Source organism: Blennius ocellaris (assembly GCF_963422515.1).
Source record: "Blennius ocellaris genome assembly, chromosome: 7".
In the NCBI taxonomy this organism is placed as follows: domain Eukaryota; kingdom Metazoa; phylum Chordata; class Actinopteri; order Blenniiformes; family Blenniidae; genus Blennius; species Blennius ocellaris.
The window spans coordinates 16,951,537-17,023,168 of NC_137656.1; the positions used below are offsets into that span (position 1 = coordinate 16,951,537).

Here is a 71,632-nt window from a genome sequence, read left to right on the forward strand (position 1 = left end):
TCTAACCTCTGACCCCTCATTACACTGAAAACCCGATGAACGATTCCTCAACCATGCAGATCGACTCCCAACGCATGATGGCATCAAACGACGTCTAACGTAAATCTTTTAAAAGTTGAGGTAAGATGATGTGAAATGCTGACTTCGACCCCCCCCCCCACCCACCCACCCCCCCCCCCCCTTCATTTTAGTGATAAGATAAATGCACATCTGGTGGCTGTACAGTAGAGAAACCCACGTTTTTAGGGTTCATCCCAGTGTCTAAGGCATTTTCGGGGGCAGACGACCAGTCAAAGGGCAGGAGGCCACTGCTCTGTAGTGTGGTGTGTGAAATGTAATGCTGGCGTACGACTGACACTGTTGGGTTGTGGAGATCAAGACTGGACAACTTTACTGAGTCCTGAGGAAAAGAAGCAGGACTAATTGTCACTCATTTTGTTGTCAATTATGGGGAGAGAGAGAGGATGGGGGGGGGGGGGGGGTGGGGGGGGATCCTTGGGTGTAGAAAAAGCACCCACTCGTCTCTCGAAGAAAGAGAGGAATCTTTGTTTCAGATGTGACAGAGGGCAACATCTACAGACGGAAGCTGAAATCCTCCAATAGAGACGGTAAAACGCTCTTCATTTCCCACTCCGCGCTCCTTCAGCCCGCCGCCGTCCTCCATTCAAGTGTTTAACAGTCAATTCACATTTCTCACATCGGCAAACGAACTGAAAACCTGCTCCGTTTTCTCTGCTGTACATATTCATTGTGTCTCGGAAAGCTACTTTATAACAATCTGGAATTATAAAGATTTCAAAGCTTTAGGTTGTGACCCCCCCCCCCCCCCCCCCCCGGTCAAACTACAAACGGAATCGTCACAAGGGGGACAGCAGAAGGCAAACCAAGAGGAGGCGGAGTACGACGCGTTCTTCTCTCATGTTAGTCACCGTAGCAGCGGCAGCAACACAAGCAGCTGTAATACTAGTGATGAAAGCAAACCCAAAAGAGGATGGAATCATAAGAAATGTACAAAACAATTTACACACAAAAAAAGAGAGCAAATAATCGGTAACAATTCCAAAACTACGTAGGAAAAAATTTATGTTTTTTTTTTCATTTACATAGAAATCACCAGCAGACAGTCCGGAGCCGTTGTGACGCAGCTGGTGGGACGACGCGTTAAAGCCATGAAACCACATCAATCGTGGAGGAGCAGTCCTGTGGGGCGGCCTGGTGATGTGCCGTCTTGCCGGCCGTGGTTTAAAAACACATTGTGACTGACGGGAGGAGGAACAAGTCAGGTTGTCGTCATCAAGGGCATGTTCAACACTGGGTGACACGGCGCCTCCTGCAGGCGAATCCTGAAACAAGACGGATGATTCAAATATAGCAAACGACGTCCCCGGGTTGTTCAAACTGTTGCGGAGCCTCGCAGGTGTGTCTTTTGTTTTTGACGAGATATTCTCGTATTTCTGGAGAATGTTGCAGATCTGCCTCAAGCACTCTAAAGTTTAGTTTCCAAAAAATAGAGAGGGTAGGAAACTATAAATAAGTTTTTCATCGTGTCGGCCTGATGATCTTCATCCTGCAGCTTCTGGATGCAGGACGTACGATGACAAAACGTCCACTGGAGGAAGACTATTTATACATCAAGGTCGTTGGAAAACAGTTGCAAGCGCCAGAAGTTCTTCATTACTTTGGGAAAATGTGTAGGGAATGTCATGTCGACGTGCATTTCATGAATTTTTCACTGAAAGTATTAACTTGGTGTGATTCTGAGTGGAATTTCTCAGATTTACCGAACGTGAAAGTAAGAAACGACGTAAACCCGCTCATTGTTCATTACCTCTTTGTGTTCAGAAGAGGATGGGCTTCCCAGCAGTTTTCTCCTGGACGTAGGAGGTGAAGCGCTTTAGGAACTTGGGGTACTCCCTCCTGGCCACCGCTCTGAGGACCGAGGCGGGAGCCCAGCCGCCGGGGTTTACTGCGACCACACAGGAATAACAGTGATAAATAATAAAGAACGTGTAGAAACCAGTGTTTCCGAGCCACGGGGCCTCGGCTGCTTCTGCACACAAAGAAGGTCCCTGCTTCCAGGCGAGACGGACTGCAGCTGGAAGAATGAAGGAAAGTTTGACCCGCTGGTTCCTCATTCGTATTGAAAAATGTATGGAGTCCATTCACCGTGAGCTGAAAGAGGCTCCTTCTCCGGCAGTGAAGCTGCTCGGCATGCATCACATGTCTCCCCGACGTGAACATCGATTTGAATGAGACGTCACGGAGCGACAGTGATCTGGCCCAGAAGAAATTAACAATAGCTTTCTACTCTTTCCATCATTGCTAATGTGCAACAACAACAACAACGTTCATCATTAGAAGCTGCTGCTTTCTTGGAATATATTTGACCATCCGAGAGACGTTCAAGTCCATTCATACATGAGGTACGAGGAGGAGAGAGCACATCGCTGCCAGTCAAGCTGGAGGAGGACTGTGCTATTCTAACCCTTCCCGCATCTGGAGATTTGACGGTGGCTGAGCTGGTGTGACTCATTTCATCCTCGGTATGACTCTGTATCAAATCAAACATATTCATTTCACCAAGATGTACTGAGTTGAATTCATCTCACGTTATTTACATTTATTGTCATTTTCCTCTTAACTACTTTTACACTGATGTCTTTTTCATTTTGTTTTATCACTTATTTTTTTTAATGGATCAGCTTTACCTTGTTTTTTTTTCCTTTTAATATTTTATCATGTTTAGAATGTCTTTGATGTATTATTTGTTAAACATAATGCTCGAGGATCATCAGCAGTTAGGAAGCTGTGTTGATGCACACATAAAGACAACGGTAGGGCGCCCTCTACAGAGACAGAGCAATATAACAGTTTTCAATCATCTTTTAATTCCTTCCTGTGACCAGCAATACACGGCCTCTCCTGACAACCAAGTGGCTGAAGGTTCCCCTGCAGAGTCACCTCATGTTACAATCCGTTCATCCTCAGGAGGTTAATGGAGGGGGAACGGCTCAAGTCTGTACTCAAATTACAAAACACGCCACAACACAATCAGTTTTCTGACTTAACGTTTAACATATTTGGAGACCAGCAGCTTTTCTTATGTCAGATATTAACCAACTTGTGTTACACCTGGCCTCACATTGGCTTCATCTGAGGTCAAATTAACTTTGTATTCGGATTCTGTTACAGCAGACAGAATTTCACATACACACTTCTCGTAACCATAACTTCCATCCTGACATTTAGAACATTGAAAAGCACTTCCACAAACAAGAGATAGGGAAACATGTAGCATTCATTAGTGCTACCAGGACTTCTGCAGTATGACAAGAGACACCAGTGTGCCACATGCCGGATATTAAAGGTTATCTTGGAATAAAGGGCAGAAGAAACCATTTATTACACAATTATGACAAATGTATTAGTCATAAGTGGGCTAATACTCTACATAAGCTGAGCTTTAGTTTGTTTTCATGTACTCTGGATTAACTCAAGAGATTTTTGTCTTTGTGTGGTTTTGGCATTCACAGCAGGGTGAATATTCGTACTGAGAACATTTTGATTACGATCAGCCTCGGGCATAAATCTCCAGCTGAAAGCCTTTCTGCAGGAGAGGTACTTACCATTGGCAACATAGGTGATCTTGCAGAGGATGTTGTCTCTGCTTATCTCTTTATCTCCCTCTGGTGGGCTGACCAGCGTTTGGCAGATCATGGCAACATTGATTTTGGCACGAACGCACCGCATTGTGGGCTGAAAGCACGACAAAAATGCAAATGTGAATGATTTGAGAATATCTGTCGTTAGAATTGACAGAGAGATGGAGGATAATTAGTTCGAAATGGAATTTTCGGACTAATTACCCGTTAAAAAAAAGGTTTAAAACAAGCTTATATTTAATGTTTGTCCTTTTTAAACTGTAATGATGCTGCTGAAGTTGTGAAGCTAATGTATAAACACATGACACACTAAAGAGGAAGTGGCTCTTAACCTCACTGAAACGGTTTGTGCTCAAGACATTTATTGCATTTAGCTTCGTATTCATGTGAAGATCTGATGAATCCACGAGGCAAAAAGCAAATCAAGTCATGTGAAAGCGACGTCCACGAATCAGTCTCATTTGGCATTTCTCACGTTTTTTGTGGGCTTTTTGAGGCTAAATTCTAAACATATTTAAGACGATAAAAATCAACTTGGTATCAATATTTACAGTTGATTTACTGTCATTTCGAGGCTATAAGCCGCTACTTTTGTCGCATGCTTTGAACCCTGCGCTGAAACAATGACAGGGTTAAGGAGGTTCATGCAACCCGTACATGGGTGATTCGTTCAGGTGCATCGCGTAACTCTGACCTCCCTTTTCAAATTTGGTGGGTGTGGTGTGGGGTGTTCAGGTGCCCTCAATAATCTGGAAATTGCGGCAGTTAATTAAACAAAACAAAACAAAACAAAAAAAAACAGCCTTATAATCAAGAGTTTTCCACAAAAAGTACATTTTTGCTTTCTTCTTGTCGTTCTCAGAACATGACTGCGTGTTTGGGTTCATCTCACCTGAGCGTTGTCGTGGTCCACGGAGAAGTTGCACACCAGCCACGTGTCGGGATCGTTCTCGTTCGTGGCCAGAATCTTCCTGATGGCCGACAGGTAGAGGACGTCTCTCTGAGAGGCCGGCCAGACTCTCTGCAACACAACCGGACGCATTCAGATGACAATCGACCCCCAAACCAGTGACCCGCTGTTTTCGCGACATCTTGCACCGTCACAGACAATTTACCTTGTGCGTTTGGTAAACAATAACGGCATTATCAGAGAGGCTTTCCACAACGTTGAAATTTTCAATTGTGGCTGAGGGAGGGAAGGAGAGTTCATGAGCTTGTTGCAATCAGACAAAAGGAGCTCAGAGTTCACGTGGCGCAGGGGACTCACTCTCCCAGTCCATCCTGACACTTGTGTCCCAGAAGTAGTGGCAGACCTCGTGTCCCGTTACCCCCTTGACAGCATGCGTCGCTTTGAGAGGATCCAGGACGATGCCGTTCTCCTCCACTTCTCTCCTGTATACCTGCGACAACAACAACTAATTGGGACTACGGACATTTTCACGGCCTCAACGCAGGCAGATATTCTATTCGACTAAACTTGACATTATTGAGCGCCACTTCCATCGGGTTATGATTTTCCAATCTGCTGCGATCGCGGTGGCTGATATTCTAATCCTCACAGCTGGGAACCAAAGGAAATGATTCATAGGCTGCTTCTCTCACCTTCATCTCTCCTTCTTCTATTACCAGCTGCCAGTTGGCGTCTCCACCCACATCCTGAAGAGAGTACGTCATATGATTCTGCACCATCTCCTCCACCTAAGAGACGGGACGGATATTGATTGAATTCATGTCAGACTCTGGTATTTTTCCTGCTTTTCTGAGGACATGCATTCAAACGGGGCTACAACCCAGGCAGGGGCAAAAGGTAAAATCGTGCATTTTGGGATGCTGTACTTAAGATTAATAATTAACAGCCTCGACTCATGGTGCTGGCATTTCATCACGGAGGATGTGATAAGCGAGAAGAAAAAGTGAATAGTCTTTTCCCTTTAGCAAATAAATCAGCCTCTGCGCTATAACGGAAAAAAAAAGAAAAAAAAAAGAAAAACATATTGAACTTTCTTCCCCCCCGCTTTGTGCAGTTATTTAACATCCCAGTAATGCATAACAAAGCCAGTCTGGATACACGTCTGCTCATGCTGTGGAAGAAAAGGGTAATGCGAGGGCAGAAACTGAAAGGTTGCACTGGATCCCAGCAGTCATGCAACATTAGATCAACTGTTGATGACAACCTGTTCACTCCAGGAATTTCATATCTGATCCATCGGGTTATCCCGGTGTATCATCACACAACTCCAGAAACTTTAGACACGATCTCCTTTGGGATACTTCTCAAGGGGGGAGAATTTATTTTTTTTTTTTAAATCCTGCAGCATGATGTTAGTAGACGGACAGTCTCGTGCGTTCTGACCGTGGTGAAAAAGCGGAACCTCGGAATGTGCATGCCCCCCCCCCCCCGGAGGCGCTCCCAGCTGACCAAGTACAGTACCTGAGCGCTGAATCTGTGAATGTCATCTGACGCGCTGACTAGCTCAACGGACGACAAGGAGGAAGAATGGCTATGGGGCTGCACGGCAGAGAGAAGGTCCAAAGAGAAAGCAGGAAAGAACAGGGCTTAAGGAGGTGCAAGCTTGAAGACAAAATCAAAGTCTGCTCAAGGAGCTTTTCAGAAGGAAATGTTATGTTATGTAAGCTCAATCTTTTGGCACAGAGAATCGGTGGTTTGGTTTTTAAATCAGCATTGCAGCAATATGAGAAGATATTACATGAACATGTGCACTGAGCCGTTGCAAAGCGTTCGACAGATCCACCAGCACGGAAATGACAAAAAAAAAAAAAAAAAGAGGCCACTTGAAATCACAATAAAGAAAATTGGTACGGTAGGAACAATGTAAGAAACAATCTACACACCTTGTTGGCGAATCGGTGCGTGCCGATGGTAGAGTAGACATCATTAGGAGGAACTGGAGTTAGTCGAGGTATCCTGACCTTCTCCGATTGGCTCTGAAGGACAAACAGTGCAAGATTGAGAGAGAAAACTATAGAAAGAGGCACCGCCGCTGTATGGAACTGTGCTGAAACAGTAATCAGACCAATGAAGATGGAAGATTCAATGCTGCTTTTCCATTATAATCACACCTGCTCCTCTATTTTGTCTTGCCGGTCCAGTGCAGCTTCTACTGCGTCAAAGAATTCATCTTCATTGATCAGGCTGTTGGGCCCCTCCTGTTAATGAACACGCAAACAGTGCAGGGCCCATTAAAAATACATCAGCCATTGATGTGCAGTCATTTAAAAAAAACACGTTCGGGACGAAGTCCTTTTTTTGCCATTAAAAAAACATTTCTAATCAATTTAATCCATCTTATTTCATCATGCCTCGTAATCTGGTCCTCCATAGTGCGACTTCTTCTTGAGTTCATTCACAGCAGACTTGTAGGCGTCTTCTACCCTCCTCCTCTTCTCCAGCTCCTGTACACAAAGGTAACAAAGGTAGCTTGGTAATGCTTCATTTCAAAGAGTCGTAAACCGTTTGATAAACCCCCCCCCCCGAAACAATGTACATGTTCATCAGCTGACAGAGGCCTGCTTGTCTCAGATATTCAGGAAAAAAACCCCCAACATCATTCACTTGTGTCCTCACTCCAACAGGCTTCACACACTGGGATAAATTTGACAAACCTACGCACAGTGAGGTGAGCCCAAAATAGGAGCTTGCACAGTGTAAAAATGATCAAAACATTATCTGCATTTCTCCAGTAAAAATTTAAAAACTGATAATAAATTCACACAAAGACAACCGTTCAGACAGCACCGAAGTGAAAACTAAAAACAAAGAGAAAGGTTTGAAGGTCTCATTATTTGTCGTTTAATATGGTTTCTTTTAGCCGTTCCAGCTGCGTTTAGATTAAATGTAAGAGACCCTGACTTGTAATTAATTAGCTCTAGGTCAGGATTTTCAGGAGTGTGGGAGGATGAGTCCCTTGAATCATTACGAATTTTAGAATTCCATATAATTTCTTATTGAAAATTCAAAAGCTGCAGTGACGTTAGGAAAAGGTGTCCCCTTGACCTCCATTTTATCTCCTATTTACCACCCTGATGCTCTCTAGTGACCCAAAAGGAGCCCTGCCTCACACTTTGAAAACCACCGTCCAGGGTTTAATCGGAAAAAAAAAGCAATATAGTTCGTCATTTACCTTGAAAATCCATTTGCCCCTTCGCACAGTATAAATACAGAGATACAATTAAGAGCTTGTGAGATCAGACCACAGATCAGGTCTACATTTATGCATTACGCAGACATGCTAACAATATTCCTGAAATACACCTGTAAAACACTGCACACAACAATGTACGAAACAGGTCTGCAGGTCAATCATCAAAAAGTATTTCATCCTGCTTTTAAGAAAATGACAATGCACCTGATCACATATCAAACACACCCAAGAGCTGTCAGATGGATACCCGAGTCAACCAGGACTGAGACAACAGTCTGAGTTTAAGACAAATGAGACACATGCTGTGCTAGGTACTCTGAGCCAAGTTAGCATGCAAAAGAGCCCAATGCATCATTTCCTCCTCGAGGAAAATACCTTCGACTACACACAAAAGACGTAGAAAACAACAGGTTGCCAGTTATACAATAGGGAACTAAAGTGGTTGGATTATCTTACAGTTTCACAGCTTTTGACGTTTAGAACTTTAGAAAGAGCAGAAACACAGTGGATCCCCAGTGTTTGGTCTTGTTGTGAGAAAATGAATCAAACTGTAGAATTTCCTATGTCGGCAAATACCCAGATACACAAAAGGAGTTTTAGAATTCAGAGACTTAAAAGAAGGAAAATAATCTGAAGAAACGGTGGCTTTGTAGAAGAACTGTAGTAGTAAAACCCCTCAAAAACCTGGCAGAAATCGGTACTGAGACAAAAACAGGGTATAAAGGACTGTGTGGACAAAGGAAACCGGCTACAAGGTAAACAGGAGGAGATCCTGCTGTCAGCAGGACTGAGACCTACTTTAAAGAAGAGGCTGCAGCTTTGTAGAGGGATCCATTTTTGTGTCTGGTATTTGAGCAGCTCAGTCCGCCGGTGCAGCGACGGCTTCCACAAGCTGGACCACGAAATCCGGGCCGTCATTTTCTAAAGGTGCTCGCCGTACAAAGTCTGGACGTCCTTCCAGTGTGTGCCCTCTACAATTTCTATTTCCCTACTCACACACACGCATGTAGCGAAACCCGAGCGAGATAAGAAAACACTGATAGGTAAGACTACTGGTGTGAAAATATCTCAGACCTGACTGAAAATACTTCCCGGCTTTTGGAGGTTTCAGGGTAGGGCAGCACGCCTTTGCACACAGAAGAAAAAAAAAAAAAAGAAAAAGAAAGAAACAAAACTGGTTTGACAGCATCAGCTGGGTTAATGAGGATTCAAGCATGTGGAGTGAATCTTTAAAGACACAGACCTCTCTCTGTGTACGTCAGTGAAAGTAGTGAAGGAAGAGTGTCACACTCCAGAAACTCTTTAAGAAATAATAAAAAAAAAAAAAAAAGGAATGATGAAAACTAAAGCTTAAAGGAAAAGAGACATATGGTCATGACATCATGCAAATAAGTCAAAGGCAGCTCTTAACTCTGTAGGATTTGTTTCAAAACCTTTTGGATATGTAAACTAGTTTTTTGCTCCCTGTTCACCAATTCTTGGTTTTAATTTGACTGAATATAAATACTTTACATTCATGGCAGGCGGTAGAAAGGGGAGCTAAAGTGCTAAACTAAACATTCCAGAAAGAAACCAGGAAAATATATCAAAGAGCATACACTCGTAAAAATACAAGAAACCACATGACATGAGTTTTGGCACAAAGAAGCCCGCAAAAGCCTCAACAACAAAGAAGTGGTTCAGGTAGAAGATCCGAACCACATCTAATGTGGTTCATTCAGCACAGCTGGTGTCTGTTACAGTCCATTGAATGACTTTCTATTCTCTCCAAAACAACTGCTCTGCCTTTTTAACACTACATAAAGCACCAGCTGTCATCTGACTTTCCTCACACGCATCAATAACGTGTCGCACCGTGACGTCCTCACAGATAGTGCACAGTCCAAAGCGACAAACCCGCACTCATAATAGCGGAGTCCGCAGAGTACATGGCGGCAGCTATTACTTCCTCCACCGGCGACTCTTCGGCAATGCCACACCCTCTCAGAAATCTCTCTATTATCCGGCTGACACCTCACACACACACACACTGTGAGTGACGTGTGCGGTTCATCGCCGCGGCGTCCCGGGGCCGTACCTTGTCCAGCCTCTTCTGCCAGCTGTCCTCTCGTTTGACCATCAGCTCGATGCAGTGGGACAGCGTGGAGAGGATGCCCGCCGTCGTGGCCTTGAAGGTGATGGCTTCACCTTTGAAGTCTATTCCGTTCATGCCTTTGGGACTTGCGGGGGGAAACACTTAACACGCACGGAAAGAAGAGTGATGAGACGGCAGGCGCATGACGCACGGGTGATTGCGCGTTTCACGAATATAGTCAGTTGGCAAGAAAGAAAAAACATCCACCCTGTATTGTTACAGACGGGCTGAAACGAACCAGTAAAGTGTGTTTCTGTGGGTCGACTCACATTTCTCTTTGCTGCCATTGTTGTTGTGATTATATTCACCATCGGGTCTTGCAGTGGAAGGAAAGTCATCCTCATCTTCCTCTACTGACGGCAGAGGAATAAGAAAAACAAAAAAAAACAACATCAACCAATTCAATCTTTCTACTTACTCTACAGAAACACTCAGAATCAACACCAACTTTTTTTTTTTTTTTTTTTTACTTGAGAAATTTGCATGGATCATTCAGTAGAGTAGTGGTTTTCACTCTGGCCTCCTCTCTAGAACGTCCCTGTTTGGCCTTGGGGGCCTTTCTGTGTCGAGTTTGGAGAAAACTTTCCAAGCAAAACAAACACTTGGTAAATACTTGGATTTTGCTGCTCTGCCATAAATTTTACAATATTTTTTAAACTTCCGGCTGGCTTTCTACAGACAGCAGCATGCTCACCTGTATCTTTATTTAAGAGTCTTTAGATTCTACTAAAAATGCAGTGCGCAGCCCTTTGGGTATTATTTGCATGAAAATTAATGATTCAACGTACATAAGAAAGCAGGTGCAATATGGAAGTAATTTCAGAGACTACAGGAAAGGCTCTGCAATAGAATTTAAACAACCCACAAACCAAACGTAAGTGGATATTGATTTTTATTTCCTTTCTCGATGGGTCTTACCACTCCGGTTCAATTCTCATGCTGCATCAAGCCAGTCAAGACGCACAGACTGTAAATGCTTTCCTGTGCCAGTAAACGTCAAGACCGACTTCCTCCATGTTGCTTTATGCTAAACTGGCACAATAGTGTTCCGAGGCTGTCCATTACCTCTGTCTCTCTGAAATTCATCTTTGGAAACAGCATCAGCACAGTTGTCAAAGTACTTCTGCAGGGTGTCCACTTGTCTGCACAGAATGTCCCGGAAGGTTTCCATTTCTGCGAGCTTCTCACGCAACCGGTGCCCCTTCTGTGCGGGGAGAAGCAGAAGTAAAACAGATTGAGACAACGGCAACCCAAAAAAGAAAAAAAAAAAATGACCACAGGAAATTTTCCATCATAGTTTTAGCGTTTAGGTCTGCGACTCTGCTCTTGTGATCGTTACAGTCCAAATGTATACTTTGTAGTTTTTCAGCAAATTGTGAAACAATACTTCACCTTGAAGGAGGACGTGGACGTGGAAGACAAGGCACTAGCTGCTGAGGTGAGGGACAACATGGAACCATGACGCCTCAGACTTGTTTCTGAACCGTAACCAGACTCAGCCTGGGGGGGGGGGGACAAACGAGACAAAAAGAAAGAAACAAAAGATCAGGAAGTTCATATCGAACACTGAACAATCGACAACACAACAAGAAGGCCTGCCATAACGAGACGGTGGGGATCAATCTGAGCAGTGAGTAATGCTGGGAGCTGGATGAGAGAAGAGCAGGGCTGCCACCTACACAGAGAGGCTCGGTCTGTGGAGAGGGGACACATCACGACTCAACCCAGCTGCTACAGCTGAGCCGTCACAGCTGGGCAACAGTAGGGGAGTAAATGGCAGCACAACTCGGCACGAACGGAGCCAGAAAATAGATGGAACATATTGGGTGAAGTTAGAAAATGTTACGAATCTGGGAACCGGGGCATGTGGGAGCGGCCATAGCTGGATTTGCTCCCATAAATATAGCCGGCATGTGACATGGCGATGTTTGGGTCGGTAAAGTGACATCCGCAATATCAGACTGACACAGCGTGAATTCATGAGACAATACAAGCCACAGACGTACTGATCACAAACATAACTGAATCCTTTTATATGACTCAGGACCGGTTTTATGACTGTGAAGGCATTTGCTTGGGTTTAGTCATGGTGGTGTGCCCAAGTTTCCCTCTTGATTGCAAAACGTAACAAGACGCTGAAAGTCGCTTCTGTTGGCCAAACGGCATTCGCAGGAATTCCTTAAGAACAGTAAGCGATCTGGAGAGGGAGTCAGGTGACGAGAGAGAGAGAGAGAGCGAAAGAGAGGCGCATGCATTCCTCTCTTCCTCTCAGGATCTTTCGACACTCACACCAGTGTGACAGACTGACACAAAACACCGGTGAACAGCTCAGGAACTGAGGGGTACGGCTGCTCACCCAACGGACCGACCTCAAAACATCCAAGTGTTTACACGCAGGCATTGCACATCATTTGAGGATTTGCATTGTTCAGAGTTAACCCTTCCCTCCCGCTCATGCAGGTTTACGAATAATGGATGTTGTTTAAAAACCAAGTCAAATGTTAATGTGACACGATGATGGAAAAACCTGAAATGATGTTGTGAAGTCATTTGAGGCATTTGTGGTATTAAACTACAAGCACTCCACATGTTTCCCTTTGGGAGAAGTCAAGATTGAATTAAAAATCATTCTACAAAACCTAAACAAGTGAAAAATGAATTCAACTTCAATAACATGTCATTTTCTACGATTTTTAGAGTTCTCGATCACACTACTATTCCTATATTAGTTTATCTCGCACTACATGCATTTTTTTTTTTTTGCATCTCAGTTCAATCTTCAGTTAAATTAGAACCTTTGGGTTGTTTTCGCTCGACTCCCACAAGACAGTGGACCAAAAAGACCACACAGTGGAGTCAAATTCGAACAACAAGCCAAATCTATCGAAAGATAATGTTCACAGAATGATAATAACTGCAATGTGTCTTCAATCAAAGCTGCGATTAACACTTCCAGGCTGTTGAAACCAATGAAGTGTCATTTTATGATGCAAAGCAGACACATGTCGAGAGGCTAAAGTCCACACAACTGCTGGTTACATAAACAAAACAACAGCTTTGTGTCTTTTTTTGTTTTGCCATGCTGAACAAAAATAAATAATATACGAGACATTGTTTTAATTTTTCCACTTGACATCAGAAACAAGTAGCAGAGCAGAAGCCAATGATTGCTGAGACTTGACGTTTATTCAGGCCTTCAGCTGCAGCGAGCCTCCACGAATATTAATGCCCTGACAGCGACGAGGACGGTATTACTTCACAGCTTTCTTAATGCTCTTGTAACTGATTCTGAGACCATCTCTTCCTCTGTGCAGTTTTTGGCTCCAGCAAAGCGAACCCTTGACTGAAAATACAAACACCAATAATGTTCGAATGTGGAACATTAATTATATTCAATATTTCAGAATACAATGATGTCGAATTGCAATAAAATGCAACATCTTCAAACACTCCCCTTTGCAATCAAGCCCACTGCCACTCCTGTACCCACAAGGTAAGTGAATGGACTGTGCTGCAAAAATAAAACTCCAATCTAACGTCAGACTTCTGACTTCCTGCTTTCTCAGTCTTGAAAAACTAAACTTGTCTCTATAGATTTTCACCAAGGCAGCAATGAACAAACCAACGAGGACCAAGCTGTAACCACAAAAGCTTGTGCCATCTTGATGCCGCTGGTCAGCAGCGTGATAACCATGCAAACCGAACACCCACACACACACATAACAAGAAACTGGCTTCTTGAGGATTTTTAATGATAATGAGAGGTGACCGCCTACAGTCACATCTGAAAGCTTCTGCTGATGGAATTACACCTCTGCCATGCACTCAAAGGCTTCACCTTTTGATAGCAGTGATGATGAGGAATGGCATGCAGGGAGGTTTAATGATAAAAGGTTGTAAGAAGATTAAAAGTGGGGGGGGGGGGGAAACAAAAAAAACAGCATGCATAAAGAAATAACGTATGCAGCTTGTGGCAAAAATGGGTCATGTGCAGTTTTCATTCACATCACAACTTAGAAGCATGGAAATGGAACAGTGATTAACAAACGTGAGCAAGCATGATGCCGACATGCTATATAAGCCCACCATTCGGCCATTCCAGCAGCCAAAGCAGAGCAGGACACTGCTGCAGTCCTGGCGGTGTGCTGGACCCAACATGGCCCGGCGCTCCCCCGACCTGACAAGTCGGGACGCTTTAATCCAGTGTTCCTTTTATCCACCACCTCCCCTGGACACACCTCACTTTGAAACAAAGGGGAACGGGAGGAGGTGGAGAAGAGATGCCATACGGGCTTAGCTCAACTCGTGGAGAATGAAGAAAGCTGCAGTGGGAAAAGCGAAAGGGAAGAAGAGGAAAAAGTAGCAACTGGCTCCCCAGCAGAGGAGAGAAGAGAGGCTGCTCCCTGATTGCCCGAGACGCGACGTCGAAAGGGGAAGAGTCTTAAATCCTCGGCAGGGCGAAGGCGGCAGTCTGCGTTCAGTCTGCTCCTCTGCAGACAACGCACACACGGGCTCAGAGAGGCACACACACACATCCCCTCCACTCTTGCTGCATACATGCATGAAGCAGATCACACACCCTGACACGGGAAACCTTTCCTTCTTGTGCGTCTTTGAGTGCAGCATCCATCACAGAGCAAGCAGCCATGACTGTGTGTGTGTGTTTGTTTGCAGGGGAGAGTAAGAAAGAGAGAACGGGCTGAGAAATGATGAGGACTGTCTGGGGTTGTTTGTGTCATGAAGCAATAAAGCAGGCGGGGAAAGCCGCCTACTGTTTATAATGACAGAAAGAGAGCGAGAGAGAGAGAGAGAGCGAGCGAGCGAGAGTCGCGAGAAGCCGAGAGTGGGAGGAACACAAAAAACATGTGATTTTGTCCTGTCGGACTCTTCTTTATGTCTTCTTACTGATATTCAAAACACCTGGGCTGGCTGCACTCAAAAAATGTGATGAGGGCGAGGTAGAAGACCACGAATGCAAATGGGGGGATCTCAGATCATCCCTCTGACCAGAATCAGAAGGCAGGCATGCACAACAGGCACAAAAGACAAACACGGCTGTAGAAGTAGTCCCAAAGTTACAACTACGCCAAGGGCCAGGAGAAACTTAACAGATGCAACAAGCTCCTTCTCAAGACAAGACCATCTGGACACTGATGATTGGAGATTCCAGCAACAAGCAAGTCGGACTAGGAAAGACTGAAAATGTGACTGTGGCCGACAAAACGGCGCCGGAGCTGACAGTGGTTTTACCCACTGTTTTGTCTACACATCTCAGCAACGACAACACCGTGATTCATGCAGACTCCACCGACAAGACCAGTACTGAGGTCCTGAAAAAGGACTCTTCCCTACTGGAGTGAAGGACAGCGAAGGACAGTGAAGGACAGCGAAGGACAGCGAAGGACAGCGAAGGACAGCGAAGGACAGCGAAGGACAGCGAAGGACAGCGAAGGACAGCGAAGGACAGCGAAGGACTCCCAAGTCACAAAACGTTTTCATTTCAGGCCCCATTCCTCCCCGTGGAAAAAAAGGAATTGAATCTTTCTCTCGCCCTTTAACTCGTGACTGACCTCAACATGATTCTCCAAAGGGAGAAAAATGAATTGACGACTTTCAACATCTTTTATAAATTTAAGGACTGCTTCCAATCGGATGGGGTTCATCCAAACATCACTGGATCCAGACAGCTTGGCTCTAACATACGACGTCATGTCCTCTGTATAAATCGGTTAAGGAGGAGCTTGATGATAGAAACCAAGGACATCGGTGTAAACAGGGAGACAGCCTCCAATCTCTGCTCTCTGCCCCCCCCCCTCCCCCCCTCCCCCTCTGTGATCTTTTGAACCAGGAGGACGTCTCTGTCCCAGGCCAGGATCCACAAACCTCCCGCCTTCTAGGAATCCCCTCTCAGAGGTGCAGCAGAGATGAGAACGACCTCATGCCACTTTGTTTACCATACCGGTCATTTCAACTAGATAGTGGCACGGTCAAGAGCCTATCATGCCTTTATCTTCATAAAGCTTTTACCTCAACTAGTCTTCTTTTTATGTTTTTAATCCTTATTTTTTAATGTACTTGCTTTATTTCTCTGTAGCACTATGACTTGCCTTGTGCCTCAATGGTGCACTAGAAATACATTTGCCTTGCCTTGAATGGATCAGTCTTCTTTGTAGAAGAGACACGTTTTGTGTGTCCCTCTTAACTTTGAGTTTCTGAGAGAACAAGTGATTGAAAAATGCATTATTCATCAAGAGCTGCTCTTAACATGCCTACATTAAGCGAGACTTCTTGCCACTGCCAACACAAACACACCCACGCATAAAAAATACAAACGGACCAGCACAAAAACATTTTCCCAGCAACCAACCTAATCGTTATTATGGGAATGCAAAATGACACGCGTGTGTCTTTGCAAAAATGAACCCAAAGTAGACTTAAAAGCTTTATTCATGACTTTTTAATCCGATAATGAAGCACACTTATAGCAGATAGGAGCTGATGTTAATCTAATTGAAACAAACTGTATTTTGGTCCCAATACGAGAACGTGGTGGTGAAAATGCACCTTGCAGGTCCTTCTTTGTCCATCTGAGCGCAGCACAGACACACTGCCTGCAGCACGACCGCAGGTAATGCTGCAGTGAGCTTACAGAGGTTACTGGAGGTCACAACTTAAACATAACCCTAAAATACTCTCACACCACCGTTAATGGACTAAAGACCTGCGGTCAGTCACACTCGCACTTAAAACACTCAGCAGAACAAACAGCCTCATCTCAGTAGAAAAGCACCGCGAGCATTCACTGAAAAGTGATTCAAAAAAGGCTTGGAGGATTGCTACAAGATAAATATTAATCATTTGCAATCCTCATTCACAATTGAACATTTAAGCAGTTGAAGATTGAGTGTGAAAGAGAATTCAGAGATTTTTAGAGAAGCTGAAGAAGTAAAAGACAAGCACTGGAAAGAAATATCTTTTCAAACCATGAAGCAGCCACAGAGAAATATTCTGACGTAAAACAGCAAACAAAGAAGGGAAATGAAGTACACAAAGGATGAAGCCAAATGTCAATGTTGAATCATGGTATTTGGGTCCTCAGGCTACACAACATTAGGAACAGGTATGATTCGGTTTTTGAATACACTGCATGGGTTTAGGAACCATTTCAGAAATCACAGTTAGTATAAATAATAATAAATATCAAGAAAAAGCTCTGTCATGTAAAGTAAAAGCCTGAAATAATCACAGTGGAAGATACACAGTGGTATGTATGGCAGTGTACCATACCTTTTGAATTGTGTTGCTACACATAAAACTTCTAATTATTCCATATTTTTCAGGGAACTGCAAAAATGTGTTATTTCCATCATCTGATATGTTCCAACTGTGAATAAAACATTTATGTATGAAAATCTTGTGTTTTTTCAACGCTGGTCTGTTTTCCCTGACATCTCAAATAAACTAAAAAAAATCAATAGGTATATCATTATCTGCTGCTGATATCCAACTGGAACAAGAAGAAACTGAAGAGGATTTCTATTGCAAAACTATATAAGAAACGTTTGCCTTTCGTCTCAGGGATGACATGATTGTTTAACCATTTCTATAGTTGTACAAGTCATTTAAAACTAGGTTATTTTTCAGGTTACTTATGTTTGCCACACCTAAACTGCATGGCAGACTAATCCCGATCACAACATACTGAACTCTAAGAGGAAAAGCTCACCACAGACTCAACTCCTCAGCTAATAAGACGCGCGCAGAGAGCAAAAATAAACCTAAACACGATTCTGAGCCATGTCCTATCCGTTGTATACACTCCAAGCCATACATTACAAACTGTGTGCTTTCACAGCAAGCAGCTGCCTACTATCTGATGACGGGGGATACCCCCACCTCAACACCTCACTCCTAAGATTCCTCAAATTCCCAGAGTCAAGTGCTGTGAATGTGGATGTGTGTGACTCCAAATCCCGAAGCTGCCACACCCAGCTCACAGAGCAAAACAGATTAGCCGCTGTGAGCCTCCAAAAGGACCTGAAATTAAACCTGAATACTTAAGAAACATGAATAATGCCACCCAAAACAATCCAAAACAAGGATTTATTGAGTACTAAGCTGCTGACACAAGGCAACATGAGGAGGTTTGTTCCGATTCTTCACAAACTGCAAGCGAATCCACAACGAATGAATTCAGGCTCACTAAGAGCAGAATTCATCTCTCAGTGTAATGCTGCCAGCGTATTCGCTTTAGAAGCGTCATTTCTACAGACGCACATAATCCATCGAGCGTCTACAAGCAGGCGGGGATGTCAAGAGAAGGAAGCAAGAAAGACTAAACTCTATCGGCGAGAGAAAAAAAAAAAAAAAAACTCACCTTGTGCAGCTCTATCCACTCGATCCACTGGAGTCTGTGCTCAGGGTCCTCGGCTCGGAGGTACCAAACACTGTCGTTCACGCTGATGTCGAAGCGACACTCATCAAACTCGTGAGGCTGAACAGAAAGGAGAGAGAGAGGCCTCGTAAACACTTATGAGGGAGAGTGCATAAGTGGGGTCAGGGAATCCAACTAACTAAACCACACATCTGGATCTGAATGTCAGAATGAAAAAATACAACAACAAAAAATACTCAATGCAAGACACCCCCCCCCCCCTCCCCTGCGAGAAATCCACTCCGTCTAACGACACTGGCCGCCGAGCAGTGACAGATTCTGCACACACATGGGCTCAATGCAAGCAGATGCCACATGATAAACAGGAATTTTAATTGAAAACTGATGTCTTGTGTCTGCAGTCGACCCCACCCCCGCCCCCGCCCAATGACCGCATTGAAGCCGTGCAAGCGCAACAGCAGAGATTGCTCCAGCAACCTGGGTCATCATAACCTCTCCCATCGAGTTTTGACCCCTGTCTTTCAACCGTCACACTCCCCCTGTTCTACAACGCACCCCACCCAGCTCCAGCCACTGACCGCCTTAGGCACCGAAACACGCGCTCCAAAGAATTCCCCCCGTTTCCTCTGCGATAGGAATTTGGACTCGACTGTGAGGAGATCGACCCTGCGAGGGTTGGAAATAAGAAATAAGACAGTCGCGCTCCAGCCTCTGCGTTTCCTCGCCCAGTTTTCTCTGAAGCAGCATCATGGATACTGCCGCTCTTGTCAGCTGACATAACCGTACGTTGGCCAGGTTTAATTTGATTTGCTGAATGACTCTCATGTGCCTGCTTATTTACTGCCACTGACAAAGGCGACATGCGTCCCAGCACTGAACGCCAAGTGTCCGTGTGTATGACTTTATACAGCAGAGTTTTGCTTCTGGTGGGACATCGCACTAAGTTACAATGCAGAGAGGGGTGAATTATGGTCTGTGGTCGTCACCAAAACATCATGACACAAATGTTCCCACTCTGACAAGTGCTGTAAAAATGTCCTCCGGCTCCAATAGCTTACTTAGAAGAGAGAGTACAATGTAACCTCAAGTGCATCCAGGCGCGATGGTGAACGGCCAGGGGAATCCAGCCTATCTTATTGTGCTGTATCAGGCACAGACCATAAACCTCTTGCTTTACAATCACGTTTATAACTCTTTCTTTAGGTCCAGGACATTCTCTTGCCCCTTGTGTAAGCACTGCTGTATATCCATGCATTGGCTTTTTTTTCTTTCCAGAGTGAAGAACAGTGAAATCTTTAGAGTTAGGAAAGAGGAGATTATCAGTAAAACACTGATAATGACGGACAGCACTGAGACTGAAGTTCTTCTGCAAGGTGCCAGATTAAATACATGTTAAATGGTATATCATGAAAGCAGTGTATCGACGCATACAGGATTGTATTGGAATTTCAAAAAAACCCAATATAACAATAGATTAAAATAGCTTATTTTTGCAAAAAACGTAGCACAAAGAAGAGCTTGAACTTATGTTGGCTTTTGCTAATGAACCTTGGCCTGCAAAAGGAATGTAGACAGCAACAGTTCCTGAATGTTGAGCTTCTTGTCTAGTATCGTGCATGTCAGTAGCTACAGTGTGTAACGGACTGATATTAGGCAAGAAAAGAAGCAGAGGCTTGTTTCTGCATTCCTGAGTCCTCATAACACAGTCTCCTCAGACTGAATTGGCTTTAGATCTTTCGGGAATGACGGAAAGGGAGAAGAGGGCTGGACGGGTCACTCTGCTTCTATTAGCCTGCATGTGCCATAAAACTGTGTTCACTCTTCGGTGACTGAGACACAATTAAAAAAAAATTAAAAAATACTCACTGTTGTGTGACGCTGCATAAAAACAGTCAATTACAAGTTGACACAAATAAGCTCTGTCACCGAGGGAAAATTAGTCATGTTGAGGTTTTAATCAGTTATATAATCCTATGAACCAAAACTCCACAAATCACGGTAAAACCACTTGTTTGGCCTCTGTACTTGGTGCCGCTACGCTTAAAGGGAGGTGAATATTTAACCAGGGTGTGGGATTTCTGCTTATCTCACTGACATGGGGCCCCGCATGCGATTGGAGCTCCAATCAGTCCAGTACAGTGTGTGGTCAGAGCTCCGATCTAAGGACAACGCCAGTTTCAGGTACGCAATAATCGCCTGGGAGGAAGAGGAGAGGAAGCAGTCAAAAGATTGCTGTGGCATTAAAGCCTTTGTGTGCAAACCCCCCCCCCCCAAAAAAAAAAAAACACCGGTTTCACTCCTATTTGTGCTCATAATAACAGCCTCATTACAAGTTAATGTTTACCCTGCAATGGCAGTGAACTAAGCCTGTGCCGATGACGAAGACTTAAAATATTCTCCTTAAGGAAGTAAAAGCGGCCTTTCCTGGTCCCTGGACTTGCTCACTGAAATCCTGAACAGGTGCAAAACTGGCAGTGCTTTCTATTTGTGCATTCGACAGCAGAGGAGTGATGTCCATGCCTCATGCCAGGGTAAATACTTACTGTGATGACAGCCTTGCTGAGGCACAGAGACCCCCTGCAGCCGTACTCCCGTTCATCCTCAGACTTGTAGTAACTTAGAGTATTGTTCTTCAACACCACCCATCGGTCCTGCCACCCGTGGATGTAATTTGTCCACTGTAAACACACACGAGGGGCAGAACATGGCATCAAATCGGCACATTTCCAGTACATGCAGGGATGAAATCATCGGACGTATTTTATTAATGACGTTAAAGCACGTCTTACGCCAGCTGCGCGGCTTTAAAGCGCCCAAATTATTGTGCAGAAACACTGAACCTGGTTCACATTTAAAGTTACCTTGCTCAAGACGCCTCCGAGCTCCACGGGCTGGCCGGACTCCGGGTCCACATCCTCATCCGACGATGAACTCTTTTCGGACATTTGAAATCCAAGTTGGAAGGGAAACTTCCAATCTGATTGTATCGAGCAGCAGCCGAGCGCGAGCTGTGGATTAGTGGACGCTTCAGACGCAACAAACCTGCTGACAGCTTTCCAAAGTTAGCCCCAACAAAATAATGTTAATTAGGCAATAAATGTGTGTGTGGGGGGAAAAAAACAAAACAAAAAAAAACAGCAGGAGAGCGGAGTTTATCGCAGGACTTTAACCGAGCGAGCTGGTCTGGATCGGGGTGTTTTGGAGGTGACAGCTGGCTCTCAGTTCCTCCGTTTTGCGGGCTTTGTTTTGAAACTGCTCTCGAATACCAATGAGACGAGCTAACTTAGTTAGCGTTAGCTGTCAAACGACGCGACGAGCGCGCGCCGACACAACACGCGACTTGTGTCGCGGGCAAATATTAGCGGCGGTCGGTGAAAAAGCGAAACGGGAAAGAAGAGAGGCCTCCGTGTCCACGCTCCACCTGGACGTCCATGTAAAGATGAGGAGCAGCGGGTTGTGGCTCCGCGGCTCAGTTAGCTGTAGCAGAGGACGGAGGAGTACTAGCCCGTCGGTGGGAGGAGCTACAGCCACGCTCCACTGTGTACCTGCTGCACACACACACACACACGCACACACGCACACACGCACACACGCACGCACGCACGCACGCACGCACACACACACACACACTATAGGCCAGATCAAGCCATCAGGCCCGGGGCCACATGTGGCCCTTTGGCTTTGAAATCACTGGGAAATCACAATGACATGAAATGTTCTCTTATTATAAAGTAAACTGGGTGGATGGGGGGATGGATGGATGGATGGATGGATGGATGGATATAAAGTAAACTACACTAATTATACTTTATTAATTACCTTGGAGACACCCCCCCCCCCCCTACACTGAGCCACATGCAGTAGGCAGCCACATTGCTCGGATCCAACCTGCAAACTTCCAACTGATCTAACCTGGAGGACACCTCTGCCTGAAACCATTGGATGTGTTGTTGGGGCACTGGGGATTTGAGGCCCTATCCAAACGAGCCAAAATGATCGTTTTTCTCCCTGTAGTTTTGAAAAGGTTTATGGTCCACACAGAAAAGATCTGCATCCTGGAAACACCATCAAAAAGACCCAAAATGATCGGAAATGTGCCAGGCCTATTGGTGGATCTGTAACGCTTCCACAGTAATACACCAAAAGACAGAAAAGAAGCTATGGAGCCTGCAAAAACTGAGAAATTGACAAATCTATTTATCCATCCATCTTCTATCCCATTTATCCAGTTCAGTGTCGCAGGGTGTTAGAGCCAATCCCAGCCAGGGCACGGTACTGGACTGGTCTGGACTGATCTCCAGTCAGTCACAGGGCAAACACATAACACCTTATTAAACCAAATGGCATTAGTAGCTTCTGCAGCATGATCTGGACCACGTAAATCCACCATTGTAGTTGTTGTTAGCTGACATCGTGGAGAAGGTCAAGAGTTAGGGCGATGGCATCATCGCTCTCAGCAAATGTGTGTTTTGCCCATTCACACGTCAAAGCTGAGGCCGCATTTGACATTTTCTCCACTCTGGAACCCGTTGGGGAAAAAAAAGAAGAAAATTCAGGCTGAAAAGCTTTTTATCAAAAGATAATTCTTACTGAGAGAAACTCAAGTCGACTGAAGTCTCAGCCCTCAATAGTAGTGCACATTTTTCAAGTGGCCCTTCGGGAAAATGTGTTTCCAACCCCCGCATCAGATCCACCAGACTCAAAAGACCCACTGATATCCCAGACCCACCAGATCCCCAGTCTTGTCTGAGTGCAACACATTATACAGCTCATATAAACTCATCCACAATAATAGAAAGCTGGGGAGGGTGAGTAGACTGCAGGGGTGGAATTAACAAATTGCCAGAGGTGGAAAGAGTATTCCACTGTTACATTGCTTGGAATGTTTTCAAATACAAGTTAAAGTACTGGTGGTACACAATTACTCATATTAAAGTAATAAGCACACTCTTCTAAACGGAGTCCCTGTTTCTTTTGTCAAGAAATGTTGCTGTAAAGCTAGAATTTTCTCAGTTAAAATATTACTTCCAGCAAAATGCAGATCAAAAGGTTTGAATATTCATTCAACGAGTCAGTAAGATTTTATTAATTTGTATGTATAATCATAGCAAAGGTGTAAAGGTAACAGCATGAGGATTATTTTGCAACTATTTATTTTAATCTCTATGGTAGCGTAGTGGTTTGCATTGCCATCCCATAGCAACAGTCTGGGCTCTTCTCTGTGGAGTTTGCATGTTTTGCAGGTACTCCAGTCTTTAAGGCATGTGCAGAAGAGTGTCTGTCGATGGACTAATGACCTGTCCAGGGTATAGTCAGCCTTCTCCCATCATGATCAGCAATGATTGTGTGATTGAATGAATGATTTGTAAATATATGACAAGGCATGGCACCTTTAAATCTCATTAGAACATGAATATTGTTTTGTTGTGGTCCTTTCCTTTGGAAAAAGAAAATTTTCAGTCTGTATAACTGATTGTTGCTTTTCATCAGAACATAAGTAAATTTAATAAAGTTACATTGTGTTTGTAATTGAATGATATTAACAGCTGTAGATTACAGAAAGAATGTTCCTCGAGTAAATTGCAACTACATGGGAGTTCACACCAGATGCAACAGCAAAGCCCAAGGGGGCTTTGCTGTCGTTATCTACTGTGCAAAAGTATCTTATGTCTAAGCTTTTCTTTGGTTGAATTTTGCAAACCTATGTAAATACTTTGGCCTCACTTCAGAGGTAAAACCAAATTGAATGCAAAAACGAGACCAGTGAATTGAGCACGTTGTCAAGTTGATGTTTTATTGTTCGTTGTTGTTATTTTAAATCAGAAACTGTTTAACTTTTAGATTTGCATGAATCAAACTATGACACACCTCCCTTATTTTAAGGCTTCTCGTGCTTTCACGCAGTCATATCTAAAGAGACAGTTTGTCTACTTCTTAATATTTGTATTTTTGTGTTCACGTAATGTGTTCAAGGTGTCTACTTTTTACACTTTCTATTGATACACAAAGGGAGTAGTACCTGTACTTGCATTATATGGGACACATAATGACAATGAAGTCATTTAATTAAAATGAACATAATGCTGTCTGAAACTATACAATCAAAAATAGACATTTCGAGGTCACAAACGAGATAATTATTAACATTACTAATACTACTAAGGCAACGTCATGGCCCGCCTTCCTTTGCCTCTAATTGGCTACTACTTGCAACGAAAAATTACATTGACCAATCAAAAGTATAATAGGCGGGACCCTGGCTTCACCATCCAAGGAAAACCAAGATGACGTCCTCGTTACGTGACGTATAGCGGAAGTGCCGCCAAAATGGGTTTCGTCACTATTTTGAAAACAAGTCGAGGCATGAACGGTACACAGCTGACCCGTCCGGTCCATCCGATCCGACTCTCATGATCCAGAGGAGGGGAGTACGGTCTGCTTATCTGATCCGCGCTCACATAATGGGGATTTATTGCTACGATATCTTACAGCTGAGTACAACGGAGTAAACTTTACGGTTACCTGGTACTTACATTTCAAGCGCAGCGGGGTGCTTTCCTGACAAGAGTCCGGTCGTCAGGATGGAGAATGGGGCTTCACCCACCAAACAAGAGGGTTTCCTCTCCAGGATGGCGCTCAATGACAACAAAGCTGGCATGGAGGGTCTTGACAGGGACAAGATCAACAAGATCATCATGGAGACGTCAAAGGTACAACTGAAAGACACTCCGTTCTGAATGCAATGGCAGATCTACAAATATGCTCTGTCCTTTTATGAATAATGACCACAACAAGAGTGCACAAAAGAATACACAGGTATATATTACTACCACTGAGTAATGACACACGTTCCTGGACTCTTCATATCCGTTGAAGATTAATGCTTTGATTAGAAAAACTACATAAGCCCATCTATTACTTTTCCTTTAAAGCCACACTCTTAAGCTGATTTCTTTTTTAATTGCACTTTCCTTTTCATGCAGGGATCTAGGTTTTATGAGAATGAGCTGAAGAAGGAGCAGCAGGTGAACCAGCGCATTGAGAAGATGTTGCTTCAAAAGGCACAGATCACAGAGCAGCACTTAAAGACGGCACAAGCTCAGGTATGACATCTACCTGCTTTTGTTTTCTGATAGTAGGGTATGCGACAGGCAACTACAATTAGCTGAAAGACAATGATTTTCTTCAAATTTACCCGTGAAGGTGGACAAGATGGCTTCATCACTGGAGAAAAGTCGGGATCTGAGTCGTGTGATTGTTCATGTGGACATGGACGCCTTCTATGCTGCTGTGGAGATGAGAGACTGTCCTGAGCTGAAGGACAAGCCTATGGCTGTAGGATCCATGAGCATGCTGGTGGGTTAAAATCTGATCTGAGGACACACTTTTCAGAGATTATCTTTAGGATGATTTGTTGGAAAGAGTTTCTGAGTTATTGTGAAACTCTGTAAAAATCATTGTACAGAATACTCATAATATTCATTCACGCAATCATGTAATTATTGCTTGTGAAATGATACATATTTGAATTTAAATCACATGTGATGGTTTGTAATTGTAATCATGATAGAAATGCTGTTAAGAAGTAAGAGATTTTTTTTATGAAGACATTTTTCAAAAGGTAACATTCGCTCCAAATTTTTGTAAATCAAACCCAAAAGTGTTTAATTTGTACTGCACTCTTTCCTCAGTCAACGTCTAACTACCATGCCAGAAAATACGGAGTTCGTGCAGCCATGCCTGGATTCATTGCAAAGAAACTCTGCCCAAACTTGGTCATCGTTCCAACCAACTTCGATAAATACAGAGCTGTGAGCAATGAGGTGCGAGCCACATCAAACAAAGACAGACACAATGAAATTCACTGCAGTCCTCTTCTGGCTTCTTTTCTACTGATCCTTTGTGAATTCTTTTGTTCCTTTCAGATCCGGGAGATCTTCGCAGACTATGACCCTCACTTCCAGCCACTCAGCCTGGATGAAGCCTATCTAGACTTTACAGGCCACATGGAACAGAGGCAACATTGGCCAGAGACCTCACGCACACATCAGTACTGCCCTCGGAGCATCACCACAGGCAAGGCTTATTTATACAAACATGTCAATTAATATATTTTGTGGTGGTTATATCATTTGGATGTCCATCTAATCTGTGTGAATCTTTTTTTTGTTGTTGTTGTTGTTGTAAAGATGAGGAGCAGATTGAGCGTTCACAAGAGCCGGTGGCAGAGGAACAAGACCTTTCTCCACTACTTTTTGAGGACAGCTTAAACTCGTCTCCCTCTCTTCCGGGCTCAAAAGATGTCTGTGGTGCTGGGGCTGAGGGTGAGGTGTTTGGGACGTCTATTGAGGAGGCAGTGAGGGAGATGCGATTCCGTATTGAACAGAAGACCATGCTGACTGCCAGTGCAGGTGAGGGCAAGCTCACCTTGATGTAGCCTAATATGCATTAATTGCTCTTCACGGCAATCTCATTCTTCAATGTATTACTTCCCACTGTAGTTCCTCTGGAGAAATGCAATATTGTAGAAGGTTTTTGGTTTTTTTCCCCAAGCACATTCGTAACTTTTAAATCAGACATGGGCAACTGGCGGCCCACAGACCACATGCAGCCTCCATCTGCATACTTTGCAGCCCACCAAATAATTTACAAAATTGACCATGAGAGGAAGAAGGTCATTAAAGCACTTTTGGAACCAGAATAAAAGAGAAATATTCCTTACATGTTGCAAAATGAAATATATGTTCAGATTAAAATGATCCCATGCAGGCATCATAATTCAATATCATTAATTTGCACCTTATGTTCAATTTCAATTTCAAGCTTTTACTCTCATCCATCCTTGCACCCCCCCCCCCCCCAGAATATAACCTTTTTGTGACCCTGAATAAAATCACAGTTTTGCATTCCTCAGCAAAATGACTTTAAGTATTTTCTTTTTCATGAAGTGTCCTCCATTTTACTTTTCACCAGCTGTTAACAATAAACACACTTTCCAATCTTCAAGGAATTGCACCAAACATGATGCTTGCCAAGGTTTGCAGTGACAAGAACAAGCCCAACGGCCAATACAGACTCTCCTCCACCAGAGAGGCAGTCATGGACTTCATCCAGACTCTTCCAGTTCGCAAAGTACAGTACTCATCACTCAAAGCAAAATATAAACAGAGCTGTGTGCCTCGTGTGAGTGTTTGAAAACGTAAATGAGATTTATGGAGTGCAACACGAGAGCGCCCTTCCCACTTAAGTGAGCCGCATCAGCTCGTACTAACAGTTTATTCCATGAGTTCACTTGATGACAGTTCTAAATAAATTATAAATTCCAACGCATAATCAATTTCTGTCCTATTATCTTAGGTCTATAATATAAGGCATGTTTTTTCATATTGACAGTTTTTATGTTGTATTTTTTGAAAGACCTTTCATAGATTTACTGTAAAATTGTATGTGTGTTTCATGTAAGCAAAAATGGCTAAACAATTATTCTAACATTAAGTGCATGTTTGTTTTCCCTCCAGATTTCTGGTATTGGGAAGGTGAGTGAGAAGATGCTCAACGGATTGGGGATCACGAACTGTTCCCATCTTGGCCACCAGATGGCACTGCTGTCGTTGTTGTTCTCTGAGACAAGCTGGCATCATTTCATCGAGATTTCTCTGGGTCTGGGCTCCACATACATACCCAGGTATTGTCTATTTAATCAAGAGTTCAGGACAAATTAACTTGAGTTAAATCCCACCAGTTCAGCTGCTAAAGAAAGTTTACGCTACATTTGATGTGTTACAGACACGAAGAAAGAAAAAGCATGAGCATTGAAAGGTGTGTTCTTCATAAGGCATTACTTGACGCTGACACGGTTGAACTGTCTTTTTAGTGCACAGCTCACAAAATCTCCCCATTTGCTTAATAACTACAGGACATTCAAGGAAATGAATAAAACTGAAGAGCAGGTGTCTTTGTGCAGAGAGCTCTGTGAAGAGCTCGCAGGAGACCTGAAAAAAGAAGACTTGAAGGTACTGAATGATGATTACTTTGTTTTTTCAAGGGAACAGTGATTCAAACACATTGGTGACCTACTTGACATGAAGCAATCAACTTCATACTGTATATAGCGGATTGTGTACTGTAACTGCTGGGATATTTCTTTGAAGAATGTCGTTGTGATTGACTTGCTTGAAAACCAATGGGCATCACAAAGATAGAGATAAAAGGAAAAATGTTGTATTGGATAGGGGGGGGCTATCTTATGTTCTGCCAGAAATCACCTCGACTCCATACAGGATCTCATACAATTACCTTAACCTCTCCCTTCCTTTTTGAATCGATGGAGTAAAGCTTGGCACAACCATCACCCCCCTGCCTGGGCCCTGTTGTGGTCTTGATAACTGGAGGAAATGGAGGGCCATTAAATATAAAGAGACAGCAGGGGCCGCTATCAGCTGTGGAAGTATCTTCCCGAGAGATGATCACATTACTATGAAAACTCACGAAATACATTCTGACAAATCAATCAATGATATGAGAGATTATACAGATTCTCATCTCCGTTCCTATTTACGGCCCCTTCAGTCAGTGCCATTGATCATGGCGGTAATTAGAAGGTTATTGAAAGGCAGACTGTTTTCCTGTTTCCATTGTCACAAATTCAATTGTGTGTCTCCTTTGTTTCTGTGAAGGGTAAAACAGTAACGTTGAAGCTGAAGAATGTAAACTTCGAGGTGAAGACCAGGGCTCAGACGCTGCCGTATGCTGTTGCTACAGAGGAGGAGCTCTTCGCTGTTGCTAAGGACCTTCTGAAAGTGGAAATGGAAAATGAAAGCCCCCAGCCACTCAGACTGAGGCTCATGGGTAATTAGATAAGAAAATATAAGCGACATATCAATTAATATAACTACTTTGAAATACATCTAGATGATCCGTGACACACTGCATGCGGAAATAATAGCACAGTGTACATTAATCTTGGCGTTATCTTCACTTGATAATGTTTTTGTGCTCGTAGGTGTTCGCATTTCTGCCTTCGTCGGTTCCGACGATAAAAAACAGATGCAGAAAAGCATCATTGGCTTTCTCAAGCTGGGCAAAACAGACTGTGGCGGCAATTCCCAAAGTGTGCATCAAAACGGCGAGAAAGAGCATCACTCATCCCAAACCCGGCCAGTTGTGACACAGATGTGCCAAAGACCTGAAGAAGCTCCCTGGCGGAGTAAGCAGAGGCAGCTTGAGCAGAGCCAGGCGGCCGAGGAACCCCGGCAGTCGTTCTTTCAGAGGGCTCATGCCAAAAGACTTCAGCTCCAGGCGGCCATAGTCAAAACACAAGAGGAAGGAAGTGGAGAAGATGCTTCTACTTCTACGAGCATTTGTGCTGAAAAGAGTTCAGCTTCACCAGTAAAACCAAATCATAACCCTTGTCCACCAGCATCTGATCTATCAGATGAAGACTTTGTTTCTCCTGTCATTGCTTCAACATCAGGCTGTCGGGGGATGAATTCAGAAACACTCACATGTCCTGTGTGTTTCAGGCAGGTGGAGACGACTGATCTGATCATTTTCAACAGGCACATCGATCATTGTCTCAGTGATGGCTTTAGAAAACCAAACCAGAGTTTGACTGTAGACTCGCAATCAGTTGTTGGCGGAGAAAGTGACCAAACGGAAAGTGAGGTCGCGGACAAATCGACACAGAAGAATGTCACCGAGGTGAAGAAGTCAAAAACCAACAGCGGGTTAGGCAGAGTTTTTGGCGAGGAGAATCAATGCAGCTTAAAGGTTTCGCTGATCAAAGGGGGCAGCAGAACCCCGGCCCCGCGCCAGCCTCAGTCATGTGACAATAAAGGGCCCGTCTTCACCTGCCCGGTATGCCAGCATACCCAGGAAACCGAGGACCTCACGGCCTTCAACCACCATGTCGACATCTGTTTGAACCAGGAAGCCTTACATGAGATGAGGGGGCAGATATTATCCTCCAAAAATCCACCGACCGCCAACGATGGTAAAATCAAAGGTGAGTATGTGTTTGTGTGTGAGTGCGAGAGCAACAAATCAATCTGTAGCAGCATTACAAGATTAAAGAAAAACAGAAGAGACATAAGAAATACATGCTTGAATAAATCAATGGTGGGGGTTTCTCGCGAATGGCGACTTGTTTTGAACTACAAGTTGTTTATGCACCTCATAATGATCCCCAACATCTATTTCTTTTCTTTAGTCTTTCATCATTGAGCCTGTAATCACAGTTCGCTTTGGCTAACATAAACAATGTTCTCAAAACATCAATGAGGCAAATTTAATGCTCTTGTTGCTTAATTCTCTTATATTGACTAGTCTGTCACTGACGATGTTTGGTTGTAGATTACAAAACATTTTTTTTTTTTTTTTAAGATGTATTTGTTATGATAAATGTATTCATTATGTTTTCTAGACATTTTGTTCTGTAGTATTGTTTTTTTCCCCCTAAAACATCTGAAAATGTCTCTGACGGTGACGGACACAACCCTCTTAGTATTGTCTCTTAAGCTGCGTATGTGTGACATCTTTGAGTTAAGAGGAGGAATGTTTGCTTGGGTGGATGTCTGTGGCCTCTGACCTTGTTATTTACTGTCAGTGACATTACCTGTGAGAAGTTTGTATTGATTCTGACAGAGAAAAGACATCTCATTTCACCCCATGGGGCTCCCTCTGCCCCGGTCTTGGAAATGGCTAAATCACTTTCTCACCAATTCATTTCCTACAATGAACTGCACCCTGGTCTCCTCTTAAACAAGCCTGCTTCAGAAATTGCACTCTTTATGTCCCTGAAGAGGTGCTGCAATTGTGCTCATTCACAATGGCTGTCATTTTTTTTTTTTGTCAGAGAAGAGATAACTATGGCGTTGTTTTTTTTCTGTCTGTCACTGACTGTCTCTGTTTCTGTTTGTAGAAAGAGATCTTGTGCTGAGGAAAGCTAGCAAAAGCAAAAGGTGAGAATACTAGTATACCTATCCATGCGCCAAAGAATGGTCCCATGTGGTCATTTCCTTTACATAAGTGACACATTTCAGGCATAATTTGCATTTATGCCTAAATTTGATCACATCTCAATTGACTTTCATTTGTTGGTTTCATGACAGACGGGATTCACCGTCTTCTCCTCCTTCAAAGAAGGCAAAGAACATCCAACCTTGCAACACCATCGACAGGTTTTTCCGGTAACAGTCGTCTGTAAGGAACGACATCCTCATCTGAGAGTGTATTCAGCAGTAACGCACACGTCTCCAGTCCCATTGCTTTTACTGAATAAGAGCCCACAGCTTATCCCACCTACACTCTCATTGCACACAAAACCCATATTTAGTTTTTCCTCTTCAAATTAGCAAAATTGCTGAAGGTAAGCATTTACGCTAATGTAAGGTGTCTCTTCGAAGCCATAAACTAAATGAAAGATGTCAAAGACAAATAGTTTATTTATATTAGACCTAAGTAATGGGGGTTTTGAAATGACCATGGTGTCTGTCAATGTCTGTTTCATTGCTTCGTATTTATTATTTATTAAGGATAATCCTGATGTCCCCCTATTCTAATGTGTTAAATAAAACTTGAGGGTTCATACTTAATGCTTGAGGTCAGTGTATTTTTAGATTTGTCTTCATCGGGTCATTTTCATCAGATAAACTTCAATAAATTCCTGTAAAATCTATTTTACCTATGATGATGCTGCATTTTTTTTTTTTTTATGAAGATAAGAGAATGTTTCTATCATGTGAATTGTTGCAATAAATTATTCTTCTGCTCAGATTTCATGTTGGGTGCATTTTCTCCTTGAAATACTCCTTTTCTGTGTGTACCTGAATTTACCTGTGTACATACATAATGTACCTGAATTTAATCTATTTGACATCCAACTGTTTAAAAAAAAAAAAAGACGAGACATGAGTATTTTTCTTATGAGTCTAATACAAAGAGGACGATGAAACTTTAAGTGGAGCTTCACAATGATGCAAACAATGGATCACTTCGGGCTGTGTAACTATGAAGCGTGACTGGAAAGACGCACGTCTGCCTAACTTCCCAAGGCAAACAAGTTTAAGCTCTAACAAAAGCTTTCGTCAACACGAGACTGCATGAATAAAACATTTGGCCTGGCGGGAGTGAGATTCTCCTGTTAGAAAGTGTCAAATAGAGCAACAATCATGGCATTTTAGTAGTTGAAAATGGAGAAGTGTCATTTTAAACATACTCTTATTACCGACTCTGTCATGGGCGTGAGCCGGTAAAGTCAACATCGGTTGATCTATAACTATGATGAATGCACTGCAGGTGTATACTTCCATTCTACCTCCTGCTGGGTTCTGGCGACAACTGAGATACGCAGTACTAGGTAAAACAGATAATGTTTTTCAGCTCCCGTGTTGTCTTTTCCTCAGGTATTTTGCTGCTGGTGTTTGCATTGTATCTTGTATTACAATAAGCCTTTTGTTAAACAAAAAGATTCCCCGAATAGCTTTACAATGGAACGAAGAGGTTTGGCTTTGAGGGAGAAGGTCAAGAGTTATCCTCCAATAGAGAATGTGGATCCCTGGAATTGGATAAAAGAGGAGGCTTTGGACTGGTTTGAAGAATTTCTGTTCAACAAAAATATGAGCAAAGAAACAGACAAGAGCTTCAACAACAAGGAAGAGTGTGAGTATGCACGGATTTTTAATAACAAAATGAGAAATGGTGGAAAACAAACAGGAAAGAGAAGATTATGTCAATTCAATAGAAGTAAGCCCTTGAGTTTGCATTAAGCATTAGCTACTGGTGACGGGACTGTATGCTGACAGTACAGCTCTAACTTCAAGCCGCACTTTATTTGCTGTGTGGGTGTGTGTTCAGGTAAAAGCATACACTCTTCACAGGAGGGACACACTCATTTCATTTTACCTTGTTGTGGCATCATGTGGATGTGTATTGGTATAAACGGTCATCTATGCAAACAAATAATATCTGTATGCTAAATCCTCCTGCCCACTGTGGTGTGCAGTGCTCGAGGCAGAGAAGCAATTTATGGAAGCGGCAAAACGGAATGATGTGGCGACCATGAAGACTGTTGGAAGAGGGATGAACGCCAATGCAAAAAATGTGGTGGGTTTACGACGATGCCCTTTCAGCATCTCGGTTCATATCACAATGGATGAGCAGCTGTTTGTTTTTAAGTCAAGCCTTTATTAAATGGATAATGTATCGATTGTGTTGCCTCAGCATGACAGGACTGCCCTTCACTATGCAGTAGCCGGGAAGAACAAGGAGGCTGTGCAGCTCCTTCTGCAGCGCAGGGTCAAGGTGGATCAAAAAGATAAGGTGAGTGGGTTTGAAACTTGTGTAACATTTCCCTGTGAGCACGAGTTTCCATTTTGTCTCCTGCGTCTTGACAGCACGGTATCGCTCCTATCCATCTGGCTGCCTGGTTTGGCAGTTTGGACATCCTGAAGTTACTGGTGCAGGCTGGGGCTGAGCAGAAGGTGGAGAACGAGGTAAAAGGGGCACAAGGAGTTTTCTTTCTCAGTAACTGACACACTGAAAAGGACCCCAGAGCCTACCCACATGTCTGTTTACTTTGAACTCCTCAGAAAGATAACTTGCTGATCCTCAAGGCTTTTGTGGATTCTTGCATCTTCTATTTACTGTGAAACCTGATATTACTTTATACATCTTGCTATACAAGTCTCAGTAACTCACTTTTTCTTGTGGCTTCCCAATGCAATCTACAGTTCTCTGACAATTAAACTGCTTGATTGAACAATGAGGAATTGTATTTTGCCCTTTTCTACCTCAGGATGGACTGAACATTATGCATTGTGCTGCCATGAACAACCACACAGATATTGTAGAGTATATTATTAGTGACCTTCAAATGAAAGAACTGGACAAAGAGGATCAGGTATCTCAGAGAGGCCTCACTTCTGCATGAACCAACGGCTTAGATCCCTTTTTACTTTGATACATGCACTAAATATCTTTTTTTCCCTCCCCTAAATTGTGATATTTCAGTCAGGAAACCGGGTTTTTGCACAGGCGGCAAAGAACGGCTGTGTTGAGATGTTAGAGATGCTCATGGATACATACGACATGGCCACGGTGAAGCCTGACAAGGTGTGTGTGTGTGTGTGTGGGTGGATTTCTCTTCTTCCCACATGTATCTGAGGGGCATTCAGTGTGTCACATCTGTCAGAAAACTCAAAGTCAAACACTCTTTGATGCAAGTTGTTTTTCCCTCCCTCCCTGCTGCCAGAGAGGCGACACACCCCTGCACTTAGCTGCCAGGAACGGCCACTTGGATGCAGTCCAACTGCTGCTGCGGAGCTTTGATACTCGGGATGAAGTCAATATGGTAGACAATCAGTGTAAACGTTCCCTCTATCAGGGTTTGGTTTGCGACAGAGTTTGTACAAAGGCTAATTCACTGCTGGACACTGGCTCCCCTCTGGATCAATTAAGATGTATCAAACATGCACTGGTTACTGCACCAGCAACACATTATGTCCTCTGGTTGAAACCTCTGCTCTGGCTAATGAATTGTACTTAATTTAAACTTCTGCTTTGGACAAAAAGCTTTCCGGACTGGGAATCAATAGTTAAGTGTACAATTGAATGGGATCCATTTGCGTGAAATGAAAAGTAGTAATATCATGAATGTATAACTCCTTGTAGTCATAATCCCTTCTACCAGTCCAAGACGGGTGAAAAGCCAGTTCAATGCAAATTTGTCACTACATGGCCCAAAGTCGAGCACACTGCATTACAGGTTGAGAGAATAATTATTTTTTTTCTGGATTTGTCTTTCAGGATAGCGAGACGGCTTTGTACCAGGCCGCAGATCATGGTCATGAAGAATGTATTCGAGCCTTGCTGGAGGCTGGCTGCAACCCAGATATTGTTACAGCGGTGCATTACTGACTAGAACATTTCAATATCTGCTTTTGTGTACCATCGTGATGCAGAACAGTAACTTATGTCAGAGTTCATCATTAGGCCAGCAATGAAATGACTTATAAATAGTACTGCATTTCCGAACGCAGGTCTGCAGCTAAATTGCGCTTCCTTTGTAGGCAAAATCCAGCGCCCTGCATGCCGTTTCCGAGAGAGGTCAAACGTCTCTCGTCCAGCTCCTCGTAGAGTACAAAGCCAATACAGACTTTCAAAATCAGGTGAGTACACACAGGTTGGGTGGCAGCAGTGCATACATCCAGCTTTCTGGGGATACAGATCACTCATATACACATAAGCTGTCCTCTGACCTTATCCCAATTTTTACAGTACAAGTTGTTTTGTCATGTAACTGCATATCTTTGCTCCAGCAACTAGAGTCACCACTTCACCTTGCAGTGAGGAAAAATCATATCCCCGTCATCCATGCTCTTCTGCAGGCTGGTTGTGACCTGAATGTAAAAGATAAGGTATTGGATCGTCATTACATCTAAACCACATTAAACTAGTAAACTTGGACTACATTGTGTTGTGCTGTGAACCTCCAGAGATCCCAGACTGCCATGCATCTTGCAGCAGAGGTTGCCAGAATTGAAATTGTGGAAATGCTTTTGAAATCCAGGGTTGATCTCACACTCCTGGATAGAGTAAGTATTTAGAGTTTTTAATGATTTGTAGCTGCCAAATTAAGGTTTTTTTTGTTGTTTTTTTAAAGAGTATCTTTACAGTTTGCACTATATAACCAAGCCATTCAAAGACACCCGCATAACAGCAAAAACAAATTCTGAATGTCATGTTTTCTCAATATACTTTCTTTTTTGGTCTTTATACATGCTGAATTGGGAGTAGCAGGATAAGACAGTGTTGGGCGTTGCTGCTCGAGCAAATGAGGTGATTATCGTGGATATGATCATCAAAGCAGAAAGATACTACATCTGGAGAGAGGTGAGAAATAAACCAATAACACAAGTTCATGTGTGCCACGGTCCATTTTGTGAGGCTTTGAAATCAATGATCATCCCAAATGATTAATTTCCTGTGGTCACATTCACTTACCTGACTCTACTCTAATATCATTAGCCGTCAATGTATTAAAAAAAAAAAGAAAAGAAAAAGACTCATTACTCAGGAGCATTTCACTCAATTTAATTAAGGATAGGCCAGATTCTTTAATATTAATGATTTTCAAAATGTGTAACTCTGGAATTCATATTGCCACTTGTGTTAGTGTCTTGCCAGTAATCATTCTTGTATGCCCATTTTCTCTGGGAGCTTGTGGCCTTCATCATATTGCTGACATGATTTAATTGCCCTTTCAGGCCAACCCCGAGCTAAATGAGAGCGTTCGCAGCGAGTATCCTCTAACATTTAAACTTGACCACCGCAACGAGACCAAGCAGCTCCGTTCAATGGCGTGGCGTCTGGCCTATGAGCTCCTGAAGGCAGGAGACTGGAAAAGGCTGGCAGAACACTGGGGATTCACAAAGGACCAAATATCTGCCATCGAGGAACAGTGGACAGGTGCTACCACTCGCTCACAACTGAGCAGGAGTGTGGAAAAACACAATTCTAAATCGCACTTAGCCAGTCTGTGGGCGACTTGCAGTGGATTTGCTTTCATACCGGCACACTGCTGTGTTGCTCCACAGGTGAGCACAGCTACCGGGAGCACGGGAACAGGATGCTGCTGATCTGGCTCCACGGGGAGGAGTTGGCTCAGAGGAGTCCTGAAAAGGAACTGTACCATGGCCTCATTGTCACGGGGAACAGGAAAGCCGCAGGTAGGTTTCGTCAACCTCTTTTTCAGACAAATATGCAGAGAGAGACATAAACGTATAGCTGTGCTACTTGGAGGTGTTGAGGTTGACCGTATAAAATCTTACTCCGTCTTCCAGATAAGCTTCGAAAGGAGGAAGAGAGTACCAGCAGCAAACGTTGCTGGATTTCATGAGGATGAGCACTTCAACAAATCGACAGAAATATTCAGCCCAGTGAATACTTCACTGCCAATTAATGACTTGAACAGCAGTTTGCTGCAAAAAAAAGTTTATTCTAAAAGCAAGAGTGTACACCTGATTATAAAGCATTTGGCTTTGGCTTAGAAGAGTAGACAAATGGCTGGTGGCTGCATCATAGATCACTACACAATTATATGTAATTTTATGCATTGCAGTTCTCACCTGGAGATAATTTAGACTAAAACTCGCATAGAAAATAAAACTCTACTTTGCAATTCTAAACTGTCAAGTATGTAATAATTAAAAACATTAACATATTCCGGTTTAAACATCTGCCCAATTAGTATTTCCTGAGAAAAATCCTGTTGCTCAGGAAATTGTGCCATGTATGCATGAAAACTGAAATGGGCGAGCAAATTCACTGTTGTATATCAACATAAAATGAACCAGAAACCAAGGTCAGGGTAGCCATTCACAGGATTGTTGCATAAAACATGTTAACTAGAAAATGAGCACCACCTACAAAATATTTGTGCAGAGTTAGTCAACTACTTTTATGGAGTGAACATGACATGTGCTGGTGTGTGTTTTCAACGATCCTCTGGCTCCAGTGGACGCGTGTCGGGAGGAGCGAGGAAACTTAGCGGCTGTGGCCTGTCCGATGGTGAGCTGAAAGGAAAGGAGGAGGAAAGGCCGTGCGAGATTATTTTTCACCTCTCAAATGAGTTAAACCGAGCAAAAACTTGGGGCTGACGGCCCCGATGCACATTGCTCATACCTGTGTAACAGGGTGATGGCGTTCAACAATCACAGAGCTCATGGGAGGGGCCACCCCCATCACATTGAGGTTGCTCCGCGCCGCAGCCTTACCAACATCGGCACGTGCAGTGATGCGAGCCGTCACAGTCTTTGAGGGCTTTTGTTGACTTGTCGTCACAACACGACCACTGACCTGGAACAAATATTTCATCACATACGTGATTGTTGTGGAAGAGACTCCGGGATTTTGTTTGGACTTTAAGGTGGACTGTAAATGCAGGGAGAGCTCTGAGACCGAAACACTGTTGGCATTTTAGCTCATGTGGCATGAGCTCTAAACTCTTGAACATCAGGCTGTCGCAAAGAGATATTTCACTAAACTTGAGACCGACTTCATTTTTTTGTCATCAATCAGACAAAAGTGTATATTTCGCAACATCAGTGGCAGAAGTCAGAAAATGACTGTGTAATGCCAACCTGTTTGTGGGAGCTCGCAATGCCTCCAAGTGGAAGTGAGCTCTGCACCGTCATGGTGGGAGGGAGTACTGCTTCCTGGGACGTGTGGGCACCTGAACCCACCTAAATGAAAGAATCAGTGAAAACAGGAACAAAAATAATACTTTAAAAAAAGAAGAAGCAAGATTTATAGTTAATTCTCAAGCTGATAGAGTGATTGATCCAAAACATATTTTTTCTATAAAAAAAAAAAAGATGAATAGCTCACTGCTTCATCTGCTTCGCTGTGAGAAGGCCCCGGGTGGTCAAAATGGACTGGACTGAACCGTGGGGGAACTGAAGAGGTGGGATATGGATGAAGATGAGGGATGGATGTAGAGACGGGCTCATCCTGGGAAGTCAGGGGATCTACAAAGAGACAAGCAGTTTATCGTTTCTTACTTCCAAAGTGTAATCGACAGCCCCTCATGGAGTGCCTGATCATCACATACGTTCGAGTGTTTGAACAATGCCCCTTCCTGGTTGTTAATGATGATTAGTTAGCGTAATTTTTTTGGAGGAGATGTGAATATCGCCACCTTCTTTTACTCATTTTAAGATTTGCATACACATTCCAGGGCCAATACAGTACAGAAACAATCACAACTTTGTATCCCCGGCTCAACAAACAAAAAAATTACAAACTATTACTTGAATATAACTCATTCACATCAGACGTGTGATGAAAAGTGGAATTTTGTCTACGTCTCTTTTGTAGAGCAGCAAAACAGAATATTCAAACAAAGCAAAAAGATGACAGTATCATAATAAAATGCATTTCAGGATGCAAGACTCATTAAACACAACAGATGGAGGAGCAGAAGAACATGGTAGAGTTTCTCTCCACAAAGTAAAAGCACTAATATTCAATTTAATCAGTCACGAGTTCGATAAAAATATGTAGCTGGCGAAGCTTGTGTGAGGATTGTTAGTCAATGTGACGCATGCTGACATCTGGTGCAACATATTAGAAAGGCAAGAATTTAGCACTTGCAGAATGGATTTATATATAATCTTGATTTAGATCAAGTAGTTTGAAACATCTAAGACCAATGTTGACATGTTGAATCTTCACACATCCCTATTGAAATGTCTGCTGACATCATCTGATCCTTGGAATTAACATACTAGTTGGAGATAGTAATCTCATAATGCAAAAAAATAAAATGTTACCAAAGTGCCCTGAACTTTATCAGCAAATCTTTCAGTGTCACACGAAGGTTGCAAACATATTGCAAATACCGCTCAGTCAGCACAAAGCACGTGCACTGATTCATCACTCCATTAAACGATCCAGTCATCAAAAGACTCGCTTCCATCCTCTCATTCATAAATCCACACAACTGTCAATAGCACATGGCTTCAGTCTTTTGGAGAAATGGGCTTTCAGTTTTTTCCCCCCTCGCCACTCCGTTTCAGTCTGAGCTTGAATCAATACAGCACAGAGGAAAGGCTAACAATACGATAATGGTCCCTCATATAGAGCAGGGTTCTATTTATGGGGCTTGTTACAAACTCTCATTCCTCTAAAAATATGCGTGTCTCGTAATTCTGTCACACACCATGTTGATTAGTAGCTGGAGGTTGATCCTGCCTTCCGTCTGTACTGTGGAACATGCTGAGGGCCTCCATGTTGAGCGCACACACTCCCCTCATGAAGGCTTTCTTCATAGATTCTTCGTACCGCTCTCGCTCCAAACGCAGTCTTTGAATCTCGGCTTGGGCCTTCTCTATAGCCTCGCAGTGCTGCGGAGACATGAGACGGAGCCGCAGATCAATCAATCATCAGCTTATGATACAGATAAAAACACTTCTTACTTCCAGTCGCAGAACCTCCAACTTTTACTCCATGAATGCTATTTATTTAGCCCGTTTTGTAAAAACAGTATTTAAAAATGTTCTATGTGATTAAAAAAAACATGACTCAAAGTGTGCTATGTCTGTTGTACTTTTGGAGATTACCCAAACATTTACTCATTAAAGCAAACTGTTCCAAAGTCCAAATATTTTTTCACTTCACATGACTGATCTTTGTTCATGTCTTTAAAACAAAATATATTTTGACAAAACATGCTAAACAGTTAACAACTGGGAAGCATTTTCTTACCTCTGCCAGTTTGGCCTCGTAATCTGCCGACAAGCGAGTGCAGACCTCTTCGGCCCTCAAGCGACACGCCTTCTCCACCTGATCCTTCCAGTGCCTTTGGACCAGAGAGTGCCAACCCAACCAAACCTTCTTCTTCAGCTGCAAATGGTAGTGCTGCCGAGCCACCTGGGCAGTGTGAGCCTGGCAGGAACCACAAGACCAAGAACAGATTCACAAGGCGCCGATTCCACTGAAATGTGCCGGCTCAGTCGCACAAAAACGTGGCTCGTGGGACGTTGTTGTGTAATGAACGTGATCTTTATAAGAGGGGGATTACTGTGTACATGTGGCATATGTGTGTTCAGTGTTCTGTGACCTTGTGATTGCTCAGCTAGTAGCTCATGCAGACATCATTAGCACAAACCACCAAACTGCACAGATTTGTCTGGAAAAGTGAGGAACCATTAACAGATGTGAAATTTTTTTTTTTTTTTTAAAGAAAAACAACACTACAGTCAAATGTCATATTTGTACCTCTTCTTTGGCCTCAGCATGCTGAACTCTCCAGTGGGTGAAGGCCCTCATCTTTTCAAGCTTTTCTTTTTGTCTTTCTAAAACATGGCACAGGTTTCCAATTACCTGAGAGAGGACACGTCATACAACTTGTTAAAAAAAATTAATGTCCCTTGTCTTTATCATTTTAAAACATTACAAAACACAGAAGACAATATAATAATATGCTTCACAACACTGTAAATGATTCAATCAAAGTCAGTCCAAAATTTGACAGAAAACAATATTGGCAACTAAAAAAAAAAGTAAAAATAAAACAGGGATAAATATTTTTTTCCTGGAGGAAAAAATGCTTGATGTTTCATGAATTACAGAAATAAAATGTATGTAATTTGCTTAATATTCTGACATGCGGGACAGCAAGTACTTACAATAGCATCTTTCACCATGTTAAGTGGGCACACATACATCTTTCTGTTTTGTTAAGTAATTATTCAGTCACAGATTTGAAAGTAATAAATCCATCTGCACTGTAAAGAATAAAAGTAATAACTGCTAGTTGACACTGTGCTAGTCATGGAATCTCAGTGTGGCGCAAGATTCATTAACTGAACGTCAGGGAAAAAGCATAGTGACACATATGGAGTCACCTCGTCTTTCCTCCGGTTGGACGTCTCATAGGTGTGTAACAGCTCCTTCAGGCTATCCAGCTCCGACTTGAGGCCAGCTGTCTGGGCTTCATATCTTGTTCTCTCCTTCATCATCTCCTGCTTATGTTGCTCCATGAAGGCAAACCTCCACTTCCGTAGTTCTGTCAACACGTTGTGCTAATGAGGGAACAGAAGGGAGGACAGTTGCGCCGAGTTCATCGCACTGCTTTAGTTCATTTTTAAATGGTGTGGACAGGTGTGCCGGACAGATTGTTACCCACGGCACAGTTGGAACCTTGAAAATTCATGTATCGAGTCATCCACAACATCAGTTTCTTTCACGCAAGATTCAAGCTTGTATAGACAACATTTGGTTTCAGCATCATATACACAAAGATTTGAGATTTGCATAAGACTTGATTGACAGTTCTGATGTGTAGGTTTCTTTTGTGAATATATTTTTTCCAAAAAAGCAAACAGTTGTATGGTAGTGAGCACTCTTGCATCATAGCGAGAGGATCTTTGGTTGGCTTGGAGTTTTGCATGTTCTTTCCCCTTCCAAACTTCTTAATTGAGACGTCGAGAACGACCTTCACAACAGAGAACTGTCATGTTTGCTTTATAGCTACATTGTAAGGCCAACAAAATTCTACCCATAAAATAGTACTTTCTACCAAACTGTACTCTTTTTAATGACCAGAAGGCTGCGAGTAAATTTCCTCTCCATGAAGGAGCTGTAGAAAAATCAGAGAAAAGGGGCAGGGTGAACACCCACCTCTCAGAATCCCAGCACTGGAGGAGGCATTTAAAAGGTCACTGGTCCCATGAACAGCAGAGCTGTCATTCTTTTCAAAAAGCTATCCTAATTGAAACACACTGCCCTTTTTTTTTTTTTTTTTTTTTTACTTTTGATCTCGCCCATTTACTGAAAATAGAGAATGTGTACATCTCAAATCAGTAGGTATGGAAGAGCGGTTGTGACGAGTTAACATATATTGCCTTTTTTCCCCACTCGTGTATATATATCACATTTGTAATGATATGTATGTACAGTATTATTCTTTTAACAGACATTTTTACCTGAATCTGCACAGGTCAACAAAAGCTAAACAAATGTCACATTACTATACAAGAGTGAGTAAAACAATAATGCTCATGAAAGTGTCTATAAGGGCTTTAAGACTTAAACAGTGCTCAACTATCAATCATGGATAACGGACACATTTTTCAGCACAAATAATAAGCGCCTGGTACTTTAGTTTTTGGAGGTGAACTAACCTTGAGTTTATTGCTCCACGTGTCCAGAATGCTCTCCATCCTGCTTATGTTTGCGTCTGAAATAAACATCTCTGACACAGCAAAGTCGAGAGGGTCTGGACTGCTTGGCCTTGACCTCTCAGTTGCCACGTGCAGCCTGTCTGAGGGAGTGTCTGACAGCACGGACGCCCTGCCGGACGACTGACCTTCCATCCTCTCAGCTGAAAGACACAAAAGCCAAACCTACAGAACACAGTATATTGCCAAGGAAAAGAAAAGAAAAAAAATCATTGCAACCCGATTGTCTGGAAATGTTTGATCTCGTTCATTCACAACCACACAACACCACAGCATTTAGTGTCTTTGCGTTTTTAATTTGCATTACCGTGAGAGGCTCCTGAGTGAGTGGAGGGCTCAACAATCAAGGGAGAGGCCTGTGATGAGCTCATACCTCTTACTGAATGCGTCCCATCTTTAATTTCAGGATCTGGTAGGACACGAGAAAGCGGCAAGTGACTCAGAGCAAAGCATTCTTGCAAAAACAATAACAGAAGTACGATGTTGCTAAAATACATTATGCCAAGACATTTCAGTGATTAGAGCTAAAAATAAAACGTAAAAGCCAGAATTCAAAAGATAGCTCAAGAACAAGTAAACGAGATGGCGATAGTGCTGAATAAGATCATCGTGGCTACTCGTCCATCCAAGAATGCATTTATGTCAATACCTTAATTAAATTCTGCTGGCGGAAGAGAAAGCCTGCACTCTAAAGAGCAGTACGGGCAGCGTGCCAGGAACTCCTTACCAATCAGCCCGTCTGCTTCCTACGTCCCTGTGCACTGCTCCATGACAGTTAAAGCACTAAACATCCAATGAGAGGCGCAACTGGGAAGAAGGACTGATGGACTGTTTAAGATGTGGGTATTATAGAAGAACGAGATGGGGAGGTATAGTGTGACAGACTGATATCTAGTTTGTTAGGCTGGTTCAACAGCTAAAAAATATAAAGCCAAATTTGTGCGATTCAAAATCCTTTTTGACAGCCGATCATTTGATGAAAGCCATATCAGGCAGGGATCAAGCTGAGCTTCTGTCAGAACAGCTTATCAAAACTGTGATTTGGTATGAATAAGGACAACATAGGAACACAAATTACGAGATGGGTGCTGTGACTTTCTGTGAGGTTTACTTTGGTGGGCAGGACCCTCTACACAAAGGTGCGAGGCGCTCGGCTGCTTCAGCTTCGCCCTGGTGAACATCTCAAGCTTTGGGGTGACGGCAGCGTAGCGGAGCAGCTCCTCATACTCATCCTGTTGATACACAAGAAATAAACAAATACACATACATCAAGTGTCAATAGCAATTTCCAGAATGTGTCAAGTCAGTTTAACAGCTGCACAAGGGCTTTCACTGCCGATATGCGTGTTAATTTACAAGCTCAAAAATAAACGCGAGGGTTGATAGACTGAACAGGAAAACAGTCAGTATTTGGACGGTCCACCATGTTCAGTCCTGCAGCCGGCATGCCAGTTGCACGCATCTGTGACATTGTGCTCTGTGATTAAACTGCACATTTCAGAGTGGCCTTTTATTGTGCCCCCCCCATGGTACCTGTGCAATAATCATGCTGTCCAATCAGCATCTTAAGATGCAGCACCTGTGAGGTGGGATGGATTATCTTGGCAAAGGAGAAATGTTGACTAACACAGATTCAGACAGATTTGTGAACAATATTTAAGAGAAATAGGTCTTTTGCGTATATAGAATATGTTTGAGATCTTTGCTCATGAAAAACAAAAGTGCTCCATTTATATTTTTGTTCAGTATATTTTACCATATAATGCAGGGGTGGCCAATCCTGGTCCTCGAGAGCCGCAGTCCTGCACGTTTTAGATGTCTCCTCACATCAATACAGCTGACAGCAATTAGTGGCTCCTTGTCAAGCTTTCTGCAGAGCCTCATCATGACAACAGGTGTGTTTGAGCAGGGAAACATCCAAAACATGCAGGACTGCGGCTCTCGAGGACCAGGGTTGGCCACCCCTGATATAATGCATGTAAATCATACTCTGATACATGAAGAATAAGTTACGTCCAATACTTTGTCCGATAAAGATTTCGAAAGAAGTGACTCTCACAACTGAAAACTGCTAGTTGAAAAGTATTGTGATTAATTAACAATATCATTCCATCAATCAATGATCGAAGCTGGTAAATGCATAAAAAAAGAGATGTTTTCTACAATTTTCATAGCAAAAATTAGCTATTCAAAAATACATTGTCGAAAGATCTTCATGTGGATTTTGAAATTATATTCTAAAATATTACCTGAAGATCAGAGGACACAGAGCTTCCCCGATCAGAGTCTTTCGGGAGAACTGGCCTGGTTGGTTCCTCCTCGTCTGAAGACATCTTGGGGGGGGGGGGGGGGGGGGGTATGAGAAAAAAATATCTTAAATATTTTAAGTAATACTGTTATTCGATTATTATTTCAGTGGTTGGTCAACTAGGGTGCTCACAGGAACCCTGAGTGTTCCTGTGAGCACCTGACTAGGATTGGAAAACGTGAGGTCGTGACTGACAAACGTCACATAAGTGATGGCTTGCACGCAAGTTCACCAGGCGTGATATTATCTGAAATCTACAAACTCATCAAAAACTTATTCACCAAGGTAGTCGCATAACAGACAGAGATGTGTTCACCGACTGATCATTGTAAACGTTCATGTTATATATTTTATTACATTTATCCTAGAAAAGTTAAATGCTCTGTATTAATTATTTAAGCCTCACGTCTGTCAGCATTTTTTGTCAATAAGGGTTAAAACGCGAGTTTCAAATTTGCAATCTCTTGAAATGCAAACTTTTTACGTAAAGGTGTAATGGTATGCTAAATATATTTTCCAGATATTATTCTAAAGGAATTAAAGAGACATTGATTTGAAAACGAAGGGAAGCTGTGTTTCTGTGCGATTCCTTGATGTCTAAACATGCAGAAATAAAGACAAGACTTCAAACGAAACACGATCAGACTTATCAAGGTGAAAAGTCCACTTGTTGACTGAATGTTAGGGAACCAATCTCCCAGGAACCCACCTCAGACAGTTAAAACACACCTTTACTTGGCCGTGTTGTCGAAGATACACAGTAAAGCCACACTAAGCCTCGGCTCACATTAAATCTGTGCGGGGACTAAACTCGCGTTTATCTGACAACACAAACCAAAGTATACACAACCAACGAAAGCAAAAGTCCGTTTTCAGACATTCTTACTTGTTTTTTTGTTTTAGTTCAGTGGCCAGGAAGCACGTTCATCCCTTTACTGAGTTTTGATGTCAGTTGGAGAACGCTAGCGTTGCCTTTTCAAACAGTCTCACTCTCAAATATCAAGCTCTCTGATTGGCTCCTGTTCACAGAACCTGTGTTAGCTGTCCCCTGATTGGTTAAGATATTTCTATGACAACAAAACGCGGAAGAACGCTATTCATCGGCGCTTGCTCCACCAGCTCTCTCGAGAAAAGATAAAAAACAGACACTTTTAAAATAAACATTAAAAAAAAAACTGTTCACATTTTATTGATGCCTGAATCCATAACTCCAAACGTTGGGTCACCATTTATATATTTATTTATTTATTTATTTATTTATTTATTTATTTATTTATTTATTTATTTATTTATTTATTTATTTATTTATTTATTTATTTATTTATTTATTTATAAATACATTTTAAATCTATGTAGGTTTTGTTTTTGGAGTCCATTTAAACTTAAAAAATATATTTTTGTTCATATATTGCAATGTAAAAGAAAATTGTCTCTTTGAATCTGCGTTGTCATCATACTGCTCTGTCTAATCTTCAACCATGTCTCTCTCTCAAAGATAATTTATTCAAGAGGTGCCTTTTGCTGTCATCAAGTCTTATTTAGTTACCCTTTCATCTGTAACAATCTTTTTTTGTTAATAACAGTTTGGGATTTTATTAAAAAATCTTGGCTCATTGTCACGAAGTATGAAATGCAACAAGAAACTTTGAAGGAAGACCATCATCCTGTGAACTTCCCCAACATCATGTGTTTGTTTTTCACCAAAATGTTGTATAATGAAGGGATCAAAACTGCAGCAATTTTCCTCCACTTGCAGGTGCTGACCAGTCTTATCACACATATGTGTGAGAGGCCTTTGGCTTGGCAGTGCGGCGCTGCAACTGACTCTAGAGAGAGGAGACATATGGCCCCTCTCTGTCATGGCGGGGCTGCAAGTTGCAGTGTTGGACCGAAGCCTCCACACCACCTGGCTGAGAATACCCCAGAGTCCGAAGGCATCCTGTCAACACTGTCATTAGACCTGCAGGCTAAGTTTGAGGGGATGCATGGCGACAGTGTTAATGTAATGTTTCCTAAATATGTGTAGTGTATATATATATTAAGGATATAGGACTTGGTTAAAAAAAAAAAAAAAGGTGCAAATCAAATATATATAAGAAATGATTATGAATGATGGCTTGTGGCAGACTTGTCAAAGGTTAGGTATTGGTCTGAGCCAGCTTCCATGAACAGCTGGCCTTTGCCATGAATTTTCTTTAAAATCATAGTTATGATTGCTATTTTATTTCAAAAATAATGAAATAAGGCAACTCATTAACCGAGTGGTTGATGATCTTGCCTAATATTTTGAAGGTTGTGGATTTTAATCCAGTCTGGGCATTTCTTTGTAGAATTTGCAAGTTCTCCTGGTGGGTGAGTCTTTGAGTGGGTTCCTTGATTTCCTCCCACAGTCCAAAAGCTTGCATGTGATGGTAACAGATGATCCTGGAACAGCTGTAGAGTATCTCACTGTTTTAACTTGCGCTGAATTGGATCAAGGCAGTGGATGAATGGGTGGATGGATGGATGGATGGATGGATGGATGAATGGGTGGATGGATGGATGGATGGATGGATGGATGGATGGATGGATGGATGGATGGATGGATGAAACAGGGGCTGCTGGTATGCTGACATTTCTAGATTAAAAAAAGAAAGTTTGGTCACTGATTTATGGTAAAGGAAGGACGGCCCCCATAGATTCCCCCCAACCAACGTGTCTTGACAGTTGATGCAGGCTCCCGAATGTGAACCAGAACTGTGAGGCACTGAGGATTATCCCCACTGCTCTGTGGGGGGTGGAGGTTTCCTATTGAATGACAGGAAGCCACAACTCCCACAGATTAGTTATTTCCATTTCAGCGCAGATGATTCACACGTTTTGGTGATGGTGTTCATCACAGTTTCTCTTTCAGGGAGATTTTTGTCATCCCAACTGGCATATTAGTTTGTTTTTTTCCCCTCATTTTCTCTTTTTCATTTTTTTCTCGAACCCTTCTGTGTCTCTGTGTGAAATGTTTAATAACAAGCAGGAGGACACTGCAGGAGTGAATATACATTGTGGTAGGATAAACATTTTAGACACATGTTTTGTATTTGGCAGCACTTGTCTTGCCTTAGAGCTTACTTTAGTCATGACATACATTTTTATGAACATATTTAAGTTAACTTTCCTTTATTGATCCGTCTTGGGGGAATGTCTCTCTTGAAATTGAACACATCATATTCATAGTTAACTACACATGCTTAGTGCAGTGGACTGCCATGGTGTGCCACCTGGAATACTTTCCTCAGGAATGCAAGGTGGCAACATTCCAGCGGTGGTATTTGAACCACCAATCCCAAGCCCAGCTCTCTAAGCACAAGTTCTAAATTATTGTGCTTCATTAAACATGGTTTTATATGTGTATTAGCCCTTCGGAGAACTGCATGAAATCCATCTGACTGAACAAAGTTACATTGAACTGACTCAATTACTCTCTGTAATGTAAACCAGAAGTATCTCAGTTGTGAAAAAGCAATTGGTGTAGTAAAAGAAGCACTGGTTACACCTGTCTTCTTTTGAAAAAGTACAAGAAAGTTTATGAAAAAAACAAAAAAACAAAACAATGATGAAGCCATAGCTCTACACTGCACCTACTCTGGGAAATGTTTTCCTTCTGTTGCAGACAAAGGTAATAACCTACTGTTGATGGTGGTGAGATTAAAGCCAGTTTCAGCCTCCAATGCTCCAGTACATCCCTGGTCTTGTAAATTTCACCTTCCTCTCAGCAAAAGAAATGCACCTGTGCTGTTGTGTTGAAATGGGATTCAGCTCACATTCTCCCCCCATAGCCTGTTCAATCTGTTCCAGGACAATAATCACAATCCATTTGACTTTCTTCCCTCTGGTATTTTCGCTCAGGTACGTTACATTATGTGGGACCTTGCAATGGCATAGAGAACAAAACTATGTGCATATGTATGTATGTATGTATGTATGTATGTATGTATGTATGTATGTATGTATGTATGTATATATATATATATATGTGTGTGTGTGTGTGTGTGTACACACACACACACACACACACACACACACACACACACACACACACACACACACACACACACACACACACATATATATATATACTGTATATATATATATATATATATATATATATATATATATGCTGACTTGGTTGAGGAATTTCACCCTATAATACATCCCCCTCTGCACTCTATTTTATCTCTTACATAGATGGGAAATACTAAACTGTTTGGCGATGGTCTTGTGTTTAACTTACCTCATTGGTTGCATTTGACTTGTGCAAACTTGGTGTAAAATTGTTTCTGCCCTCGATCGATTTGCAGTCAGACGTGTTCACAGACAGTCATAACTCCTGACGACAACAACTAATGTTCTATCATCAATCGCAATGTTATCAACCCATTTTTCACACATATGAGACAATAATGACCTCTTGCTGAACACATTGTAGCCAGAACTCATCTCAGAGTTATTCATAGCTGCCTGCTGTTATCGAATTAGTTTTCATTACATTTTGACGGACCAGGACTTCCCCTTAGGGCCGCTCTAATCAATCACAGCTCTCGATCAGTGACACCAATGTTCTTTTGTTTGTCACAAAGCATGGAATTTACCAGCACTTGTGAACACATGGCTACAGCATTCAGACTGATTAAACAATAAAAGCATACAGACGAGATGCAGAAAGGCACCAGTATGTGTTTTTTTATGTCATATTTCCCTGGAGTGAGATGCATGCTGAGTCCAGCATCAAGTGTCTACCTATGTTAGTTAAGAAGAGCATCGGCGCTGACAATAGAAACAGAGCCTAAAGCTGTTAGCACAAACAATTAGCATCAGTGTCCACCGTTTGTTATAATCGGGATGAAGATAAGCAGCTGGCAGATGTTCCACTGTACCTCCACCCCTCTGTTTATTCAATAAAGCTGGCACTGCAAGCACTCCATCCACTGTTGATCTTCAGATAGGACATGCATGTAAGAACTAACGTTTTGAACATCACACTCCACTCTGTTGTGCAAAAACATATATAAGGTTTGTGCACCAAAACAATGCATTTCAGTAGTTTAGCAGATTAAAAAAAATATACACAAAAAATCTTTAATCTTCTCACAAAGAGTGGTTGATGCAATGTGTATACCCACCTGCAATCACACAATAACGCTTTAAAAGGTGTGTGACAAATGCAAACAAAGAGGGTTGTGCTCTGACAGGCTCTAATTGTATTTCAGTATGGAAATATAGATGCTATAATTTACAAATGTGTGCACATTTAAATTGTACATCAGCATCCTGTATATTGTACTATATATCTACAATCACAATGTGTCAGATGAGCATTTGTGACGCATGGCAGTGTCGTGGTTGGCACTTTTGCACTTTCATGAAACGGCATAGAAGATAAATGGATGGATGTCAGGATTAATTTACAAGATAGTTCTTCTTGCATGTACATGTCAAATCCCCTCATGGGTAAATAGATGTTGACACAACTTTTAATAATTGCGCATTGGAATTTAAGAGCATCCTTCCTGCTTGTCTGCATAAAGAGAGAAAGCTTTGGCGTGCACAGTCTTTCTCTCCCCCCTATCTTTCTCTGTGTATGAGAGAGAGAGAGAGAGAGAGAGAGAGAGAGAGAGAGAGAGAGAGAGAGAGAGAGAGAGAGAGAGAGAGAGATCGAGAGAGAGAGAGAGAGAGAGAGAGAGAGAGAGAGAGAGAGAGAGAGAGAGAGTCATTCTACTGTCTTGTACATTCAGCTAAGTGCTCTTCAGCACTCCACTAGTAGTAAATGGAGTCTTATGGCTTGAGGGAGGGTTTGTTTCTTAACTCGAAATCAAAAGCAGAGAGCGTCCCAAACCCCAGGTCACTGCTTCCAGCAAACATCAAATCCAGAGGAAGGAGATAGATGCTTTTCTTTTTCTTTTTCTTTTATTTGTGTGTGTGCACGCATGAATGTTCTTCATGACTCTGTGTTGTGCATGTTTTCATGCACTGTACTGTATATGCAATCACTTACAATCCCGTGCTTGCAATTATTTTAAACAGCATTCTTTCCTGTAATGCATTTTGACATGATGCAATTGATTTTAACCGTTTTAAAATGAGAACAAAGACTTACGTGGCTTGGCTGCAGTAAATCAATGAACTCACTGGGAGTGATTGTCTGCAGTGGGCACAGCGGAGGCACCTCACTGGTTGTGCTGGTATAGTGTGCTGGATTTAATGATGTGAATACTGAAAAGCTGAATGTCGCTCTGCTTGCATCAGTCTCACATTTCTTCTTTTATTCCCTCCCTCACAGTCTCCAGGAAGGACTCGCTGATTCGTAGGCATTAGGATCTGACATCGCAGGCACACAGGCAGTCGCTGTCTCACACTTCATCTGAAGAGCCTACTTAGCTCTAAAGAGCCTGTGTTACATTATGCAATTTTTAAAACAGGATTGTATAATCTTTGTGTAGTGTTCGCCAATACTATTACTCTCCTGAGCTCTTGGAAAAAAAGAAGTGGATGTTTTGTTTTGTTCCCATTGCAGTGAAATAAAGGCTTCACAAACTGGATAGATTACTTAGTGTTTTCTCAAAATAATCTCAGTGGATTGCAAATGAATCAAATAAACATGAGTAAAATTATAATAATTGTATTAATTTAACCACAAACTTCCAACTTGGACTGAAATAGTAATGCAATAGAATATATTATGCCATTCATTCATTGTCATTTTTTTGCTAGAGTTCCAGTATCCCTTTCTTCCATAACCGAGCAGCTTTTGTCTCATTACAAGTACAAGTGGAGATTTTTCATAAATATATGATCTACATATCCATTACCGTGTCCGCAGGTTGGTCATTGATTGATGAGCTTAATGATCTTAATTTTCACACAAGAAATACAAACCAGGTGTCTGCACCTTTAATGACTTGATCCTCTTAAGTGATGATGAAGAAGATCGCATTACATTTTTCACAAGGACACTTATTACCTGGAAATTTGCTATACCACTTCAGCTGTGTCTGAAGTCAGTATCTTAATGCTTGTGTTAGGTCAACACAACACTCTGGGGAGAATATGGTGGGATTATACTGCATTGGTTTTGGCAGTGTGTTGAGTCTTTGTGGAGATTATTATGATGCACCAAGGTATTATGATGGCAGTATTTTCAGAGATGGAAGTAACAACCTACAAATACTCATATTATTGTAGTGAAGTGCTATTTCTGGATAATTTTACTATTTAAATAGTTAACTGTACTCCAAGTCAAATGCTGAATAGTAGGTAGTCTATTTAAGTACTTTAAGTTAAACCACAAATCACTTCTGCACAGGCCCACACGCTCAATTAATATTGAAACATTTTGAGTATTTTTATTTTTTTTTAAATAAATTTAGTATTCCCACAGAGAAAATCCCTATGTTGTATTGATGTGTGTAATGTTTATACAAGCTACTTTGTTAGTGAATGCCTGTTTGAACATTGGTAATTATTCTTTTACAACATGTTAATGACAACGTAATTAGTTGCAGTCAAAGAAATAAGGTTGGAACTCTGTAAAAGTTTGTGTTCTATCACTGACATCAGTATTTTTTTTCTTTCTAACCCAGTACCACTTAAGACATGTCGTAATTATACTTGAATTCACATTCCCTGTCTTCTCTACATATTGCATTAATGAATGCTTCAAAATTATATGTTTGATTTAATGGCGTGGGTATTCATTCAGAGGGTTCACCATGTGCACACGATGATATTATAGTATTACGTATATACAGTAAGAACCGTGTTTATGAAACTTGCAAACAACTATTGCACACACGTGGATGTAAAGTGGACGACCCAGCGCTGCAGCGTGCAGGTGCGGGTCATTCAGCACCATGGAGAGCGACTCCCCCCCCCAGTTCAAATGACTGCAGCGCGTTGGTGCCTGTCACTGTGAACTCGAGTGTGTGGTTTTGGTCCTGTGATGGACTGGTTACCTGACCAGGGCGTTAACAACCTGTCGACCCCATTCTGAATTGTATAAAACTGTGCAAACGATGTGCGTATGCATGGCTTCACACATTTGCTGGGATATAAAACAAGCAACTGGAGGCGCCAAAACTCACAAAAACTGTTGTTCCACATTTTAAATGTTTTTTTGTTTGTTTGTTTGTTTGTTTTTGTCACTGCAACTCACAAGTGGAAAACTTCTTGATGAAACTCCACTTCACGATCCGCGTTTTCCTCCATAGTGAAAGTCCTATTTATTCCCCAAGACCGCATGGAGTGTTTCTTCAGCACAAATAGTGGGCTACCCCCATCGTGGCTGCGCGAAAGCTTAAATTAGACCTCCCTCGTGCGTTTGGCATTCATGCGCCGCAGTGTTTCACGTCAGTCACCTAACGAGATTGTTCCATCAGACGGAATTACCCGCATCACTCAATGAAATACCATTATTGATTAGAGTGCCCTCCTCTCTCGCTCCCCCTCTCCTGCCACCATCGCTCGCGTTCTTTCTGTCGCTCCCTTCCTTTTCCTGAAGTGCTGCAGCCAGAGAGGACTGCATCGAGAACGAAAAAAAAAAAAAGAAAGAAAAAGAAACATTGACGTTATCTGATAAAAAAAAAAGAAAGAAAAAAAAGAAAACCCACTAGACCTTTTTTCTTTTTTCTTCTTGTAAGCAAAAACAGAGTCTGATGCAATGGGTGATTCTCAGCTCAGTCCACGTTTTTCGCCATACATGACGGTAAGTAATTACTTTTTTCTTTCTGGGAACATGCTGACTGTAACACTTACGAGTTTCTAATACCTGTTTCAGTCCTGTGTTATCAGTTTAAACGTGACATTTGCATGATTTCCGAAGCCATTTGACACGATGCCTCCAACAAACACCGAGACTGGGAGACAATTAATAAGTAGTTATCTATTCATAAGTTTGTGCGTCAATTGGTAAAAGTTTGGACTGTTTTTTTGGCTTGCGATGTTTGTTCTAAGTTCATATTCCTCATGCAGAAATGAAGGGTAATTAGCTTCAGTGGTTGGAAGAAGGCTACACGCATTATTAATTGCTTTAACTAATAATTTAGCTCAGAAGAGAGATCAAGGAAATACATTTATATATATATGTGTGTGTGTGTGTGTGTGTGTGTATATATATATATATATATATATATATATATATATATATATATATATATATATATATATATATATATATGTAGTGTGTGTGTGTGTGAGTGTACACACACACACACACACACACACACACACACACACACACACACACACACACACACACACACATATATATATATATTCTTCTATTTATCATCTTTGAGTGAGTGACATACTTGTCCTTGGCTTGCGCAGAGTTTTTGCATTGTTGGCTGTGGACTGTTCACGCTGTAGTGCAATCCAGCCAGATGCCCTGGGGCAGTTAAAGCACTCAGCACTGCCGTCAAAAAGAGGAGAGGATGCGATGCGGGAGCAGGCAACTGACTCATCCATGAATTGCACCTCAAGAGGCAGTGAACGATTGACAGGCACACAGCCGGTGAACTGGAAATCTGTGGCAAAGTGCTCCGTTTGCACTCTGAAGGCTGCTGTAGTAGTTCACACTGAAGGTCCATCAATGAAAGCAGGTTAGATGAAGTAAAGTGATTGCAGGCTGCAGAGTTAATTATTTTGGATGAGTTATCATTGGTTTCAAGTTAATATCAAAGTTTCTTCTCCCCCCCCCCTCCTACTATGGTAAACTACAGTGACATGAGGGTTCATAATATATTGGATCTACTCATAAGAATATATGCAAGTCAAGCAGGAGATGACTTGTCAATGCTTTTTCTCTAACAACAAGCTATTTTAAGACTAAGGTGAGTTATAAACTGGACTTTCACTACAGAGAAGACGGAAAACACTAAAAGCTCAAAGTTTGATGTGACAGTGACAATTTCCCAGAGAAAAGAAGCAGCATGTGGACACATGTTGTCAGCACATATAGACGAAAAGGAAAAAAGAAAGGTAGCACACAAGATATTTTATGTTAAAATATCCCTTAACAATAGATTTGATTTCTGAAGGAGGTTCACATTATCTTTGACTAAATGAACAGTTTGTTGTGAAACATCAGCCTTGGAAGTGTTACATCTTGGCACCACACCCTTTTTTAATCCGCCTTATTGCGTCATTGCTACGCAGAAGGTCTGCAGCAGACGGTTGCTCCTATGTAGTGTGTCAGCAGTGATGTCTGGCAGACCATGTACTGCAGATCCCAAGAAGATCACACAGATATTTAAGCAAAGCAGGCAACACAGGCTGGTCTCTGCTGCCTTTTACGGCCCAATGGCAAATGTTTTGTTATAGTAGTATCAATAACCAGTTTATCTATTTCTATGAATTATCATTCATTGGTATAGTTTTAATGATCTTCATTGTTTTATAACTTTAGACACACAAAGACAGTCTACAACCAGAACAGGAGAAGTAACTATTTAAAATCTTGATTCATATGAACTATTACACATATCTATATTATGTCTATGCATACGGACACATTTGCATAACATTACTTGTGCTTTCTTTTCAAGTATCTCGCCTGTCACAATCTATCTCACGTGTGCATCTCTAAAGCATGGATTTTATTTATTTTATTCTCAGGAATAAAAGCTATCGCCCATACACAAGCACTGCCCTCTCTTCCTCCTCCACTGAGCCAGTAATGGCATCAGTGTTTGATGAAATCTACGAACACAAGACGGCCTGGGTTGGATGGGCTTCTGCCTTCCAGATGAGGTCATGGGCTCTCCGTTTTGATGGGATTACGTGTGGCTCTGCCCACTTAGAGATTGGGCCTGCATTTTCTGATGCTAATAGAACAAACCACCCGTCATGGCACAGTGCTTACGCACGTCTTTGAAAGGGCAGACGCAGACGAGTCAAACCCGACTGAGAGGGAAAGCGTTTGTGATTCTTAGTGTGCAAGTGGCTTAAGTGGCTAAAGACATTTATTCTTTTATGCACATTTGTTGAATAGATGTGACATGAAATAAGTACACACCCGCTTTGTTTAGAGAAATAGCTTTTTTGTGCTGTGAAAAAAAAAATCTATGTTTCATTAAAGCACTGCACTTAATTTGAAAGGCTGATATTGATTTAACTTTATGTCCTCATGAAAAGCATTAAGAATTGGTCTCCACCACAAGATTTTGGTCACACAACATGAAATCTAACACAAAAATAGATCCTTTTTTTGTGTGTTTTTTTGCCACCAGTCTGCTTGTGTGTTAAGAAACTACTCATCGTTTGGTAGAAAACATCCACATAGATTACAGCGGTAATTAGTTATTATGAGATGACGATGACAACACTCCATATACTGTGTTTTGGGTTAGATTGTCATTACTATTCTGGACTATTACTACTTAACATTTCCAAAATTTCTTGTTTTCTTCATAGAAAACACACACAAAAATATCAAAATGGAGCCGTTTTGTCAAACACAAAACCTGGATATTATTTATTTATTTTCTTTTACTCAAACTGCTACTTTAACTTGGATCCATGGCCTAAACTGTTCTTCTAATACCTTCGTTTATCTTTATGTATCTTTATGCAAAAAATAAGAAAAAAAGAAATCGAAGCCAAGTGGTACTTGACCTAGACTTTTTCCCCGTATTATAAAGAGGCTGAAGGAAAACAAGGCTGCCATCCATCATGTGGACAGTGGGTATTGCTAGAGCAAGACCTATTTTCTACCATCCTCACATGGTTCACAGCAGGGATACTTGGACTATATAAACTCCCGTTATGTAAATGGTAGGAAACAGTTTTGCCCCGGGACATTTGATAGATATAACCTCTTTCTTGTCATGATATTTTAATTCCCCCTTCCAAGTTGCCAGGGTAGCTGTGATCAAATGTTAAGGTTGGTTACTTTCAAAAGAATATAAGAGTGATCTGAAATGATGGATGAGGTAAATACATGGTGAACAGAGCTGTTCAGAGTTTCCCCACTTAAGTTTGTAAAGGATGAAGAGTGGAGGAAAATTACCAAACAGGAAACCTGAGAGGGAATATAGGGAGAATGTAGAAAAAAAACAAAAAACAGATTGTGGCAGAAATCAGTTGTTTGGCATTGTTGGCAGTGGGTTGTGATTGCTCCTATCACACGGGCTGTCTGCGCTGTCGGGGTCTTGTGATCCGCGGTCAGGTGAGGCCGGTCGCCTCTGTGCTCGGGTCTCTCCTGAGCTTCATCACCACTGACAGCCGGCCTCACCCTTTTTGATTCTCTGACAGGAAGCCATCATTTTGTGGGTGTATGCATGGCATGCTCATTTCAAGGAGAAAAAAAAAGTGTTTGTGATAGCCAGCGATGACAATGATTGTTAAGAGTTCATTCAGAGCAGTGAACCCGGACGTGCTGCCAGCAGTTTCTTTGTCTGCTGAGGAAATCGAAATGGTCTTTTTTTTTTTTTTTTTAGAAAGTGTCCAAAGAGAAGATTAATCAGTGCTCAAAAATGAAGGTTCATGTTCAAAATAGTAACTAAACATAGTAACTAAACAACAATTTAATGAAATTGATCTCATTCTTTTGAGACAGACAAGTGAATAAAATAATAGATGTTGTCATTCTCCATGATGCAGATTTTCTTTCACAAAAAACCCCAAAACATATTGCCTGATGATCTTTGTGCCACTATCCAATGCACCTCCATTGTCAATGAAGGCATTAAAATGATCAGTCTATGTGCGAAAGGGTGTGCTCATAACCACATAAGTCATCAAATGAGCCAAAAGGGATTAGTAGAGTCACCTTGAATCAGCAGTGTCATTTTGCCCAGTAAAATTGCATTATGGGAGCTGGAGCTGGGCCTGTGATTTGTGTCCTCCTGACAAGGCTTCAGTGTTCATTAGAGGCTGTAGTGAGCAGCTCTTAGACACACTGGAACCGCACACAGTGCACACAACCTCAACCACATGCACGCACGCACGCACGCACGCACGCACGCACGCACGCACGCACGCACGCACGCACGCACGCACGCACGCACGCACACACGCACGCATACACGCACGCACAGATACAATTCTTGGACACTGGACAGCACTGACCCTCCCCAGTATGTGCCTTAATTTGCATTGTACATTATCTAAAAAGCTAAATGGTTTTATGATGTGTGAGCAATGAAAAACTTGCAAAATTGCTCGATGAAACTGTATATCTTAAATAATTGTTGTGTATCTGTGCTCAATGTGCAATCAATTAGAATAAACAGCACACAGAGATCCTGTGGAGCCCACATGAAAACCGTGTTGCATCATTTGTACGGGAGGCCGGGGTCTCCCTCCCATCACTGCATCACTGTTCTGCCACGCCGGGAGGGGCTTTCCTGTTCATGCTGTTTGCATTGACGCTCACATATGAGACTGGCATGTGTGGGAGGGCAAGATAATCGTTCTGGGAATCTCTTTGTGTGTATGTTTCGCCGGTGTATGTGATATTTTATCTATGTAAAAAACACAACATTATGCAAACTAATAACATTGGGAGAGAGCAACACACAGACATTTTCTGTATGTATATGAGCTTGAGTAATACTCCCTTCCCATTTTTTCGCATGGATTGAATATGACAGTGTGGTTCCAGTTGGGTCGTCACTCTCATTATGATGAATGAGCTATTTATTGGGGGCAAATTGAATTTTGGACAGAGCCTTGTTTATTAGCTTCTGTTCCTCAGAACTGATCATGAGCCAGCAGATTTTGTGGTGAAATCTTAAAAACTCAACTACTCTCATGAAAAATAGAACAAGGAGAGTGCCTTTGCAAATCAAATATTCATTTTAGAATAAAAACTATGAGCCAAAAAAAAAAAGCCTTTTTCCTTGCACCAGTCCAAATGATTAAAAGCCCTGGGAGAATGGGAAGCATATGATTAAAAAGGGTGTATGTACTGTCAGTGAGGTGTCAACTGTTAGTCAGGGTTAGTGATGAATGTAGACATGAGATATGGGCATTTTTAGATGAACAGCTCCTTTTCTCTGACTGTTTTCTTTTTTCTCCCATGTCTTCCTTGTCCTTCCTTTCACTTGTTCTCTTTCCTTTCCCCTTCCCCCATGTCTTTCAGGCTGGTCAATGATTGCCATGGTCATTGCGAGTTATCTCCTGTGGTGACTGCAGACTCAAGAGTTTTCTTTCCTGCTGCATCTCGAGGCCTGCTGTACTCACTATTTTTGCAATCCGCAAACAATTTACACTCAACCCTCTTCCATCGCTTCCCTCTTTCTTCTACCTGTAACTATCCTCTCAACCCTTGTAAAGACCTGCTGGTGGAACCACAATGGAGGACACTTACAATAACAGGACTTCACTTGTTAAGGGGGCCACAGACATGGTCAAGGAGGCCAAGCGGCACGCAGCAAAGAAGGTAAACAAGGCTGTGGATCGAGCAACAGACGAGTGCTCCGCTCACCGTAACTATAGCCGATTCCAGGATGAAGAGGATGAGGATGAGGATTTCTACCGCAACCCCCCGAAACAGGATGGACAGGGATACCCTGACAATGAGGAGGGCTCCAGTGATGCCACAGAGGGCCATGACGATGAGGATGAGATCTATGAGGGCGAGTACCAAGGGATCCCTGCCGCCAGGGACAAGAAGCATAAGGAGGGTCAGGTGGCTTTAGGACAACCGATGTCGGACGCCACAAGAGACCGCCATGAGCTGGAGCAGGAGAGACAGGCTGATGAGGAAGAGCTGGCCCAGCAATATGAGCTGATCATCCAGGAGTGCGGCCATGGGAGGTTCCAGTGGCAGCTGTTCCTGGTGCTCGGGCTGGCACTGATGTCTGATGGGGTAGAGGTGTTCGTCGTGGGCTTTGTGCTGCCGAGTGCAGAGACGGACATGTGCGTGCCCAACTCCAGCTCGGGGTGGCTAGGTAAGCATTACATGTGTTTATATGCTGTTGAGCATGTCAAGTTGTGGTCACAACTGAGGATGCAGATCCCATTCAATCACAAAGTATTCAGCTGATTATCGGTGCGTGTCATGAAGTGTGAAAGACATGTTTGACCAAGCAGAGTGGATACACAGTGCAATGTGGGAAATGTAGGATCCAGTTCTTCTGGAGCAGAGGTGGGCACTCCCGGTCCTGGAAAGCCACTGTTGTGCATGTATCAGGTGTTGTCCTGCTGAAAAACATCTGATTGCAATCAGTAGCTTGCTGTCAGGCTCTCTGTAGCGCATCATGCTCGCACATTCATCAAATTCAGGTGTGTTGGACCAGGGAAACATTAAATAAATGCCGGTCTGGGGACTGACGACGGGAAGTGCCCATCTCAGTTTCAAAGCCGTGGCCACATTAGGACCATATGTTCTTGTCTCTGGTGTGTTAAGTTTGACTGGCATTTTAGTAGAGCTGGTTTAATAGTTCATGAACACAACATGATTTTCAGAAAACATAAAAGAACAGTTGTTAGAGGGAGATGCTTGCACTCTGAATAACTCTGATATGATTTTAAAATAATAATACATATCCTAGTGATAACAACACTGTTGACTTTTCCAGTCGTATACATGTTTTTGTGTGGACATATTTTGTATTCAGGTTTTAAGCTGGTTTGTGGGGATGGTTTTCAGTGGCTGTCAGACTGGTTTTGTCTCCGAACAAGAAATCCTGCTCCCAGGCTACTTCTGTAACCAATTACTGTCATTTTAGTAACAGCTGTCACATTTTCCAGCAAAAATGAACGGACATTAGAATATATTTGATTACATTTATCTCCAAAATATGGATGTGGCCCGGGAGAAATGCTACCACAAAGATGAACTTGCAACTATTTACTACTGTTCTGAATGGAAACTTGCTGTGTGAGACATAGAATATTCGCATTTTATTGTAAAGTATTAATACAACACCGCACATGTGTATGTAGAACTGGAACATAATACTCAGCCCTGCGTCTTTTCTCAAAAATGTTTTGATTCGAGAAAAATAGCATTTGTTCTGTATGCCTGCAGTATATGTCACGCTCTATCTTATATGTAGACGAGGTGTTTCGGACCACTGGTCTCCATGTCAGGTATTAAGAGTGTAGCTGGTATTCCCTGTGTGCTCTGCGGGTTGAGGTGGAAGTCTCAGCAGTCCCAGTAGCTGCAGGTGTATAATCCATCACCACTGAGCTCTGTGTACTGGGGCTGACTCACCGTGTCAGTACCAGAGTGGAAAGGACATTAAATCAAGCACACAGCCCGTAGATACTAACTGCCACACTGAGGCATGACAATACATCAACACGACAACATCTGACGCGTGCATGCGCCAGGGCTTCTATCAAAGTGGAGGCTGCGATGGAAAGTTTAAAGGAAATGGTTTTGAGTGGGTAAATGAGTTTAGTTATCTTCACCAACAAAAGTTGGGCAGAGAAGGTAATGTTTTCATCTGTGTGTATTCATTTATTGGTTTGTATGTATGTATTTTACCAACTTTTCGCAAAAACTACTGTCCCGAATTGCATTGCATTTTCAGGGATGATTTGTTATCATTCAAGGACCAATCGATTAGACTTTGGGACATTAATGGCTAACCGTTTCTGAATGAATTCCAAAAAAACTGCGAAAGAATTTCCCATACAAAGCATATGAGAGAGGCACCTGATGGAGGAGTTCAGCATCTGTTGCGATGGAGATGCTCCCTGCTCATTGTTTCACTTTGATGTAGCTACCTGACCTACCTCATTAGCACTGATTTGAGCTAACAGCTATCATGCTAGTGATGCTAACTCTGTTCTGCAAACGAATGAGGCGTTGGTGAAGGTTAGAATTTCGAGTTAGAAATTACTACACTTGGTCACATGAAAAGTATTTTGCTGCAATCTGTACAAATTTAACAATCTTTTATGCACACTTTAAGAAATATTAGGCTTGATATCGCCCCCTCTCACCCTGTTAAATCCTCGCAAGATGCTGTCTATGCTGCACCTTCCCTTTTCTGTCTCTTTCCAAGTATCCATGTAAACTCTTTTCTCCCTCTCCAGCCAAGCAAACTCCTGCAGGCGTTCATGCTCTACGCACTGCTTCTCCTTGTTCGTGACTCCATCCCTCACCCCCTGTCCATCCCTCTCACCCTCCATTCTATGTGCCTCTCTTTTCTTCTCGCATCCTCCCCCATCATCCACTTCTTTCTCCTACTGATTGCCCCTGGGCTCCTCCCTCTTGAGGTGAACATGATTGGTGTGTATATGCCTGTTTGTGTGCATGTCAGAGCATAGCCCACATGATTACTACGACCTGGTTGGTTTGGAGTTTCCCAGATTAGTTCTGCTCTATTGTAGCCCACAAAATTAACTGAGTTGATGTTTCATAAGGGTTGCGTTTTTATTTACATTTTTTTCATTATCAAATTTATCGTAAACAGCTTCATGTCTGCAAGATTTGCTGACAAATTTATAGTATATTTAAAATAATACCATCTTGAGTTTAACCAGTCCCTGAAGAACACCAATATATTATATAATGTAAAAAAATGGAACAGCCAAAAATATATATTTTTTAATATAGATCAAGCTAAAAACGTTTTGCTAAGACTTTTCATTGTGATTTATTTTGTTTTTGATCTCTGATATAGTTCCATTATTAATCATTCCAATTCAATTAGCTCATGTAATAAACTGAAATTCTTATCCCGTATTACCATGTAGAGTCACTGTGAACATCAAAATGCATTTTAGGATGACCTCCAGGATTCAAAATCTCTCTGTTCTTTTGGAAGCACACACTAGCATGAAGCTACTAAAAGATGTGTTTCACAGGAGTTTGTTTTCATAAACAACAATCTTTCAGTAATGAATTGAAAAAGGGAGTAAAAAAGAAAACCTCATTCTACCATTATAAACAGAAACAAAAAATGAATGGGGGGGGGGGGTTCTGAGTGGTGCACATATTCTCCTGGTGTGTGTGTGTGTGTGTGTGTGTGTGTGTGTGTGTGTGTGTGTGTGTGTGTGTGTGTGTGTATGAATGGATGAATGTAAATATTCTGTACATATCAGTGAAGATGTTACTGAGATATCACTGGGGCCAGGCTGAACCCACAGAGGGTGCTCTGTTGAATAAAGGAAAATAAAATATTTATAGATGGATGCCTGCATTGACAGATAATCCTAACAATATGGGGAAAAGCATACATTTCTTTCCATTTGAGACACTGAAAACATTTCAGTGATAGTTTCAGTAGTTTCGACACTCGTCATTTTGGTGTTTGGTTCGTTTTACCTGAGCTGGGCTCCATCACATGTGTATTGCACAACTCCATTAAGCAGGTATCAGGCAGAGATAGGAGGCATGCTGCACAGACTGAGTCGAATGTAATGGGATAATGCAGTTTGGAAAGAAAAAAAAAAAACACAGAGCCTGAATAGGATGAATGAGCAAAAAAGTGATTCAATTACAGAATTCAATTTGGCCTGAGCAGTATCCCGATCTCCTAGGAATCTTTAACATTACTTCCGAATGAAGGATGAAGTGTTGGGTTAGGAGGGGTTGCCGACATCTGGTAAATACCTCAAACAGGAGTGGACAATGTGGGAAGGAAGCAGGAAAGGATTCAGGAACTGTGAAAGGCAATATGTTTGATGAACAGAGGGGCAGAGGATGAGCGACAGCTCTGAAGCAGAGAGATTACCAAGTTAGAGAGGAGTAATGGGAGAGACGGGTGTGGGTGGACGGGAGGAGAGAGGTGGAGATTGGTGGTATTTAGTACTCCAACAGTGTGAGGGAGAGGCTCTGCTATCATCTCAGACACAACAGACAAAGAGAACACATCACCCTATCATTATTTATTTGTTCTCTTAGACTGTCTTTTCCGAGCCAAAACCATCAGTTTTCCCCTCTGCTTCTCTTCTCCTTTTTTCACATTTACAATAAACATTAACCTTTCCTTTTCTTTCCTGTCTCTTCGTTATGAATCATTCCCCCTTCCTTGTCCTTGGATCTGTTTTACTGTGTATGTGTCTTGGCTTTCTGTCTCCTCGCTTCACTTTCTGTCTCCTCTCATGTCCCACCTCTTCCCTACTTCTCTCACTCTCTTTGTTGCTTCTCCTTTCCTATAGTTCCTCTACCTTTTCTCTGTCCGTGTATAGGCCAGCTGGCAGGCTGTGTGGGGCTTCCTGGTCCAGGGGCAGCTGAGCATAGCTAAACTGCAGCAAGAACGCAGCCTCACTGCAGAGATTACACTACTTGAATCGTGCAGCTCTCTCCTCATTGTGTGGGAGAATGTGCGTGTGTGTGTGGAGTGATGGAGGGGTGGGGGGTGGGGGGGTTCTTAATGTCTGTGTATTTCTGTGGCCCAAACCTGCTGCCACCAGCACGATCAACCACAAGTAAGCCATGCCTAACTATTTACTCTTATCTGGCTTTCAGACAGCATCACTATATTTCACGCGAATTAACGCCGCTTTAATGTTAATGATAGCTGGATCATTACTGGTGCTGAGTGAGTCATTTTAAACCACGCACCCTGAGCCCCTACAATAGGTTACTTTCATATAGATCTCATTCAATTCCTGCCCCCACTGATATGACTTAAACGTGACAAAAGGCTTCAATCTCTATTTCTGCGGAGGTGGCAGAAGACGGAGGCATGAATCCGATCAAACTGACACCGTGTAGTACAAATCTGATTACATGCCGCTCGGCGTAAAGGAGATGGTTACAGCGGCGCAAAGAGGAACCCAAAGCAAATACTGTAAAAGGGGGGGGGGACAGAGGAGACCCAGGAGACTCCTACAGGATTGTAGAGGGAAGACAAGGAGGTGAAATGATGGAAGGAAATAGGAAGTGAGCCAAGAAATTGGAAAGCAAAAGAAATAGAAGCAAGCTGAGAGGAAGAGAAGTGAAGGACTGGTTGGGAAGGGAGGTACAACAAAAGCAACAAACTGCTGTGACGGATAAAAAAAAACATCAAAGCAGTTGAGCAGGGATGACGAGAAAGAGATCAACGGAAAATGTTAAAAACAGAAAAAGGTGCCACAGTTTAGTCATGGTGCGGACCAGACACACTACTTTATGACAGCATCATCATTATGAATAAAAGTGAATGGGTGTGTTTTGCGCAAAGCTGAAAGACTTTGCAGCTCTAAGAGCGAAGAGCATCAAAGCATAAAATCAGAAAAGAGGTCGTGATGCAGCTCAGCGCCTCCATGGCTCTCAAGGGGCTCCTCAGTATGTGACAGAGCAAAAAGCACAGTGCCAGGGCCTTCCCCACACTCCCCTCCTCACTCTTTTTGTCTGACTATCCGGCAATTACTGAACTCCCCTCCCCTCATGATCCTTTTCTTTTGTCAACTCCTTGACTTGCGTTTGTTGCTACACGCAATCTTTTAGGTACATTTGTGTTAGATACAGAATCCATTTTCATTTTTCTAATCCGTCCACCTTAAAAAAAAATTCTATTTTGGCTGTACTTAAAGCAATTAAGTGTAGTTATAATCATGTAACTTATGCATTGTTATGGACTGTGGGTCTGTGTGTTGTCACTTGTAGCAGTGCTTTGTTTCATATTTCAGTCTCAAAGAAACAACTGTGGGGAATTTGTCTCGTTCTTACTGTGTGAAAAGGATTTTGCTGAATATTTGCCACGCTTGGAGATGTGTTTTGACGTCTCAACACAGTCTCGTGGGGCAAAACCTTTTGCTTCTGTCTGAAATTCTCCTGACACATTGTCATTTTCTGGTGGTACTCAGGGTCTGTATGAGTCCTCAGCTTGAATCTCAGATAAAACATTTATTTTTTAATTTGTTTTTGTGCAGCGGTGATGTCAATTCATCATGTCATTTCCTACTGCTTTTGTCTTGGTTGTTGGTCGGTGTTGCTCGTAGCAGCAGTGGCAGTTGTCACAGTTTGTCTGCATTCACGGCGGCATAACAACGGCTGTCTGTAAACCACACTCACTGCACAACATAAGATCAGAGGCTAATGTAAAGATGCCTTAAGTGTTATAAATAATGTCCAGGAGGGCCACTTTTTCATTTATTATTGACATCAAACAGCTCCAACATGAATGTCATGAGGGTTTTGTCATGAATTTCTTAAGAAAGCCTGATAAAAAAAGTGAATCATCATAATCAGGCATATTTGAGCTCACATTATGTCAAACTTTTTGTCTGTATTATGTGAAACTTTTACGTCAACTAAAATGTTAAAATGTTGTTGTTTTCTTTGTTTGTTTGTTTTTTTTTTAAGTTAAACTGTATTCTTGTTGCTTGTATTTCTCTGCATGACAGTACTTTTTGCTATGCTGAATATAAAATGTACATTTCGGTAAACCAATGAGGAGATGGCTATGAAGTAAAATATTCATATTCATTGCTTATGTGGAAACGTCCCTAAATGAATAGAACTGCATTTCTCCAGAAGTTGTATACCGGTCATAAGCAAATGTATAATTCCTTTGAAGTGTGCACAACAGATTTCAAGACACGGCAGGTTAATTCTACTCCACGTAATGTTAGAGAATGTCTGTGCTATTTTTAAACGATATTACACTGCGGTGAGCTCAGTCGTCCCTTTCTGGTGCGGGCACCGCTGACATCATGCTCAAACATCATGTTGTTGGAGTCACCGAGAACATCAATAAATTCATTACATAATGGACGATCCCATGAGAGGTGTACCGATTAGTTACTAGGTTTATTACTCCTCTGTGTCAGGGGATTTTAACGTAGTGGTATCTGTGTGATTCACGCCGATGTCTGCAAACCAGAAGAATATCTGAACTGTATGAAACAATAAAGATGACTGGGTCTTTGAATCCGTCACATTTAACTGGACAGCCAGTGGGTGTTTATCTGTGCACAGTATACATCTGGTTTGTGCCTCATGAAGCTGAAGCGCACATAGGCTGAATGGTTCTATGAATTTAAGCACTGAATGGATGGTACCTTCAGACGAGTATCTAGATGACTGCCAAATGTGACAGATAGATGGGATTCAACCTTGTAGTGTGAGAGTCAAACAGATGTCTGCTCACAGCCGAAGAGGCGGAGCAATCTGAGTTTTGACTTTACAGGGCGGCTGTGCTTCCTGCTGTTATTAACGTAATGAGACGGACAAAGTCACCTGATGGAGGTTTTCTTGTTTCTATGTGCCGTCAGTAATAGAACAAGCCCCTCCCGATCAAGTTCATATGTATGTACAATATATGTGTTAGTATTGATAAAAAGAAAACATCCCAATATTATTATCTACTGATCTGTTGACAAGCTCCGCCGTTTTTCAGCCTGGGAAAAAAACAAAAAACAGCAGAAAAACCCAGCTGCATTGCCTCCTTACAGCAGACAGTATTCATCCATGGGAGCTGCTCAACACTCAAAGCCACAATATAGACTAAAGCAGTAATAATAGTCTTCTCTCGTCGGGGCAGAATCATGATGATCAGTGAAGAAAATCAATGCTGTTTTGTTGGTGCATTGATCCCATTTGTGACGAGAGGGATTAAAAGAGCACGGAAGGCTCTTTTGTAAAGTCACTCTGCATTACCGTTCACATTTGTCTCCTCATTGATCAGAGCTTGTTTTCCGTCCTTCGCTCACTGTATTTACTCATCAACGCTGGGCAGTGTTACCGAGGCTGAGGGTTTTTCCATTTGGTTTTCAGGTTCTGAATCCTCAGTCGGAGCTGTAATTTCACAAGGAAAAAAAAATAGCATTAATTTGTATAAATGTACATCCTGTTGTAAAGTAATTAGACTTCATGGGTTCAGTATATATAGTCCAGGAAATGTGAGTGTGGCACTTGAGTCAGATGAAAAGAAGTTTAATGGGGGTGAACACAGTGGTTTAAGTTCCAAAAGTCTAATTTTGGAAGTTATACAAAAGTATTTTATTTCTATATTTCATTTATTGAGATTTTACAATTAAAAGCATGCAGGAATATCCTCCTTGTGAAAGAGGACAATAAGGGTCATGCTCTTCCTGTCTTGACTACTTTTAGGATTGAAATGCTGCTCTGACAATTAGCAGTCAGCATCGGTGTTTGTTTCCTTTTTATTAAAACAGCTCATGAGCAATGAATTTAGTATTCGGTACGATCAGCAGTAACTGGCACAAGTTTAATATGGTTTCTGATTTTAATGTGAGCTCTCACTAGTAGCCAGCACGGAGCATTTAAGGACATGATTACCAAAACACTTGGCTTGACTCAAGATAAGTGTTGGCTGACTTTGACTTATGAGGCTGAGATGTTTAAAAATATTTGTCACTTCACTAATCTTGAGATCGTTGTGTTAAGTAGTCGTATATATTTCAAAATGGCTGCCCCGGAAGTATAATTTGCTGAGGGAGTCATTAAAGTGAATTTTCATGCATAATCTGTGAACATTACAGGTTCGGAGCTATGATAAGACGTTACTGTAAAGAGAATGAACGCAATATCCACGGCGACCACAATTGCAGCTTTAACTACAGGTCGTGTGAAAAGCTGAATGACATAAACCCCCCAGAATGTTTTGATTGCCACATGATGTGCAGTTGTTTTCATTGACTTTCTGATGTACATGCTGCATGATTTCCAGAAGCAATTGTATGCTGACAAGTTCATTGTATCCACTCCAAAGCTGGTCAAGCATGTTTTGTGGGGGTTGTTGGGAATGTCTTCATTACTAAAATGCACTTGTTACACATGTGATGAAATGTGAGGCACTACATTGTCTATAAAGGCAAATACAAACCAGGCCCATTCTCTATCTCCTTCCAGGCAGCGTTGTTTACCTCGGGATGATGTTCGGAGCATTCTTCTGGGGAGGGATGTCTGATAAAGTGGGCCGCAGGCAATGCCTCCTCATTTGCATGTCGACAAATGGCTTTTTTGCCTTCCTGTCATCATTTGTCCAGGGATACGGCTTGTTCTTACTCTGCCGTCTCGCCGCGGGCTTTGGGTAAGTCTGATTTAGTGGCGGTTAATCCAAAGCAGACGAGGTATTTGGTCAAGTAAATTACAATCCCACCTCAAAGACCCTGCATCCATTTGCAGCAGGAGAGTCTAACTGTTGCCGGAAATCTTCGTACATCTGAGAGGAAAACTTAACCTGTGTGAGGCGAAATCCATCTAAGTTTGTGAGAAAAGATGAAAGAAATATTCTTAATTTTCTATTTAAAGCTTTCCCCACCTTTCTTCAGAAGCATCGTGTGTTATAATTATTTTACCACAGCAAACACCAAGAACCTAAGACAATGCACTCAATGGCCTGTAGCACACTCTGTGTGTTCTTGCATTCCCGGCAGGATTTAAAACCCTGGGAGTGTATCAAAGTAAGTAAAATGAAAGGCAGAGAGTTTCCCTCCTCTTATGACATCCACATAATGGTGTGGCCTGTGATTTATTAGGGTCTGTTCACTGCAAGCATAACTGTTCCTTTAAGAGCTAATTCAGTAATTGCATCTGCATCGTTCTCTCCAGAGACCTTCAGAGTAATTGAAAAGGCTGTCCAAACTGCCAATATGATCAGTGTCGCTGAATCACCAGGAGCTGGCACTCAGGGTTTTTATGTATCATGTCTGCAGTAAAATGTGTTTAATTGTGCATATTTGTGTTCATTGTTTTTGTTCTTTTTGTGCATGTCTGCAATAAAACTAGAATTTGCAAAGTTATTTTGATTTGAATAGTAAAGTGGCTTTACAGAAATGAATGTTTCGAGCTTATGTTACTTGAAGGGAAGGCAATAACGGAGGAGAGAACGCCGATGATTAGTAATCAAGTTCAACTACTGTTGCATTGCTTAAGGTATTAATTACTTCTTGATTGCATTTTCTGCACTGGCAACAGCAGACATTCTTCCAAATTGACTTGCACCAAAACTGTGTATTTATAGAAACAAAACAAATGTGTCTTTTTAAACAAATGTTGATTTCAAACAATACTTTTCATTATCTGGCGACAAAAATCTAAATCCAAATGTTTGAGTATTAATTAAAATTCTAGTTGTTTGCTGCAGCCACTCACGACTATAAAAGTAGCAAACTTTAATACTTGGTGACAATCTTACTTTGGTACGACAAAAACGTCATAATTTTGCTGTTTATCGGGTGAGTGTCTGTACTTGGTATCTTACACAATTCTTCCCAAATAAGTAAGTCAATGAAAGTCAGATAATATATGCTAACACGTTAATATGTGCTCCAGGGTGTTGTATACAGTAAATCATATTTAGGGTGATTCTTTTATTATTCAAAACACTCAGTGGTGTATGAGATGTAAACGTGTTCATGTTAGAATCATTTACAGGAATCCAGTGACAAGTGATCTGTTTTGCACCTGCTATTGATGAGATTTAATTGTATAGAAACATGTTTTGGGGACATTTTTCCATTTTGTTTCTGTCTTCCAAGAACCCCACAGAGTACAATTTTATCTACTGCCCTATAATGTAGAGTGACCAACCATCCTCTTTGGCTTAGAAACTGCCCAGGATATGTTGGAGTGTTTTATTCATTCAGATGTTCAGTTTCCATAGTTTTACATGGGACAATAATGTATATATTAAATTGAATGGCACAGAATTCTTTAGTACTGTTTTGTTTGCATTATAACTTAAAAAGAAAATATGATATAGTATGTTGTTGAAGCTGCATTTTTAAATTTTTCATGGCCTTTTTGTGTGCAGTTTGCACGTTCTGGCCTAGGTGGGTATGGGTTTTCCTCTGGGTACTCCAGTTATTTTAAGGAGTTAAAAAAAAAAAAGGTACAAATACCCCCCCAAATACAACTGACTGTGAGTTTAATTTGTTACTACTGCATGTCCTAGTTTTGGTTTCATCATCCTTCTAACCCTCTCATTCTCTGGTTTTTGCAGGATAGGAGGTGCCGTGCCCATTGTTTTCTCCTTCTTTGCGGAGGTGCTGTCCAGGGAGAAACGAGGAGAGCACCTGAGCTGGCTTTGCATGTTCTGGATGATTGGGGAGATCTATGCATCCGCTATGGCCTGGGCCATCATACCACATTATGGTGAGTTTATGAAATCATTGTGCAACTATCTTGAGAAGGCGCTGGGGACTGCAGCCACATTGTAGTGAATAACGAACGAACAGACTCGTGCCAGATTGAATGTCTTTTTCTTGTAAGAACTCTAACAGGATTAGGTTTAGATGTGATGTTTGGCAAAGTGGCTTCATGCTACAGTAACAAGCCTGTGAGGTTTCCCCAATGGTCGTGTGTTACAGTGCCAACCCCCCCACCCCCCATTTGAATCAATCA

General features: G+C 42.1%; 5 protein-coding genes across 7 annotated transcripts in view; 3 read left to right on the top strand and 2 right to left on the bottom strand.

The window, feature by feature from the left end:
• Positions 1-854: 854 nt before the first annotated feature.
• On the bottom strand, positions 855-21,807 carry LOC308131976 (ceramide transfer protein-like). 3 transcript variants are annotated; one of them, XM_080498904.1, is made up of 18 exons: positions 21,216-21,807; positions 20,898-21,032; positions 18,337-18,453; positions 11,352-11,459; positions 11,025-11,163; positions 10,229-10,309; positions 9,903-10,060; positions 6,984-7,076; positions 6,744-6,830; positions 6,516-6,608; positions 6,094-6,171; positions 5,265-5,360; positions 4,930-5,062; positions 4,778-4,848; positions 4,555-4,683; positions 3,627-3,756; positions 1,829-1,966; positions 855-1,343 (listed from the first exon to the last, which is right to left on the bottom strand). In XM_080498904.1, exons 1-17 carry the CDS (start codon positions 21,297-21,299, stop codon positions 1,839-1,841), a joined length of 1,860 nt encoding a protein of 619 aa, XP_080355030.1. In that variant the 5' UTR covers positions 21,300-21,807; the 3' UTR covers positions 855-1,343; positions 1,829-1,838. The 3 variants fall into 3 exon arrangements, with proteins under 3 accessions (XP_080355030.1, XP_080355029.1, XP_080355031.1); XM_080498903.1 differs by having other exon boundaries at positions 10,229-10,312; XM_080498905.1 differs by lacking the exon at positions 6,094-6,171 and having other exon boundaries at positions 10,229-10,312.
• Positions 21,808-24,935: 3,128 nt separating this feature from the next.
• Positions 24,936-31,990, top strand: polk (polymerase (DNA directed) kappa; the record flags this gene model as incomplete). Its single annotated transcript, XM_080499869.1, has 14 exons — positions 24,936-25,064; positions 25,338-25,457; positions 25,558-25,710; positions 26,046-26,177; positions 26,280-26,430; positions 26,544-26,765; positions 27,362-27,486; positions 27,873-28,039; positions 28,141-28,173; positions 28,271-28,367; positions 29,031-29,202; positions 29,357-30,358; positions 31,274-31,313; positions 31,464-31,990. The coding sequence occupies 14 exons, from the start codon at positions 24,936-24,938 to the stop codon at positions 31,543-31,545; spliced, it is 2,625 nt and encodes an 874-aa protein (XP_080355995.1). The 3' UTR covers positions 31,546-31,990.
• An 850-nt stretch (positions 31,991-32,840) lies between these two features.
• Positions 32,841-37,249, top strand: ankdd1b (ankyrin repeat and death domain containing 1B; the record flags this gene model as incomplete). The annotated part of the gene is made up of 15 exons (XM_080500029.1): positions 32,841-33,012; positions 33,356-33,456; positions 33,574-33,672; positions 33,747-33,845; positions 34,148-34,252; positions 34,363-34,464; positions 34,604-34,702; positions 35,158-35,256; positions 35,421-35,519; positions 35,670-35,768; positions 35,847-35,945; positions 36,148-36,243; positions 36,618-36,819; positions 36,948-37,079; positions 37,194-37,249. 15 exons carry the CDS (start codon positions 32,841-32,843, stop codon positions 37,247-37,249), a joined length of 1,659 nt encoding a protein of 552 aa, XP_080356155.1.
• Positions 37,250-37,796: 547 nt separating this feature from the next.
• poc5 (POC5 centriolar protein homolog (Chlamydomonas)) lies at positions 37,797-45,427 on the bottom strand (the record flags this gene model as incomplete). The annotated part of the gene is made up of 12 exons (XM_080500030.1): positions 37,797-37,925; positions 38,035-38,208; positions 38,493-38,594; positions 38,740-38,879; positions 40,073-40,256; positions 40,618-40,797; positions 41,131-41,235; positions 41,760-41,936; positions 43,038-43,237; positions 43,402-43,503; positions 44,206-44,326; positions 45,344-45,427. The coding sequence occupies 12 exons, from the start codon at positions 45,425-45,427 to the stop codon at positions 37,797-37,799; spliced, it is 1,698 nt and encodes a 565-aa protein (XP_080356156.1).
• Positions 45,428-59,728: 14,301 nt separating this feature from the next.
• The window catches only part of sv2ca (synaptic vesicle glycoprotein 2Ca), a gene marked incomplete at both ends in the record, with an annotated part of 20,794 nt that continues 8,890 nt past the window's right edge, over positions 59,729-71,632 (top strand). Inside the window, 3 exons of the mRNA XM_080499788.1 lie at positions 59,729-60,326; positions 69,137-69,317; positions 71,232-71,383. Coding sequence (XP_080355914.1) covers positions 59,729-60,326; positions 69,137-69,317; positions 71,232-71,383 — 931 coding nt within the window. The remainder of the gene's footprint in view (positions 60,327-69,136; positions 69,318-71,231; positions 71,384-71,632) is intronic.

Excerpts from the sequence above, each read along its gene's own strand:
- LOC308131976 (XM_080498903.1), bottom strand. The coding sequence starts at position 21,299 with ATGTCCGAAAAGAGTTCATCGTCGGATGAGGATGTGGACCCGGAGTCC. Across the intron at positions 11,164-11,351 it reads CGTCCACGTCCTCCTTCAAG|AAGGGGCACCGGTTGCGTGA; the intron begins GTGAAGTATTGT and ends CTCCCCGCACAG. Across the intron at positions 7,077-9,902 it reads GGCAGAAGAGGCTGGACAAG|GAGCTGGAGAAGAGGAGGAG; the intron begins GTACGGCCCCGG and ends CTTTGTGTACAG.